The 69755-nt window shown below is 32.4% G+C and overlaps 6 protein-coding genes across 13 annotated transcripts; 2 read left to right on the top strand and 4 right to left on the bottom strand.

Moving 5' to 3' along the window:
• The first annotated feature begins 8009 nt into the window (after positions 1-8009).
• Positions 8010-13334, top strand: LACS1 (AMP-dependent synthetase and ligase family protein). The gene is made up of 20 exons (XM_028078575.2): positions 8010-8145; positions 8752-8915; positions 9114-9177; positions 9260-9349; positions 9435-9491; positions 9598-9646; positions 9907-9983; positions 10107-10146; positions 10234-10328; positions 10616-10783; positions 10871-10981; positions 11102-11189; positions 11389-11455; positions 11517-11592; positions 11731-11848; positions 11971-12216; positions 12302-12441; positions 12538-12720; positions 12854-12973; positions 13048-13334. The coding sequence occupies exons 2-20, from the start codon at positions 8770-8772 to the stop codon at positions 13099-13101; spliced, it is 1989 nt and encodes a 662-aa protein (XP_027934376.2). The 5' UTR covers positions 8010-8145; positions 8752-8769; the 3' UTR covers positions 13102-13334.
• Positions 13335-20200: 6866 nt separating this feature from the next.
• On the top strand, positions 20201-23450 carry LOC146884790 (uncharacterized). Its single transcript, XM_085676033.1, has 4 exons — positions 20201-22112; positions 22185-22258; positions 22451-22919; positions 23089-23450. Exons 1-4 carry the CDS (start codon positions 20201-20203, stop codon positions 23448-23450), a joined length of 2817 nt encoding a protein of 938 aa, XP_085532159.1.
• A 2666-nt stretch (positions 23451-26116) lies between these two features.
• Positions 26117-28670, bottom strand: LOC146884789 (uncharacterized). Of its 2 annotated transcripts, none has more exons than XM_085675762.1 (3): positions 28230-28670; positions 27178-27911; positions 26117-27087 (listed from the first exon to the last, which is right to left on the bottom strand). In XM_085675762.1, the coding sequence occupies exons 2-3, from the start codon at positions 27902-27904 to the stop codon at positions 26231-26233; spliced, it is 1584 nt and encodes a 527-aa protein (XP_085531888.1). In that variant the 5' UTR covers positions 27905-27911; positions 28230-28670; the 3' UTR covers positions 26117-26230. The 2 variants fall into 2 exon arrangements, with proteins under 2 accessions (XP_085531888.1, XP_085531887.1); XM_085675761.1 differs by having other exon boundaries at positions 27178-28109; positions 28230-28669.
• A 953-nt stretch (positions 28671-29623) lies between these two features.
• Positions 29624-33480, bottom strand: LOC114190616 (putative pre-mRNA-splicing factor ATP-dependent RNA helicase DEAH2). Its single transcript, XM_028079574.2, has 7 exons — positions 33035-33480; positions 32562-32764; positions 31365-32449; positions 30823-30948; positions 30484-30722; positions 30238-30356; positions 29624-29961 (listed from the first exon to the last, which is right to left on the bottom strand). The coding sequence occupies exons 1-7, from the start codon at positions 33299-33301 to the stop codon at positions 29835-29837; spliced, it is 2166 nt and encodes a 721-aa protein (XP_027935375.2). The 5' UTR covers positions 33302-33480; the 3' UTR covers positions 29624-29834.
• Positions 33481-47904: 14424 nt separating this feature from the next.
• On the bottom strand, positions 47905-50241 carry LOC114190283 (putative glycerol-3-phosphate acyltransferase 3). The gene is made up of 2 exons (XM_028079109.2): positions 49448-50241; positions 47905-48900 (listed from the first exon to the last, which is right to left on the bottom strand). The coding sequence occupies exons 1-2, from the start codon at positions 50165-50167 to the stop codon at positions 48010-48012; spliced, it is 1611 nt and encodes a 536-aa protein (XP_027934910.2). The 5' UTR covers positions 50168-50241; the 3' UTR covers positions 47905-48009.
• A 13720-nt stretch (positions 50242-63961) lies between these two features.
• LOC114190275 (uncharacterized) lies at positions 63962-68113 on the bottom strand. Of its 7 annotated transcripts, none has more exons than XR_003605784.2 (5): positions 67927-68113; positions 67161-67722; positions 65543-65683; positions 65372-65460; positions 63962-64140 (listed from the first exon to the last, which is right to left on the bottom strand). XR_003605784.2 is itself a non-coding variant. In XM_028079090.2 (5 exons), exons 2-4 carry the CDS (start codon positions 67720-67722, stop codon positions 65406-65408), a joined length of 723 nt encoding a protein of 240 aa, XP_027934891.2. In that variant the 5' UTR covers positions 67927-68113; the 3' UTR covers positions 63962-64140; positions 65372-65405. The 7 variants fall into 7 exon arrangements, 6 of the variants coding, with proteins under 6 accessions (XP_027934891.2, XP_027934893.2, XP_027934895.2 ...); XM_028079090.2 differs by having other exon boundaries at positions 65372-65425; XM_028079092.2 differs by having other exon boundaries at positions 65372-65422.
• Positions 68114-69755: the final 1642 nt, after the last annotated feature.

The following is a 69755-nucleotide window of genomic DNA, read 5'->3' as shown; positions in this document are numbered from 1 at the left end:
TCCAATCTTTCCATCTGCTGCATTGATTTTTCCTCCTTGATTTCTTGGTTGTTTGTTTTGTCTTCCATGCTGCAAGATTAGTTCTTGCAAGGTGCAGATTGATAGGATGAAGAAACAGAGTGTGCAAACAGAAACAGAGCAGGCTATGAACCTGCTCTGATACCATATTGCAGCCCAAACCTAACCTCGAGGGTTTCTGACCCGCGACCCTCTGACCCAAAAGGCAGAACCATGGCGATAGCGTTCAGAGAGAAGGCATGGAGAAAAGGAAGGAGCGCTAGAAGAAGAGACGGAGAAGAAGAGAAAAACTCTAAGGTAAGTAAAACATAAACTCTATTGATCGATTGTTACTGTGTAAAAACGTGATCTTTACAAAATGAGGAGATCTATATTTATAGTCTCCGTGAAAACAGAAAAGGAGGCAAAACTGAACCCTAATAACAACTAACAGAAAACCTCTAACAACAAACTGAAAACCCTTGAATCAAGGGTTTCAATAAATTTAATATTTACTTCTTAAAATAATAATTAAGGGGAAATTATAAAGTTACATCTTGGTTAGTCATTCTCCATCTTACCTTCATGTAGAAAAGTGCTTTTCGATATACGAAATTCCAAGACCATATTTCTAGAACGATTATAAGTGTGATGAGGGAAAGAAAAAGTCAAAAACATCGTGATGGACAGTGGTCAAATAAAGTGATAAGAGAGGGATATATAGAGTTGATATATATTACTTTTCCCAACTATATAATATTTTGTAACGATATTTATGAAAAAAAATACCCATTACATAAAAAATTAACATTTTTTTCTATCAAAAATACAACATTAAAAGAAAAAAAAAACCACAAAACACCACCAGTGCGTACGCACGGGTATAGCACTAGTTTTGTTGAAAAGAAACTTTGATGATAAGAGAATGTGTCAAATATAGCTTTGGCATAATTTCGCGAAACATGTTGAATATGTCATAAAAAAAATAGTGTTGAATAAGAGATTGAAGAAAGTCGAAAGAGAGTCTAAAGAGAAATTTCTTTAAGTTTGGCTCCAATAATAATTAAGCATTTTTTTAATTAACTTTTAAAAACTTTTGACAAATCTCTCTCAGAAAATCTATTGATGGTATTAAAATTTAATTTGTCTTGATATTTCAGTTTGAACCGATATAAATGATCTATAAGTCCTACAATCATGTATAATTGATAAAAGATACTACAAGAAAAATCTTCAGATACTCATCATAAAAAGAAAAATATACCGATTTGGGAGAAATTCTGATTATAAAATATAAGTTAAGTTTGAGTTAAAAAATGGAAAATAATTTTTTAATTACTAAATTTTAATAACTTTCTCTTACAATTTTAAGTGGCATCTTTTAAATTGTTCACTAATTTTCTATTTTTTCATTCTCAAATATTTTAAAATTATTTAAAAGATGATATCTTATGTTATAAGAAAAAGTTATTAAAATTTAATAATTAAAATATTATTGTTCTTAAAAAAATGTTGAATGAACTACATTAACATATGAGTTCAATAATTAATGAAAAAGAATTTTATAAAATGTGTGTATAGAAAAGAGAGAAGAATTTCCTTAAAGTTGAACATCAAAACATGCTTAGGCACAGAAAAAAGTAGAAAATAGTTGTTGTGAGTTCAATATTGAATATATATTTTTATCTTTCACAAAAATCTACTCTGACTTGCATATTAATGGCTCGCACGGAAAATGACAGCAATAGCGTAAATAAATGATTTCTGATGAATTGGTGCAGCGGAAAGAGACGAAAACGGAACGGAAGGCAATTTAAAAAATGTTTATAAAAAAATGTATTATTCCTTTTCCGTTATTTACAAAGAAAAAAAAAGTAGTGGAGTAAAAATAGATATATTATTATAAATAATTATAATATTTTAAGTTAAATATATTTTGAATTTCTAAACTTTGAAATTGAAATAGATTTTATTTTAGATTTTTATATATTTTAGTTCTCCAATTTAAAAAAATAAATATATATTTTTTTAACTTAATCATGTCAATTATTTTTTTATATGGTAAACAGTTTTAGAATAATATTTAAATTGGAACGTGTCAATAACTCAAACATTAAACACTCTTTAATACGTCAAAAAAATTACATATGCAACTAAGTTAGAATAATTATATTTGTTCAATTTTTAAAATTTGAAGATCAAATTATATCAATATTTGAGACATGCGTTTTTCTTTTATAATTCTTAACTAAAATCATATTTAACTTCAATATTTTTAATATATTATCCATTTTGTTCACATTAGAATATATAATGAGATAATATACTAATATTCTTTCCTTAAGAAAATAATAAAATTAAGAAGATATTATAAAAAAACTATAAATATATGATTAGACTAAGTGGTGAAATAAAGAAAAATATTATCTTAATCCGATAGATAGAATAACAATGTAACATCTTTATAAATTGTTTAATGTCGATTTTCGATTATAAACTAATATATCATAAATTTTTTAAATTTTTTCCATTGTAGAAAGTTATATCTAACATATTATCTCAAACATGTAAAACATGATGATTTACACCAATGATCTAACGTGATAATTTTACTATTTATTCTTGAAATTTAAAAAACTTGTTAAAGAAAATTAATAATATAATAATAATAATATAATTTAATTATGAATTGTCATATAATAATGACTCTCAGTCGCTATTATTTTATTGTGTTAAATTTTATGTGTTCAAAATTAAATATTTTTAAACAATTTAAATCTCAAGGTAATTTTTGTATGTTATGATATTAATTCTTTAAAATTTTATTAAAATTGTAAAGTATTATTTTAATTTTTAAAGCATGTAATAAAAGTGCTAGTTTAACCATTAAAAGAATATAAAATTAATTTAATTCATTAATTGTATACAAATTATAACAGATACTTTTTTTATAAGTTTTTGTGGAACTATTAATGATGGAAGAGGGGTAGGAAAGGAATTGATGTAAGATTCAAAATATTTTAATAAATAAATTTTAAAGTAAATAGGAAATGAAGTCTATGAATAAGAATTAGACGCTCATTTATCAGTTTATTATAAAAAAAATTCTTTGCATTCTGACTTCAACAAAACACAATTTTGACTGTAGATTTCTTGTCAAACTAAGGTTTTTGGAGTTAAACTAATATAAAATGTTTTGAATTGATCAAAGTTTGGTATTGATATATATATAATCAATGTTATCTAAGTTTTTTTATACGGTTGTCATGGTGGATCCTAAATGTATCACTTTATATATATATATATATATATATATATATATATATATATATATATATATATATATATATATATATATATATATATATATATATATATAATGTTTGATCATGGATGAATGGTTGCATGACCTGAGTGATGTAAGGATATATAGGGTAGTATTAGGTCTTAGGTTGTTGTAATAAACATAAAAATCACGTTAATAGAGGTATTTTGATTTTGGATAATAATATTTTAATCTATTTTTCTTGATCTATTTTTATCTCATTATTTAAATTATCACATCAGATCACTAAATAAAATAAAATAGATAATTAAAGAGTAATTAAAATAATGAGTTAAAGTGAGTCAAAATATCATTATCCTTTGAATTGATTGTATTCTAGTCATATAAATAAGGTTTCAAGTAATGGAAAACTAATAGATTCTTACATTTGACTTTTGGTAGCATGTGTCAATAAATGCATTGTGTCACTCTGGCATTGAGAACATAGGCCAAATAAAGTTTGGTGGGTTCAGGGTATGTTAAGTGTTAGCCTATGGTCACAACTAAGAAAAAAAAGTTATCAATAAATTATTACTCAATAAAATTATCAACGGCTAAAAACTTACCAATAAAATGTACGACGATAAATTTTATCACTGAATAGAAAAAATTATTGGTAATTATCAGTGGAAAAAATTTGGAAGTAATTATTTGTAGTTAATTAATTATCCAAGATAAAAATTCACCAATAATTACTAACAAATTTTGTTCATCGATACATACAGGGACCTGCACTCGTCTGAACTGGAACCGATTTTACACTTGATGAGGCTCCTCCGTCGCGATAGTCGCCGGAAACCTCTCCTAATCGGTGTTCTACCGATTGAATCTCGCAGGAAGCGAGGAAAAACGCAGCGGAATGAACATTGGACTTGATTCGCTCTGGTTTCTCACTGGTTCGGGCAACCCAAGTCGGTAATGACCTATCCTAGGGTTTAGGGTGAGCTGACGAATGTGGGAGTGTTCTCTACCAAAGTATTTCATTCATCAAAGCTACTTTACAAAGAAATGGTCTGCCCTTTTATAGAATCAAAGGCAACCGGAAAGAAAGTAACAGAAGTCTAACGGCAAAGCTACCGTGAACATCATGAACAAGTGAACAAGGCAGCCAACATCACAATTTTAACCATCGGCTCTGATACCACTTGTCAGTCAGGTTTTACAGAGGGGGTTTCACTGGGGAGAACAACACCAATGAGATCACACTGACATCACTCTCAATCCAAAACCTTAAGACAATGGGTTTATGGGCCTTGATCCTTATATGGTGCTCTACTTTCTCAATTCTGGTCAATGTGGGACTTAGACTCACACTTGGATTCCTAACAATTTTACCAAAAAATTTCAAAAGAAGTTGAATTATCTACCGATTTACTAACAGATTTAGAAAAATATCACTATTGACAGATATAAAAAAAAATCTTTCATAAACGTATTTACTGATGATTTTTACCACGACATGATCAAATCCTAAAGTGGGGACTTTGGAATCCATTTTACCGACATCTACATATAAAAATATTCGTCAATAATAAACATTATATATTATCGGTGAATATTTTTATCGATAACAAAATTATAACTAAATGACAAATACTACCAATAAATTTTACCGATGAGTTTATTATCGATGAAAAATTGTCGATAAGTAAAATTTTAAAATGTATCGATATAATTTGTTAATAAATTTTATTTTTCAAATAAAACTTTTTGACATAAATTTAACATTTCCTTGTCGAACTGATTTATCATGATTATTAGAATCTTTTGAGTCTTTTGAATGTGAGAATGAAAAAAAAAAATATTATGTAGCGAAAAAATATACAATCAATATTATCTTGAGATGAAAAAAATCTGAGTATTTGAGTAAACCTTTGACAACTAAAATAATTAATAGGGAATGAAAGATTATAGAGTGAAAAAGAATTACTTAAATAAAATGAAATATAAAAAAGAAAAGAACCCAATGTAACAGTACATAAAAGTTTTTTTTTTATGATTCAGTAAATTAAAAGTGTTTTAATAATTCAAAACAAAAATAAATATATAAAAACTGAAGCAAAATAGGAAAATACATATATATTATCTTGTGTAATAAAAGAATAAAAAGAATCATATATTATTTATATCCATTGACATATTCAACGAGTATTACTCATTAAACTGAGGACAAATTTTGACATTTTGTATCCGAACTAATTTATTTGTTTCCCCTGTTATACAAGTTAAGGTTGATGAATTAGCTTCGAAAGTTTGTTTTTCCACAACACACTGTGACTTCGCCCATCCCTTTTTTCATTTGGCTCCATATTTTACCATCAAAATTAATTGCAACAAACTGCTTCACCAAAGAATTGTGAATTAGTTTATCTAACCCATCCACATATTTATGGACTTGCATATAAGCTAAAACATAAAAAAACATTTCAGAATATCACTGACAACTTTTCAGTTTCAAATCTCAGTCTCCAAGTAAAATAATGTGATCCATTAAAGACAATACTTGAAAATTATTATTTTTTATTTCCTACAAATAAACAGGAAAATATATTGTGAAAAAACAAGTAGTTAAAGTAAAATAGAAAATACAATCTTTATACTTTAATAAGTGGATAAGAAAAAAACAAATAAAAATAATTTATAACTGATAACATTGTAGAGTGATGAATGAGGTCAGTTATGAGCCTCTCTGTATTGTCAGCCTAACATATTTGATGAGTTGTTTATTGGTCTGTCTGCATTTTCATCCTAGTGATGGCTGATGAGCAGGTATGAGCTGAGGTCATACTTCAATACGATTTACATCGATGGATATTGTAGTAAATTTAGACTATTTTAAATAAAAAACATTAGTACTATTTGTGTGCAACCGAGATTTTTTTTTGAAGAAATTACAAACATAAACGGAATTGAAAAAATTATAAAATAAAAGTCTAAACCAAAATGTTATAAAAAACATCTTCCTTTATAGGAATGTCAAAAAAATCCGTAGACATATACAGATAAAAACCAAAACGGATAGGAAACGAATATTAAAAGTGGATACTCACTACCCACATGTACATGTATTTTTTATACTGCATGTTAACGGGCGCGGGTACGAGAATCATAGTATCCGTACTGTTAAAATATATATATATATATATATATATATATATATATATATATATATATATATATAAGTAAAAATCATTTTGACCTAATTATTTCTAAGTTGCACATCTTGTCTCCTGTCTTCATTCTTCTAACTTTAAGTATTGGTATGTTGTCTTCTTCCAGGTACACCCATTGACATTCTTCTCTTTCCTTTCTTTGAAATTGGACATATACATCAAACCCTATATAGACAATGACGTTTATGGTATGGTTGTTATCAAAAGATGAAATCAAAATAAGAATACATAGCATATGACAATTGAGGTTTATTATTTGTTTATTTTGTTTATTTTTCAGGAATCAAATCAATCGGAGGAAGTGAGTTTGTTAATCAAAGCACTAATTAAAGAATTTCTATTGTATTGAACGTCATTTTATATTTACTTTTATAATTATTTGGACTTGTATGAACTTGAGTTTATTTGAACTTTATTTAAAATTTAAGACAGTGATGTATTTTATTTTATTTTATTTGAATTTATCCAGCGAATAGAGTACTTAGGAGCTACTATTCGTACCATACCAGTCCTGTTCATCCCTAATCCTTTTTGGTTGATTGTGTTTGCTTTCTTTTTGGGTGATTGTGTTTTTCCATTTAAGTGATCCCATAATTTTCTCATTTTACATATATTGAAATTTTTAGTCAAAATAATTATTATCATGAAAGCGAACACAAAAATTATCTTTTTAAAGTAGTCATGGTAACCATAAAAAATACGAACAATAACGTTATTGGAGCATAAAACAAAAAGTCTGAAACTACGACAAAAACTGCGAACAAAACATTAACAAAGAATCGCAACCAACAAAGAGCAAGAACCACCAATTAGGACAACGAAACGGGATCTATGTCATAAAAAATAATATAAATTTAGGAAGTACAAATCAATTTTTATTCTTAAAAAATTACATCAAAATTAATTCATAATTACAAAATATCCTCTAAAATTAGAAGAGAAAATCAATGTATTGATTGCTCTCAGAAAAACATATCGAAATATTGTTGGAGAAAAATTAATTGTTGATTGACAAAATTAATGTTGGAATAGCGGAATCAGAACGGAATTGTTTCTGGAAAATCAGAATCTACCGTTCAGTTATTAGTAAAGGAACCGAACAGAAGTTGGTGACCAAAAAAGTTGGTGACCACTATTTTTTCTTTCTACCTGTTTGGGATCAAAGAAAGGTGATAAAATGTGTTTTTCTAAGATAAAATATTAAATTGTATTTACTTTTACATTTTTCTAGTTATCTTTTCACAGTAATATAAATTTTCTTATTTTGAATCTTTTTGTTTACTTTACTATTTTTTTAACCCTTTTTCTTTATTTTCTCTCATAAATCATAGGTGAGAAAATTACTGCAACAACGAAAACATGGAAAAGGAGGGCATGATCACATGGAACAATTGAAGTTACTGTACGATATGGCTGCTGTTCAGTCTTCATTATTATTCGTTTCCAACCTTCAACTACCTCATTTACACTTGCAACTTGCACCTGCAACTCCTTTCTTGGCTATAAAATTCTCAACTTGGCTCGTCGCTAATATGTCTGCTCTCAACTTTGTTTCAACACAAGTTGCAGAGAAGCAGCGAGGTACACCCTATATAATCGGAAACTAGTCTCAGTTCCTACAACTTAGTACGCACACTCATCCACGCAAACGTCCGTACCTATCTCTAACCATCTTATCTTTCTTATGCCCTTACGTCGTTCACGTTTTGACTTTCCTGTAGCACACCCTTTTCAATTTTCTTCTCTCTGCCATTTTCTTCTGATGTTATAATAATTTATAAACTATGACAATCGTGTTTGCAAAGACCCCTCTCACCTTCTCCTTCGTTCCCGGTGTCTTGGAGTCTTGTTTCTGGTGCTTGTTTTTCTGTATGTTTGACATGAAAAAACTGTTATGTTGTCTTGTTCTGCGATCCGGGACCACCTCTGCTAAAGTTCAACGAATAGTTAAGTTTCTTTTTGGTTGATGTGAAGTGCTTGATAAAACTTAGTCATAAACCATACTTAAATATTAGTTGGGGGATTGTGGATAAGTGAGAGTTGCTTCCGAACCATGCAATGTGTCTGGTTACTATTATTTTAATAATAAAAATGATGAAACCAAAGGAAAAACCTTCGTAGTACTTTTACGATTGACTTTTTCGGTGCCTGTCATTGACCGGATACTTGGATGACTTTAATGTGCTAATACACACAAGCGAATCAAGTTGAGGGAAACTGATGGTGGTTGATACACTTGTGTTGTGCCTTGTTCAGGTTTGATACCAAAGGAGAATGAAGGCCTTTTCGGTTAAGGTTGAGGAAGGAAGAGAAGGGAAAAATGGTGACCTCTCTGTTGGTCCAGTGTACCGCAATTTCCTCTCCCAAAAAGAATTTCCTCCATTGGATCCTGATTTCTCTACGACTTGGGATATTTTCTGGTAATGGTTTTGGTACCTACAATTATTCAGCAGTTGCTATTAGATTATAATGATACTATATATGTTCTGTACTGAGCTTTTACCCATACAGTAATAATGTGGGGTCTATCAAATAACGACGTGATAAAATTTGAGATTTTGGTGGTTGATCAATGAATGATATTTTGATCATGGAAAACCTTTCTTTCATGGCTGCAGCGAGTCTGTCAAAAACTATCCCAACAACCCGATGCTGGGACGACGTAACATTGTTGATGGAAAGGTATCTTATGGAGATTTATTTTGTTATATAACTTTTTATGTGTCAAGAAAATAAGGTAATTGTTTTTGGATCATGTTAATAGTTTGGACCATATGTGTGGAGCACGTACAAGGAAGTTTATGATGAAGTTCTGCACATAAGTTCTGCTTTACGAGCATCTGGAGCCGAAGTTGTAAGTGCTTGTGAAAGGGTTTCCCTCATAATTTGTAAGCACAGTAGATCAGCAGTTTTCAAAGGGAATCTTTTTCATGTAACAGGGTCGTCGAATCGGAATTTATGGATCTAACTGCCCGGAATGGATTGTGGCAATGGAGGTTTGACATTTCTATAACCCTTGTCTTCTCAAAGTTTTATGTCTTTGTTCTTTCTATGACACTGTATATCATACCATGATTCATAATTATGTCTTAATTGGTGTAGGCTTGTTCTGCTCAAAGCTTAATTTGTGTGCCTCTCTACGACACCCTTGGTGAGTTTTCTCAAATAAAGTTGTATCCCCCACTTCCCCTCTCTCTCTCTCTCCTTTGTTGTATAGTAATTAAGAACCATGACAAAAATATGATCCTAATCAAATTTTAAGACTCTTTATTCATTTTACATATTTTAGTAAACAGTTTGATACTCAGTTTCTTTACTAGTGCAACTCTATTTTCTGGTTTAAATGAAAAAAAAGAAGCAACATTCAAACCTTAAGTCCTTTTTTTTTTTATATATATATTTTTAATGCAGGACCTGGTGCTGTAAACTATATCATAGATCATGCAGAAATAGATGTTGTGTTCGTCCAGGATAAGAAGGTTAAAGAGGTAAGCAATAACGATAGTTAACAAAAAAATTAATGTTCCACTTCAGAATTTTTTATATATCAGGGATTCAGATCTAGCTGCAGTTTATAGGTTCTTACTTCTGAGTAAATATACCATTTGCAGGTTTTAAATTCCGAATGTAAATCCTCAAAGCGACTTAAAGGTAGACTTCCGTTTTACATTTCAGTAGTTCTTTGGTAGAATTACCAGAATGATTAAATGAATTAAACTAAATTTGATTATGGTACAGCCATTGTGTGCTTCACTACATTAACACAGGAAGAGAAAGATAAGGCTTCTGCTATTGGAATTAAGCCATATTCCTGGGATGAGTTCTCAAACTTGGTTAGTTTGCAGAGAACTAGTTCTTACTTTTTTCTACTTTTGAGATGCAATCATGGAATTTATTTTGCTTTAAAGCTTAGATACCACACTTTATAAAAGTTATTCACACAGGAAAAATGGGTTATCTTTTCCTTTTATAAAGGTGGTGTGTTACAATAACTTTGGTCTTCAATGAAAATAAAAATGCAATACCAAGATTGCAGAAACTTTAATATAAAGTGTTTGTGTGCTATTCCTGTGATTCTTGGTACTGCAGTGGCTAACAAGATGAAGTTATCATCTTTCAGGGAAAAGAAAACCCGAAAAGTACTTTTCCTCCTCAGGCTCATGACATCTGCACAATAATGTACACCAGTGGGACAAGTGGAGACCCTAAAGGAGTTGTTTTAACATACGAAAACGCAATGGCTTTAGTAAGAGGAATGGATATTTTCATGGAACAATTTGAAGATAAGGTAAATCAGATACTTTTATCCATTACCAAATGGATATGGTACCATTTTTTCTTTTAGAAAAAGTGACACGAATTTTAATTTGAACAGATGACTGTGAATGATGTGTACTTGTCATTCCTACCTTTGGCTCATATCCTTGATCGAACAATTGAGGAGTACTTTTTCCGTAAGGGTGCATCTGTGGGTTACTATCATGGGGTAATTTTGTTCAACAATATATTCATAATTTGGATTTGGTTGGTGACATGACATTGACAATATTAATGATTTTTCTATGTTTCATACCATGTTTTTAAATTTGATGAATTTTTTTTTAAGGATCTGAATGCGTTGAGGGATGATTTAATGGAGTTAAAGCCAACACTGTTTGCTGGTGTCCCACGGGTTTTTGAGAAGGTCTATGAAGGCAAGGCCACACTTCCCAAAATTAAATACATAATGAAACTTAGAGATTATAATATTTTATATACATCAGATATTATTAATAGACTCTTATCTATTTATATTACTGAAAATGTTATTAAGTAATCCAAAACTCTTATCTATTTATAGTCTCACTAACTTTAAAATTTTCATGATAATTTATCCAAGAATATCTGTTTCAGGTATCAAGAAAGCAGTGGAAGAACTTAATCCAATTAGAAGAACAGTTTTCGGCATGCTCTACAACTAGTAAGTTAGAATCTTGTACCCTATCTTTATCCATTTAATTCACATTTATCTTCAAATGCAGCAAACTTGGTTGGATGAAAAAGGGATATAAGCAAAGAGAAGCATCACGTTTGGCAGATCTATTAGCCTTCAGAAAGGTTGTATGAGATAATCTCTTACTTAACTAAAAACCTGTATTTATTTTCATAAAAGGACAATAGATGTAACCTTTCATAGTATTTTTTACTTGAAATTTGAGTTCTCTTACGTATGGGTAAAAAATTTCTCCATTTTAGGTCAAAGCCAGGCTTGGTGGTCGTGTTCGACTAATAATCTCTGGTGGAGCAGCACTGAGCCCTGAGGTGGAAGAGTTCTTGCGTGTCACTACTTGTGCCTTTGTATGCCAAGGCTATGGTAATTAAAAATCTAATTCAACTGTTAAAAGAATGTCACTGATTGAAAAATGATTTATATAGTTTTGATGAAAAAATGTTTATGTTAAGACAAGACAGCATGTGACAGAATGGTTAATCCAGGTTTGACAGAAACATGTGGACCAACAACTCTTGGTTTTCCTGATGAAATGTGTATGGTTGGTACTGTTGGAGCTGTATCAATATACAATGAAATAAGGCTGGTGGAGGTTCCAGAGATGGGATACAACCCTCTTGAAACTCCTCCATGTGGTGAAATATGTGTAAGAGGGAAAACTGTGTTCAGTGGTTACTACAAAAATCCAGAGTTAACAAGGGAAGCTATTATAGATGGATGGTTTCACACAGGTAATTAATTCAGTTCTCATTTTCTGCATAAGAAGTGAGTTTGTGGGAATCTGTTATAGAGTCTGAGATTTTCCTGTATCCTCAGGGGACATAGGAGAAATGCTTCCCAATGGAGTAATAAAGATTATTGACAGGAAGAAGAATCTTATCAAACTCACACAAGGAGAGTATATAGCACTAGAGCATCTAGAAAATGTTTATGGAATCACTCCTATAGTTGAAGATGTAAGTATTTTCATGAGTTGAGTGGTGTTAAAAGGAAAAGTTTTTAGTTTTGGTTACTTTGTGATGTGATTCAGTTTATGTATGTTTTACTTTTAGATTTGGGTTTATGGGAATAGCTTGAAGTCAATGCTAGTTGCAGTAATAGTTCCTAATGAAGAAGTTGTGAACAAGTGGGCATATACAAATGGTCACATATCTTCTTTCCCCAAACTCTGTTCTCTGGACCAACTCAACAAATATGTGCTATCTGAGCTCAAATTGACAGCTGAGAGAAACAAGGTAACACTTTATTGCATTTGGAATGAAAAAACAACCTTTATGTTCTACTTTATTTTTTGGACACTACATAAAATGCAAACTATGATTCTCTAATTGTGTTGTTTCCTCTTAAATTTGATTTTTTTCAAACTAGCTGAGGGGCTTTGAACATATAAAGGGGGTGATATTAGAGCCGCAGCCATTTGACATGGAAAGAGAATTGGTGACTGCAACACTGAAGAAGAAAAGAAACAAGTTGCTCAAGTATTATCAGGTAATCACATTTCTTCATTCATATTTCGGAATTGTAGTTCAGAAATACTCACTAAATTATTGATATTGTCACAGGTGGAAATAGATGAGCTATACCAAAATTTGACGAAAGAGAAGCAAAAAAATTAAGGTTTTTGGCACGAATACGCTATTTAGTGGTTCCCTGAAGTAGTTGTTCCCCTTCTCAAACTCATCTATATAATCCTAAAAGCTTAGTGCTAATTTGTATTATTTAGCACTAGAGAGTGCTGCGCGTAGAGCAACTGGTGTGAATTTTTCTAATTTATTCAATTTTAGGGTGGGCACTTAGACTCTTTAATTTTTCAAATTCACGATTAAATATCTTATTTTTTTTATTTTTATTTTTACCTCTTAGACATATATATATATATATATATATATATATATATATATATATATATATATATTGATCCCACTATTAAATTCGGACTTATATATTAATATAAAAATATAGAGAACTATTTATTATACAGCAATAACAGATATTATTTATTATTTTTTAAAAATTGTCGGGATTTTGAGTCTGGCACAGATCAGGCTAATGCGGTAAATTGATGGATGAAGCAACTTACTCCAATAGATACTATTTAAATTAGAATATTTAACTTCTTTCTTCTCGCGATTTTTTCTATTTTATCATTTTCTTTCTTTGATAGTGGTGGGTGTTTGTGAAAGTTTTAAATGCCACTTTTTTTTTTTATCTAAACCGATGATTATAGTGTTGTGTGGTGGTGAACACTTTTATTTAATTACATTAGGATTTTTATGAATCAAAATGCATTATTGAAGTAAGTATTCTATATATTCATTGTGTTATTAAAATTGAAACTATAATTGATTGTGGAGAACTTAATCACAATAATGTATAAATGTTTTCATCGATGTTATATTTTTAATCTGTAGTTTTGTTTTGTTTTATTTTCCTATAATTTACCATTTTGTTTTCCATATTCACTTTGTTGAATTGATAAAAAGGGTATTTAAACAGTGGAAACGTATCATTCATGTTGTTGATGTGTCGCAGTTGACATTTAAATGAGACAACATGATTGAGTGGAAGTTGTCATCTTCATTTTAAATGTGATAGAGTTGAAAGTGTGCTTTGATAATGTAATTTTTTTTTTCTGAAAATAAAAGAAGAGCGATGTGAATAGTGATGATAGAGCATGTGGTTCATTCAGTGTAAAAAAAAAATTGCTCCTGATTAATATTGGTTCTAAAATTGAAATAAGTGAAGTTCAAGTTGATTCTAAAGATTTAAGGGGAATTATTCAGGTTGATCACTTTTTTTGTGTGTAATGTTTTGGAAGAAAGAATTTGTGGGGAGTGGATTTTAGAGAAAGAATTTGAGGGAGAAGAAATCGAAGAAAAGGTGTTTTGTGTTGTATGGTATTCTTAGTGATAATATTGGTTGCAAAGGTTAGGTTGTGTTGGATGAATTTAAGTGGGTTTAGAGGTAAAGTTTGTATTGTTTCTTTCAATGATTTGGAAGTGAAAGTGAGTGGATGTATGGATAATTTTGTGAGTGATTTGATTGACATGATAAATAAATAAAAAAGTTTAATATATATTAAAATATAAGATTATTATATTGCCCTTAAGATAAAAATTAATATATTATTACAATTATAATAATAATAATAATAATTATTATATATATATATATATATAACATTATTATAATTAGGTATAATTACTGATTTAGTTTTCTAATCTTTTGGTTTGATTCATTTTTGTCTCTTTATTATTTTTTTATTCAAATTTAGTCTTCCAATTATTTAAAAGGGTTCAATTTTTGGTCTTTTCTGTTAAGTTGAGGTTAACATGCCACGTGTCAAGTTGAGGTTAGTCCTCTATTCAAATTTTTTATTCAATTTAGTCCCATATTTTTTAAAATGATCCAAATTTGTCCTTTCTAATTTGATAACAAACTAGTAAATAAACTTAAATACACCTAAATCAATACATCAAATCAATACACCTAAATATTCAAATTATTTTATTTTTTACAAATATAAAAAATTACAAGTATGAAAATTACAAGAATATATATACATATATATATATATATATATATATATATATATATATATATATATATATATATATATATACACACACACACACACACACATAACACCACCCACCATGCAAATACAAACTCACACACTCATGGGTAAGGGTATAAAAGTGGATCTGGGCCAGCTTACCAGCCCGACTCGAAAATGGCAGGATGGGTTAAAGGATATAAGCTGCGAACCCGCTGCAACCTGGCCCGCTAGAGCTAGCATCCCAACGGGTTCAAAGAGCTAGTTAGGGTAGGCCAACTCGCAACCCGTTGAACATAAGTGAAATGCCTCAAGCACTTGGTTGGCCAGTCAGAGTTGGTGTTCGTGTTTCTTATTTCTCACTCAACCACACTAGAGAGTTATTCCTCTTCTCTTTGCGAGCTTAATCCAAATCGGATACTCATCTCTTTCTTTCTTCTCAACTCTCATCTTATACACTCATTAGTTCTCGTCCATCTCACATTCACTAACACTTAAGCATGACGAACCACTTAGTCCACGTTGTTGACGTTCCACGACCAAGATTTAGACATGTCGTGAGCCACAACGACGATCTAGATGCCACGCACGCCACCACCATCGTCCATTGTAGATGCAAGCCATCACCACCGTTGGTCGCAGACGTGAGCCACCACCACTGTGAGTCACACGAGGGAGAGGATGGTGAACAAATCCGTTTAATTTTTTCCTACATCGCATTTGTGACCGAATCACATTTTCCCCCTTTGCGATTTTTTCCTAATTGTATACACATTGTTCCCTGATTGTGTTGAGAATGTTGATTTAGACCTGATTTTGCCTTTATTTGTGCCTTGATTGTTGGATGCTATGTAGATTTAGGAAATTTCTTCTTGTTAATTTTGGTCCTCAGAATGGTTCATCAATATGCAAATTAGAAAAAAAAAATTAAAAATTGGCGGGCAGGCCCACCTGCCAGCCTACCTTTTTGTGGGTCGGGTTCTAAATTGTAACATGTTTTCAATTAGCGGACTAGTCCAGTCAGACTCATTTTTAGCATGTCAATATCGGGTCGGGCTCAAACGGATCAGGTTGACTTGTTTTGCCACCCTTACTCATGAGCCTCATTCACACATAACACAAGCAAAGAACAGAATGAGTCTCGATACATGAAAAACAGGTTACACCAAAGAGATATAATGGTAAATCAGTGGTTGATTCCAACAAATCTCCTATGAAGTGAAGAGATAGAATAAAAGACATATCCCATATCCCATATTATCATCTTTGTTTCTCTCTCAAATTCACACAAAAGAAGATGTAAAATCCTCCAAATTATTTTCTTTTAATAATTTCAGACAGAAAATCAATAAAACCAAACATCGTAAATGTCACAAAATCAATAAAAACGAACACCGTCTTAATGTCACATTCAACTAAGTTAACATTAACACGTCAACCGTAACAATGACACATTCGCGTTATTTAAAGTTTGTTTCTAGATCAATTTAACGAAAATAAAAACACTGTCATGCTTTTGAAAAAAGTATGGCCTAAGTTGGATTCTTTTTAAGTAATTTTGAGGCAGCATTGAAAAAATAAATTATTAAATTTTGAAACCAAATAAAAAATTAAATATATTGAAAAAATAAATAAATGAATTGTGAATCAAATAAATAATTAAATTTATTGAAAATAAATAAATAAATTATGAAGCCAAATAAATAATTAAATCTAATAAATTGAGAACCAATAAGCAACTAAACTTAAATAATCGAGAAACTACTAACAAATGTGAAAGTCAAAACAGTAAAGGAATCAATTTAGTTTAAGACCCAGTATAACATATACAAGTTAAGGGCACACAAAAGTAATTTTGGACACATGTCAGAATTAAAAAATCTAAAAGAAAAAAAAAAGAAAGAAGAATGTTTTCATAGCAGACTTTGATTCTCACCTTTTTTTCAGGATTACTTTTTGACTTTCACCATTCCAGAAACCTCTCTTCTCCCTTCTTCCACATAATGCCCTTTTTTTGCACTTGAAGATTTTTTTGTTCAATAAACGTTTTCATTACAGACTTTGACCGAAGCAATGTCTGAATCTTATCACATGCATCTTGTACGAAGGGTAAAATATACTACTTAGACCTATTGCAGATCAATACTGTATTTTGTTTTTAGGATTTTCTCACACGGTACTCTTTATCTTTCTTGGGAAAACATTCAAATTTTTTCATTTGAAAATAAGTCAGGTGCTTAATCAGTTTGACATATACACCGATTGGGAAGTAATTATAAACATCCTTTTAGGGTTAAATAGTTACTGTTTCATCGTTTACTATTTTTTAATGTCTTACTTTTACTTCTTCTTCTTTTCAAGTTTTGTAACCTAACCTTTGATCTAGTTTGAAAATAGGATTGCAGTTTTAAATTTGTATTTGAAATCGCAAATGGTAATTTGTGGACTCTTATGCTCTATGCTACATTACATGTGTGTTTTGAGTTTTGAAAATTTTCATACTGTCAAATTTGACATTACATCATGTCAAATTTGTATAAATCAGTTCAGTCCATAGACAAAATCACCCTAAAGAGAGAAAACTAGAACGTAATAGCAAAGATTATCATGTTATGGTTCGTTAGAGACTTTACTACACAAAAAACTCAATTTTCAATGCAGTTGGTCCTGTAAGACAAGTAGGTAATGTTGTCCACCACATTGTATCATCATCAATATAAATCTATCTGTCATAACTTACAAGTATTGAAATTCCAAATCTAAATGCAAGGTGTTCCAAATGGAATGCACTTTATTTGGTAACTATGTTGATAAACTAAATGCAATCTTTGCAACAGGAGAAAATCAACATGTGCTTATGAATATACAGGTTTGCAAAGTAAAAGTCTTTTAAAGTATGTTATTCTCGGGTAAGTGTCTAGTTTACTTAAAATTAGATAGCATTTAGACACTTATATTGTTCAATTTTGATATAAATCCTAGCAAAACAATCATTTTTAGCTTAAAACATAAAATGAGGAGTAGAGAAGTTATAAAATGTGGAAATTGATATATTTATGTTATTTTTGCAAGCAAAATAAAAAAAATTGAGAAGTTAGTGTTGAGTCACAAAGTTGATGTTGAGTCCCATTAGACAGTTTGTGAAGATTCAAATACAAGTTTTGTAGCTAAGCAGCAAAATTGGTGGTGAATCACACATACAGAAACCTTCACTGCAAGGAAACTTCAAGCTCTAGATTGGCCGCGGGGCCTCCAAAAAAACTTACCTGGGAAGAAAAGTTCCATTGTTGTGACACCAAGCTAAAAGTCCAAGCATGGAGGAAACCCACCTAGGGAGGAAACCTCATGGCAGACCAACATTATGGAAGTTCAAACAACACTTGATTTTTCTATAAAAACAGAGCATGCATTTGTCTTGACATGTTGATTATGTATGTTATTTATAGAGAGACTTAGTTATTAAGTCCTAAAGTTCTTAAGCATATATTATAATATCTTTAGAAAGAACTATAGGAGGTGGAAAACTACTCCATGTACTTGCATTAGAGATTAGTATGAGCAACTAAATTCTTCCTAATTGGAATTAGACGTAACTTCTCTAAACTCATTGTACTGCACTTGATTCAATATATATATTATATTTCTGCTCTATGTGTTGCCTATTTGATTTGTTCTCATTGTTTTGATGACTTGATCAATCATAATACTTCATCAGCCTAAATGTAGTGGGAACTAGTTTAAAACTTAGATCCAATCAAATTAAATACCAAAACACATTTACTATTGAAAAAAAAATTAATTGTTAACTTAAATGAATTATGACCTCAATTAATAACTAATGCAGTTTTATTTTATTTAGAGAACAAAAATGTTCGTAAATATTATACAATTCTAATTGTACTTTATTTAATATGCACACACAAAAAAAGTTAAAAATTAATTAAATAATAAAATAGTTTTAACTTGTTATATAATTTCTCTTTCTTTTTAGTCGTATAGTCCAGATGTTAAAAATTAAACATGAAAAAAATTAAATTAACATAAAAACTAACAAACGAAAATAAAAAAAAGTAAGCAACTCAATATATGAATTTGAAACTTTTTTAAATTATAAAAACATAACAAAATTTAGTTAAAATAACTATTTTTAAATATATTTTTAAGATAGAGATTAAATTAATCTAAAATTTAAAAAAAAATTAATTTTAATTTTAATTAAAAATTAAAAGATAAAAAATATATTTAACCATGAAATATACGTTAAATGACAAGTTCGACATTCCTTTTATAACTTATAACTTCTATGTCATTGTATACAACCCAAAAATTATTATCACTACTGCCGTTGATATTATATTAATGACAAAATCTTACATCTTTGTGATTAACAAGAAAAATAAATGACTAAGTTTTAAGTCAAAAATGTAAAATTTTAAATACTCAATTAATAGAAACTCAATTGAAAAAATACATTTAAAAACCTTAATTTATGACTTTTTCATTTTAATTATAATCTACTTGCCACTTTATGAAATGATGTACTTTTGTTTTTAATTATCACCTAATTGCCACCTCATGAGTTGGATAGAGACAGTACAAAAGAAATATTATCAGAAAAAGTACATAGGTTCAACAGTACATAGGCAGAACATACTGTTTCTGTCAAAATCTCTAGGAAACTCCACTAATATTAAAGTTATCTATTTCATATAATAGTTCAAAGCTAATTGTACTCTCTTGGATTTCAGCTCGCCGACCTTGGAAGTATTGAACACCTCGGATAGCTCGTCGAGCTCGGAAATCCTTGTAATCAAAGAATATCGCTCATCATGATTTTTTGTAATTGACGAATAGATATTTTCTCTTTCTAGGAATATCATCACGCGAAGTTATCGGAAGAAGTTACAGAAATATATAGTGGAGGAAGTGGTTAGCAAAAAGCCAGGAAACAAGGTAACTGAAGGAAGAAGGGACCTAATAAATCGGGGGCGAGAAACAACAGAAGCACAGTGTGAAAAGGAAAAAGAGAGAGAGAGGAAAAAGAAAGAAAAAAACGCTCTGGTCCTATCGGCAAAATCCCGGACCGGAACATTGACGCCCACCGTGGGGCACGGTAAAACTTGAAACCGGCACCACTTATAGAGAAAAGACATCTAATAATGGCTATCACGACATCAGAAAGTAACAACAACAATCAAGCTACTCTGGAGCAAATCATGCAGCACATTGAAACTCTGAGACAGGAAAACGAAATTATCAGGAAGCAAGCAGACGGTGAGCGAACTCAATGGTTAGCAGAAAGTGAGAGACGACGAGTGGAGGTGGAGGCCGAACACAAAAGATTAAGGAAAGAGACGGCAGAAGCGAGGCAACGTTTAGACGAATCAATGCGTCAACAGGAACAATTGCAGAAAAGTAATGAAGAACTACGGGCTTGGATGCGGGAGCGCAACAATCTTAGGGACTCAAATATCATTCGAAGAGGGGCGGAGCAGGATGAAAGTCATCCATTGACTAGGGCGATCATGGAAGAGGTAATCCCACCTCATTTCCTTATCCCTAAGGTGTCTCCTTTCACCGGTGAGGGCGATTTGGAAGCGCATCTCAAAGCTTTTCGAGCACAAATGTTAATATCGGGAGGAAGTGATGTAGTGCGTTGCAAAATGTTTGTGGGAACACTCTCGAGTTTAGCACTTAAGTGGTTCGGCAAGCTACCCAATGTCGCCATCCCTTCCTTCACTGTCTTTTCCCGCCTTTTCCTAGAAAGATTTGTGGTCAACCGTCCCAAGCAGTTACAAATTGCAGATATGTTCGATATGAAGCAACGACAGGAGGAGTCATTGAAACAGTTCCTTAATAGGTTCTGTGATGTTAGCATGGGACTCACAAATCCGAGCGAAGAGATGTTGGTGGGAGCATTTGTGAAAGGATTGCGAGCAAATCCTTTTAGCGAATCCTTAATCCGAGCCCCAGCCACTACTTTGGCAGAGGTAAGGAACCGAGCGACTATATACATAGAAACCGAGGAGGCAATGCAGAGGAAGAGACTGAAAGAAAGGCGACCTCCCTCTCAGGAATATAAAGGAAAGGATGTTCGTCGACAAGTATTGGAAACGTCATCCCCTCACAAAAGAGCCAGTCGCAAGTTCACACCGTACAATCCACCCCGTCCATCCGATAAAAAAATAACTAAGTCCATGTATCCCCAACTGTCGGAGTCCAAGATTCGAATCTTGAAGGACCATGAACTGATCAAGCATTTGCGTTTTCCCTTGGAGACTGGTCGGCTTCTCGGAAGAGAGATATCATCTTGGTGTGAGTTCCACAAAACCCATGGGCACGATACTGAAGATTGTTATTCTCTGACAGGTCAGTTAATTAGTCTAGCTCACCGAGGGCTTATGAATAAATATATCAAAGATGACCAACCCAAGACAGAACTCGTAAAATCATGTTCATCACCTAAGCCGACGCGAGGGCCTCACGAGATTCCTATTTTGGGAGACTTCAACACAATAACAGGAGGATTCGCAGGCGACAGATTGACAAGGTCGGCTAGAAAGCGATATGCCCGAAGTGTAATGATGACCACGACATCGGGACCGCTTTTACCGATCCCAAATATGATTTTTACGAAAAAAGATCTAGAGGATGTGGTTCCTCATGAAGATGACCCTGTAGTGTTGTCTGTAATCTTGATGGGGAGGAACGTACATCGAGTATTGATTGATCAAGGAAGTTTCGCCGATGTCATGTTCTGGGAAGCGTTCGTCGGTTTGCAGATCCCTAGAGATCAGCTTCTGCCTTTTGATGGAGTTTTAGTGGGATTTTCAGGAGAACAAGTAGAAGTCCGTGGTTATGTAAACTTGAGAACAACCTTCTCCGACGAGCACGCCACGAAAACGATAATAATAAAATACATTGTCGTCAATGCTCCATCATCTTACAACATGTTGCTTGGAAGACCCTCCCTCAATATGCTCGGAGCCGTAGTCTCCACCACTCACTTAAAAATGAAATTTCCGGCGGAAGGAAGAGTAGTGACAATGAGAGTAGATCAAGAAGTTGCTCGTAAATGTTATGAAAGAAGTCTGCGTTCACGATGAGATACTTACAGTGTCTCTCAATTCCCTGCCTGTACAGATCCTCCCGAAACGGAACTCGATCCGAGACCAATTACAGACCAAGGACCGCGACCTATAGGTGAACTGAAAGAGGTTGGGATTCTCCCATGAAGAAGGATGAAGATCGGCGCAGATCTTGATCCAATCACTGAGACAGCCTTGTGTCGTGTCCTGCGCACGAACATGACGTCATTTGCATGGTCGGCCCGAGATATGCCTGGGATCAACCTGGATATACTTTGTCACCGGTTGAACATAAATCCCCAAATAAAGCCATGAATTCAGAAACGACGCAGGCTTAATGAGGAAAAAGCTAGGGCCGCATCCGAAGAGATAAGGAAGCTAATGGAGGTTGAACACATCCGAGAAATACAATACCCGGATTGGCTCGCCAATGTTGTGATGGTGAAAAAGGCCAATGGGAAGTGGAGGATGGCGGCATTATCTAGATTCCTCGCAAGAAGTAGAGATAAAGGACGTCCCTATTTCCAATGTTTAAAGAAGAACGAGAAGTTCCAATGGACCTCGGAGTGTGAGGAGTCTTTTCTTCAACTAAAGAAATACTTAAGTCAACCTCCGGTGCTCTATAAGCCAGAAAAGGGACACCCTCTACAATTATACATCACCGTAACCGAGTATGCCATTAGCTCGGTTCTAGTCCAGGAGAAGGAGGGAAAGCAGCGTCCAATATACTTTGTCAGCAGATTGTTACATGGCGCAGAAAGAAGATACCCAATCCTTGAGAACCGCTTTAGTAGTTGTCACCTCGACCAGAAAACTCAGACCCTATTTTCAAAGCTTTAGCATTCAAGTAAGAACTGATTTGCCAGTAAAGCAAATACTCAAGCGACCAGACATGACGGGGCGACTCGTCAAGTGGGCGATAGAGTTGGCGGAATATGATATAACTTACGAATCCTAAGGTCCTATCCAAGCACAAGCTTTATCAGACTTCGTTGCTGAGCTCACCTTGCCCGCTCCTAATGGGTCAAACTTCACTGATCAGAATAACGAATCATCTGAATGGATACTATCGGTAGATGGCGCGTCTAATCAAAGAGGCACCGGAGCAGGCGTGGTATTAGAGGGTCCTGGTGGGATCCTTATAGAACAATCGTTAAAATTTTCCTTCAAAGCTAGCAACAATCAAGCTGAATATGAGGCTCTGATCGCTAGTATGTTATTAGCTAAGGAAATAGGAGCGACTCAACTGTGTGCTCGGAGCGACTCCTTGTTGGTTACAGGCCAAGTCAATGGAGAATTCACCGCCAAAGACCTTAGCTAGCTAAATATTTAGATTATGTGAAAATATTGGCTGCAGCTTTCCATACTTTTCGATTGTCCCATGTTCCACATCAAGAAAATAGTCGGACCGACCTTCTGTCCAAACTCGCCAGTTGTACCAAACCCGATCAACAGAGGTCAGTAATAAAAGAAACCCTAACAACTCCTAGGGTTAGCTCATCTAACGATTTCAGGATAATGACGCTGAACGGAACACCCACTCCAGAATCATGGATGACCTCCATCAAAGCCTTTTTAGCTGACGGAGTTTTACCAATAGATGTCGTTGAGGCACAACGTATCAAGAAAAGCTCATCACATTACACCTTAATAGATGGACATCTTTTTCGTTTTGGGTTCTCGAGGCCTTTATTGACATGTATTGAAAAAGAAGAGTCTAATAGAATCATGTCAGAATTACACAAAGGGATCAGTGGCAGCCATGTTGGAGGTCGGACCTTGCTATTGAGGGTCTTAAGGGCAGGGTATTTCTAGCCTACAATGAAAAGAGACTGCATGGAACATGCCAAACGATGCGATCAGTGTCAAAGGCATGGAGATTTCTATCGATCTCCTCCTGAAGGTCTACACTCTATACATTCTCCTTGGCCCTTTCATACCTGGGGGATAGATATTTTGGGTCCTTTCCCAACATCTATTCGGCAATTGAAATACCTCATAGTGGCAGTAGAGTATCTAACGAAATGGATAGAAGCAGAGCCAGTCGCTTCAATTACTGCGTCTAAAGTAGAAAAATTCTTATGGAAGAACATAGTCTATCGGTTTGGTGTTCCTTGCAGACTCATATCCGACAATGGCACTCAATTCACCAGTGCGTAGGTTCGACACACATGTAAGCAATTAGGAATCACTCAATGTTTCTCTTCGGTTGAACATCCACAGACAAATGGTCAAGCAGAAGCGGCGAATAAGGTAATTTTGAAAGCACTTAAGCGCCGAGTACTAGCTTTCAAGACTTCCTAGTCAGATGAAATTCCCAGAATCTTGTGGGCATACCACACCACGCCTCAATCAACCACTCATGAAACTCCTTTCAGTCTGGTTTATGGAACGAACACCTTATTACCAGTTGAGATCGGGAATTTTTCGGATAGCAGAACTAAAATCACCATGGAGCAGAACAATGAAGGAATCCGAGCTAACCTGGATGTCCTAGACAAAATATGAGAATTAGCACGAATTACTGGAGAGGCCACAAAACGAAGGGTTGAACGAAGGTACAAAACCAAAGTTGTCCCCCGTGACTTTAAAGTCGATGACTTAGTGCTGAGAAGAGCACGCGTGACTGAGGTGGAGGATAAACTATCACCCAAATGGGTCGGTCCTTTTCGGATTAGGGAGGTATTACCCGGAGGTGCATACAGAATGGAAACCTTGGACGGGACCACTATACCTAGGACATGGAATGCTGCCAATCTACGCTTTTATTTTAGTTAGCACTCTATTTCCTTCCTTCTCCATTTTTTATAATTTGTAATAAACTGTTGACACATTTGTTTTTCCCTTTGAAATAATAAAACCGCACACTCTTTTTCCCTGCCACACGGGAGGGTTTTTTAACGAGGTGGGAGTTATTCATATGATGTGTTTTAAAATTTCCTCGTTGAGTTTATATAATAAAATCTCAGTACGCTGAGGGTTAAGTCGGTCCGACTCCTCGAGGAAAAGAATATAAAACCTCAATACGCTGAGGGCTCGACCGGTCCGACTTCATCGTTTAAACCTCAGTACGATGAGGGCTAGGTCGGTCCGACTCCTCGAGGAAAAGAAAATAAAACCTCAGTACGCTGAGGGCTCGACCAGTCCGACTTCATCGTTTAAGCCTCAGCACGCTGAGGGGTTAGTCGGTCCGACTCCTTAAGGAAAAGAAAATAAAACCTCAGTACGCTAAGGGCTCGACCGGTCCGACTTCATCGTTTAAACCTCAGTACGCTGAGGGCTAAGTCGGTCCGACTCCTCGAGGAAAAGAAAATAAAACCTCAGTACGTTGAGGGCTCGACCGGTCCGACTTCATCATTTAACCCTCAGCACGCTGAGGACTCGACCGATCCGACTTCATCGTTTAAACCTCAGTACGCTGAGGGCTAAGTCAGTCTGACTCCTCGAGAATAAAACCTCAGTACGTTGAGGGCTCGACCGGTCTGACTTCATCGTTTAAGCCTCAGTACGCTGAGGGCTTAATCGGTCCGACTCCTCGAGGAAAAGAAAATTAAACCTCAGTACACTGAGGGCTAAGTCGATCCGATCTCGCCACACAGAACGCTGAGGATTTCTTCGACCCAACTCAAGATATGTGATCATATGTCCCAGCTCAGCCGTGTCAACCCGGACTGAATCATGCGGTTGAATGCCGAGCACCTCATATATCTCAACCCGAAATGGTGATCCGCTCAAATATTCAAGGTACTCTTCCCAGTGTGTTGATTATAATAATAAGCGTAATAATGCTAAAGCATGCTTTCCATTTCCTTCTTATTTATTATCTAAGGAATATCTCATACTACAATAATTATTTCTTCTATCTTTTTTGTTTACACATTACGAGACTGACGCGGTCCGATTTTACATATCACTCGCCTCGATCTGGTAGATCACCCCTACCTATAGGAATTCCTAAGTTAAAATGCTTTAAATCAAAACATTGCATAGTCAAATCTCAAACTTAATATAAAGCAGAAATTACTTAGTGTTTACAAAATCCGGAGTCCTTGCAAAATAAAAGGAAATATTATTGAAATCTAAACTATTACAAAGTTGCTATTAGTCATCGGTTATCTCTACGAGCTGGCCATCCACCACTTCCTTAGTAATATCAGCACCTGAGATATTCGCGTCAGGGCAGAGCACTTTGATTTGGTTCAAGGCTAGTTGAAATCCTTGGTTCAAAGTGGTGCATAGTTGGTCGGCCATCTCTTCCTTCTCATTTTCCAATTTCTTACAATTCTTTGCCAATTCCCGAACTTGAGTCTCAAAAGTTTCCATCTTCGGAGTCAACTCGTCGACTTTAGCTTTTAAAGTCGTCAACTCAGTTTGTTTGTCGCCCAGTTCGATTTCTTTGTCCTTTAAAATTTGACGAGCTTTAACGAGCTCGGCAACATCAGATCGGAGTTGCGTCATCTCCTTTTTGGAAGCCTCCACCTCACGCACCAAGCTAGATTCTCTTAATTCTAATGCCTCTAAGTGATTGACCAAGAACAGGGAAGACGCCTCGGCCTGATGCAAATAGCGAAGCAGTCCTTCTCGGGTCGAGCTGGAAACCTGTTTTGAAAGAATAACATCATCCGTGGCTGAGAAGTTATGAGCTCGTCCATGAGCTATGTGTTCAAAATCTTCATCCCAAAAACTCTTCCTCGAACTCGTTGTCGTCGCTTTTCTAATTTCCGTGATATCGGGCAAGGAGTCAATAGAATCCGAAGTTTCCGAAATGGGAGGTTGATTCCCTCCGCTTGCTACCTTCCTTTTCTTAAATGTTGGCTCCCTTATTGTAATTCCAGGTCCGCTCTCTAGTTCCCTATGCGAAGACGAGCCTTGGACCGGGGAGCTTACCCCAATTTTGATGTTCCCTTTCTGTTTGATACGCCGCAGAAGGTCTTTTTGAGAGAGGGCCATTTGTTTTTCTGCAAATCTTTAAAAGGTCAGTATTCAAGAACTACGAGCACAAAGAATTACAAAAATGAGCATAAAGCTTTGTTAAGTCAGATGAATACCAATGAAAACTCTTAAATCTACTTCCCGGTACTCAAGCTCTAAGATCTTTCGAATGTCGAAAATGACTTCTAGACCCATCAACTCCTCACAGCCTTTCCGATCAACAGGGTTTAAGTCTTCAAGTTGACGTGTATCCTTTGGGGAGGGGTTTTTTGTCCAGTACAAGGGGAATCCTTCTAGCAAGGTCGGATTGTGGGAAGGTGCCAAGATTTTTACAAAAGCCCCTTTAAAACCTTTATAGGATGATTGATATAACGCAAAAAGAGCTCGCCCACTTACTCCATTCAGAGAAGTCCATAGTAGTTTTGAACTATTTTTTAACTCAAAGAAATATAGAAACATGTTTGGCGTAGGTCGGATCCCAAGACCACTACACAAGATGTGAAAAGCTCGGACGAAGGCCCAACTATTAGGATGTAGTTGAGCGGGTGCCACATTCAATGCGGTTAATAACCCTTTTTCAAAATCGTTGAAGGGGAGTCTGAAACTAAGTCTTTCAAATAAGGTAACATAAATAAAGTTGAAAGTCTGCAAAGGCGGGAGAGTGCCATCCCTACACACGGGTTCGTCTAACTCGCACAATCCCACAACCACGTCGTTTTCGTCATCCTTACATAAAGCTTGTTTTTCCCTAAGGGTTTGAATTCGTCTCTCGGTGCAGAAACCAGTACACTCTCTTTTTAGATTTAACGGAGCCCAAAGGTATTGTGAATCGTAGGAAGTCATCCTGGATCTACTAAGGTCAAACAAAATGAATTTGAGCATAAACCCTAAAATCTTTTAAAAACAAGCAAGAAATAGAAAAATACGATACCCCAGATACACCTATTTGTTTAAATCTGAAAATTCTCACAAAGAGGTTTGAAAGAAAAACGAGGTAGTCTATAACTTGAGTATCAATCGAAACTAAGCGTAGTTAGGGTTTACCAGTCTGAAAAGATTAAGAAACAGAAAGAATTGTGCATACGAGAGTGTCATCATCAATAATGATTCCAGGAACGAGAGTATCATCATCAACAATAATTCCAAGAAAGGTAAATGAAATGCATACCTTGGTTGAAGTCACAGACAGAGAAAACAGAAACACAATGATGAACGCCGCGAAGGGTGCGCCGGACAAGGGTTCACTGAGAAATTGTTGAAAATAAACAAGAAAGAAGGTGAGAGATGTTTTAGAAAACGAAACGGTTATTTTAATTCGAATTATAATCGTTAGATTCAAAACCATTGTCGGTTCGATGAGTTGACACGTGTAAGGTTAGGTGAGCGTAATAAATGAAGATAGAAACGTCATGTCATGGATTGAATTTGGAGATACGACAGCTTTTCACAGTGAAACACAATGAAAAGCTGGAGGGCTGTGTACTATCCTGGATTTCAGCTCACCAAGCTCAGAAGCATTGAACACCTCAGACAGCTCGCCGAGCTCGGAAACCCTTGTAATCAAAGAATATCGCTCATCATGATTTTTTGTAACTGACAATAGATATTCCCTCTTTCTAGGAATATCATCACACGAAATTGTCGGGAGAAGTTATATAAAGATATAGTGGAGGAAGTGGTTAACAAAAAACCAGAAAACAAGGTAACTGAAGGAAGAAAGGACCTGATAAATCAAGGACGAGAAACAACAAAAGCACATCTCTAGTCTTATCGGCAAAATCCCGGACCGGGGAACACTAATGTATAAAGTAAAAAAAAAAAAGTATCATCCAATATTTAATATAATTCCAGTACTTTTCTCTCAATTATTTAGAGTCCATTTCTAATATTCCGATTGAATGGGGGAACTGATTCTTTAAATTTCGAAAAAATTGAAAATATGATTAAAAAACATCCTTATTTCGACCAAATATGTCAAACACAACTACCTCGACCTTTCTTTTACTGTCTTTCTACTCAGCAAAGGCATAGAAAGGGATTTTATATTTATTTTATCATCCATCCGAACAATTTTTTTATATTCCACTTTTCTTTTGACACTTCAAATTTATTTACACGCTTTTCAAACCTAAAATATTTTTCCACCCAATTCACACCTACAATTTTTACACCCCTTTTTCACACCTCAAATTTATTTACACCCTTTTCAAATCTAAAATATTTTTCCACCCAATTCACACCTACAATTTTTACACCCCCTTTTCACACCTCATATTTTTTTACACCCTTTTCACACCTCAAATTTGCTTGCTTCTTATTCAATCCGTTTCATTTCATTCCTGTTTATTTCTTTTTCTATTATAATACAAACAAAGCATTAACAACCGACGCACAAGTTCTATTTAAGAAAAATGAACACCACTTTATTTCGAAGCATTTGATACCAACATTTATCTTTTTCAGAAAAATGAAAATATAACTGAAGGGGATAGTGCAATGATGCGGCGTCTAAACCAAAAGAATGAAAGAAGGCATGGAATAGTCAAAAGTAACAACAGAAGGTCGACGAATATAAAACATTACTAATACACTGCTGCTAAATAGTACAAGAAATAGCCTATTTGTTCCTCGCTTAAATTAACAATGAATGTCTTTCAGAGGTGGTAATAAATAAAAAGGTAAACATTCCTCTGACGAAATTTTGATGTCAAATTGCAGGAGACTAAAGGTCCAATTCCAATCCAAAGGGAAAAAAGGCGTGGATGGTAGGACTTCACTTACGACTTCTGGCTTCGTCTTTTTCCTTCTCTCGCTTCTTGTAAAGCTTTTCAAGAACACCCTTCGCTTCACATGGTGGAAAATTCGACAGATCATAGTAATGTGGGGCTATATCCACCAACCTGTTCAACATCAATTTTTCAGAAAGCTAAGTATATATCTAATTAACATCATGTCAGTTTGTCTTGCAACTTGGCACAAGAATAAACTTTACAATATAAAACAACCATATAATTAATACATTACTTTAACCGTTCTTTTCCTCAAGCAGGTTCCCTTTAAATATCAAAGTACTACCATATAGATGAAATGCGTTTATGTTTAAGCATTTCAACATTGTTAAACTCAATCTTGGCTACAAAAGCAATCCAGATACTAAAATCAAACAAAATCCTTACCATTCTCCACGTATATCTGTGACAGTTCGAATAAAATTCCGACTAGTAAGAACATATTCATTATAAATTACCCACTCCGGTTTGTGGTCCAGGCAATTTGATGGATGCAAGTGCACCACCTACTCAGAAAAGAAACATAAATCATTAATATAAATATAACCTTCCGGCATACACGATAGTTCTTTTAGTAGTGAAAACAAAATGAGAAGGGAAAACATAAAATACAAATAGCAGCCCTTAACAGACCTGGTTGTCTTTCACCGTCAGGTAATGTCCTGTCCGTTCCAGATGAGCCACCTGCATGAAATATCCAGCTAGCATTGCCTTTCTTATGTTGACATAGTACTCACGGCTATTAAAATCAGTGCTGCATAACTTCAGGTTAAACCGAGCCATGATTCGCACTAGTTGTTGTCTAACATTATCTGCTGCTTTCAACGCCCTGTGATTAACGAAGTTATCGTAGCACCAAGAAGGGTCCTCATCTGTAAAAGCCATTCACATACAATTAATAAATGCGAAAATATAACAAATTAATAGCAAGAATGTGATGGTTTAAAAAAAAGGTAGCATAATAGTGCTTACTATTTTGCTTGTACGCATGGTATACATTCAAGAGCGTGAGGTGATCTCCATCAATGTGTCCAAACCTAGCTTTTGCTTCATCCGCAGCTTTCTGTGCCTCCCTAGGCCGGACAAAGCAATTGGGTACTAAAGAAAGAAATGATTATCACAGAGGAGGCCCACGGAAGGTCAGCAGATGCATAGAGGCGAGACCACACCATTTTCTTCATGAGATTGAGAGAATACTGAGAAACTGCAACTATCTGCATCAGCATTTACTTAGAATCCTATGGTGCATGCCAACCGGGGGCATGGAACCCAGAGAAGACAGTTGCTGATGACTACCTAACAGGACATGTTCCACTAACCGCATCCATGTGCAACTAAACACACGGGTAAGCAGTCAAACATCCCCATCATATGCACAATATTGCCTTTGTGCATGTGTTACATGTGCAATTGCGGGGCATCCCTTCAAAGTGGAGCCCGGCAAACCTACAACCCCTTACTATTATGGTTGGACTCTAGACAGACACAAAAACAACTAAATAAAGGAAAAATACCTGATAGCATGGCAGAAACAGAAAGAATCTCATTTGAACAGTTGAATTCAGGACTAACAACGAGCATCTTCGACATCTGAGGGTCCAGTGGAAATTCACTCATAATCTCACCCAGCTTAGTTAAGTTTCCATCATCATCCAGAGCACCCAAGTAATTCAACACTTCCAGTGCTCGCATCAAGGTCTCTGGGGCAGGAGGGTCCATGAAATCAAAATGCACTAAATCGTCTATACCAAGTTTCTTTAAGGTAAGAACAGTGTTGGCTAGATTAGATCTCAAGATTTCAGGGTAGGTCTGTGGCTGAAGATCATTATTGAAACTTCTTTCAGTATAAAGTCGAAAACATTTCCCTGGCTGAGTTCTTCCAGCACGCCCAGATCTCTGATGAGCACTAGCCTTTGATATTGGAGACACCAACAAAGACTCGACACGGACCCGAGGGTTGTAAACCTTCTGCTTAGCAAATCCAGGGTCAATAACATAGACTATACCATCAATTGTCAACGAAGTTTCTGCTATATTTGTTGATATCACAATCTTCCTTCCAGGTGGCCCTCCCTCCTTTAGTGGAGGTGGAGCTGGCTCAAAAATCTTCTGTTGCATAGCAGGAGGAAGGGTAGAATACAAGGGAACTGCTTTCACAGGACCCACCTGGTCTCCCAAATTTGATATTTCTTTTGATATTTTGCGGCACGCATCCTCAATCTCTTCCTCTCCTGTGAGAAAAACAAGTATATCTCCCGGAGGTTCACACATGTGTATCTGCACCACAGTCCTAATAGCAGCCTCCAAGTAATCCCGCTCTGGCTCCTGAGTATAGAAGATTTCCACCGGATGTAGTCTTCCAGGAACCTTCATAAGTGGGGCCCCATTAAAGTAGCCCTGGAACTTTTCAGCTTCAAGAGTTGCACTCATAACAACCAACTTCAGGTCAGGTCTATTTCTAAGCACTTCCTTAAGAAGACCAAACAGCACATCGGTAGCCAAAGTCCTCTCATGTGCCTCATCAAGAATAATTACTTTGTATCGTTCCAAAAGTGGATCCGTCATCGCTTCTCTCAAAAGCATACCATCTGTGAGATACCTATTAGCGGCATAGAAAAACATAACATTCCATTAGCAATAAAAGAACACAATAAAAAAAAAACTAAAGTCGCAAAGCAAGCTCTGAATCAATTTTGTAAAATATAACATACTTCAAAACTGTTCTGGCGCTACTGCAATCCTCAAATCTGATGCTGTAACCAACCTCTTCTCCAATATTCACGTCCATCTCCTCAGCCACACGCCTGGAAACAGACATCGCAGCCACTCTACGAGGCTGAGTACACGCAATCATCATCTTTCTACGTTTATCAGGGCTTTCTATATCCACAGCTTCCAAAACAAACTGAGGAATCTGTTCCACAGGAACATAAAACAAAAGACAATAAGAAACGTGCCACATTAAAATACAGAACAGAACCAACACAAATATAAACTCAAAGACAAGATAACCAATAATATCTGACAATGAATCTAACATCCACACCTAGTCCGCTACGTACAAGTTGTTACCTACACTTAGTGTTTTAAACAGAACGCTCCCTAATGTCTTGAAGTTACTCCTAGTACTCTATAAACATTGCAGAAGGTAAAGCAAAAGCAATAGAAAGAATTAGAAACTGACCTGAGTGGTTTTTCCACTACCAGTTTCACCAACGAGAATGAGAGTCTGGTTATCCTTCAAAACCTGCAAGAACTCCTCCTTCTGGTGCCAAACGGGGAGGGTCTTCCTCTTCTCCAAAATATCGTGATACCTCTGCGAATAAGGCTTCCCGTTCCATCGGTTGATGAGGTTGTTAGCGACGATTCCGCCGTTTGATTTGGCCATCTTAGCGACAGTGTCGTCCACCACGTCGAACAAGCTTACCTTCCTCTTCCTCTCCGTACCCATCAAAACCCTAATCCTAATCCCCCAACCACCCGGCACAATCCTTTCGCAAATTCCGTAATAATAAATTAGCAGCTCTCAGTGGAAGCTCCTAGAAACTAGAAGCAGGTTGAGGCCAAGCCAGGCCAGGCCAGGGCTACACTATGTTACGGTGCAATTCTCTATTATATATAAAGTCCAAAAAAAATGAAAGAGGAATGTACCATGTGCTCTGAGATTACCAACTATAACAGACCTAGTTAGCCGACAACGTTCTAAGAGGGGTACGTTTTTTATTTGGGCCTGCTCTTCCACCAAAATTGCGCTTAATCTTTGGTGCCTTGGATCTTACGCCGTACTATAATGGGCTTATGCCCTTAGCAGCTCCACCCTCAAAATGGGCCTGGGCTTATGTCTCCAATTGGAGTATTTCTTCCTGCACCTCAAAAATAAAAAGTCAAATTTGCTCTCATTTTCTCTCCTCCTCCTCCACCTTACCTTCATCCCATCTTCTTCCTCCACTCCACCTCCACCTTCACTTCCTCTTCTTCTTCTTACTGCAGCCCCTTCATTTAACCAACAACATAGAACATGAGCGTCACTCTCCTGAGATAAATTTCATTTTACCTTCAAAAGATACATTTTGAATTATATAATTTAAAATTCATTTTTATTTTACATTCTAAATCGTATAATTTATAATACATTTTTTAATTTATATTTTGAATTATACAGTTTAATTTTTATTTTTTATTTGATAGCACAAATTTTGTATTTTAAATTATACAGTCTAAAATATAAAATAAAAATACGTTTTAAATTGTACAGTGCAAAATGAAAAATACAAATTTGGATTGTGTAATTTATGTAATTCAGAATTAAAATGAAAAAAAAGAAGTGAAATTACAATTTTAAAATATATGGAGTGTGTAAGAAAGTATGGAGGTGCAGAAAGAATTTTTCCTCCAATTGGACCAATTCATATTTTTTTTCCGACATCTCTACAACGTTTGTTTAGAAGAAGCACGAATTGGCCCAATGCTAGCGAAGAAATAAAAATTGTGATTTGGTTTCTACTCATATGTAGAGGAATTTTTTTTCATTTGATGATATTTGTTTTCATATAGAATTTGTTTACTATTGCCAGTTTTTTTATTTGGTTTCTCTGTATGGCACTCATAATTATAACAAAAAATAATAATAATGGTTGATTTGCGTTGACGAGGATAATGTTATGTGTGTGAAAGTATTGAGAAGGGAAAATGTTGGATGTAGGAAGAAATAGTGGAGTGACGTGGATGGGTGAGAAGTATGAAAATTGTATAAGCAACACAACACAATCATTTGACGTGGATGGCTCTCTTGTACGGTCATAGGTTGAAAGTAGAAACTAAACATACAAAATCTATGGCTACGCCTCTTACAAGAAACTAGTTTGAAAATGAAAGGATTATGAAACGCCACCAACCATTTCTTTGTACTTTTTTGGGAACCATAGCCACATAGTTAATACACATTCATCAAATTACTGTTTCCTAACCATTCAAATATCAAATATCAATTTCAAATTTGATTTATTCAAATATATGTAGATAACAATAGTCTAAATTGGTACAACGGTCTTTATTGTTAACCGTGTGAATATATTTTCTTGCATTGAAAATTCTAACGCGTAAGAAGCAGCCCAATAACATTTCTAAACATTAATTGGACCTGTTGTAATCTAACTTAAATACCTCTAAAACATTTTCTACTGGACAAATCAAATTTTTTTATTGGACCATTTTTAATATATAAGTTATACACCGAATAAACATAAGAAATGGTTTCTATAAAACTCTCTCATTAAGATATCTTCATATGATATAAAAAAAAGATTTTGAATCTTAAGAATAAAAAGTTATTTTTATTTTAACAATTAAATAAAATGTTAACAAGCATGTGAATCTTATAAACTTTTTATATTAAAATAAAATTTTCAAAAACGTTTTAAAAAAAATGTGACATAATAAAACTCAAAAAAGTAATTAAAACATGATAAAATGAATCTTATATTTAAAACAAATCGTAAAAGTTGTTTTAGTGAAGTGTTCAAGTCATACTTTGTTTTTAGGTGGGAATATGGATATTTTGAAAGATTTGTCAAACATTTTACTTTCATTAAATTTCTTTAAGAAGTTTTCAAAATGCACTGATCAAAAAAAGAAAGGTAATTGAAAGTTCAGATTCATTGTATGTTTGTCTTGGACATTATGTACATAATTAAGTGATACCATTTCGTCAATAAATCATTTTCCATCATTAGTTGAACAAATTATAATTGGTTGATGATTCTTTTAACAGAAATGTACACAACATGAGTATCTTTCTCGCTTTAGACTTTCTAATGTGTATTCATAAGGTATCTTTAAACATTTAAAAGTCAACACAGTATAACAACAATATGTGTGTTTGGATAGAGTATTTTAATGAAGCAATTTATTTTTTTGAAGAATTTAGATTTCTTTGTAATGAAATGTTTTGTTTGGATAGAGAAATTAAAAAGCATTTCAAATGCAAGCATTTTTTTGAAGGATTTCAATTAGTTAAAATAGTAAAAATTCAAATACCCTCAAAATAGGTGGAATTTGAAATTCTTCTCACTCAACTTCACATTCTAGATGATCCGAACGGGCACGACGACCCGAACGCGCCCGACGACCCGAACGTGCCCGACAACCCGAACGTGCCAGACAACCCGGACGGGCCCGACGAACCGGACAGGCTCGATGAATCGGATGGGCCCGACGACCTAAACGGGCCCAATGACCCAGACAAGTTTGACAATCCAAACGGGCCCGACGATCCAGAAAGGCCCGATGACCCGGACAGGCCCGACGATCCCAACGAGCCCGATGACCCGGACGAGCCCTTCCAAATCATTGGGCCCAATGACTCGGACGTGCCCGACGACCCGGAAGTGCGGGATGATGCAGACAGGCCCGACAACCCAGACGAACCCGACGACCCGGACGAGCTCGACGACCCAGACGGGCCAGACGACCTGGACGGGTTAGACAATCCAAACGAGCCCGACAACTTGGACGGGCCCGACGACCCCAACGAGCCCGACGACCTGGACGAGCCCTTCCAAATCATTGGGCCCGACGACTCGGACGTGCCCGACGACCCGAAAGTGCGGGATGATGCGGACAAGCCCGACAACCCAGACAAGCCTGAGGACCCGGACGAGCCCAACGACTCGGACGAGCGCCACGACCCAAAGGGGCCCGACGACCCAGACGGGTTCGATGACACGGACGATCCCGACGATCCAGACAGGCCTGACAACTCGTACGAGCCAGACTATCTGGATGGGCCCGACAGTTTGAACAGGCTCGGACGAGTTGTCGGGTCCGTTCGAGTCTCGGGCCCTTCTAGGTCGTCGGGCTTGTCCAGGTCGTCGGATGTGTCCAAGTCGTCGTGCCCATCTGAGTCGTCGGGCCTGTCTAGGTCCTCGGGCCCATCCTAGTCGTTGGACCCGTCCGGGTCTTCGAGCTGGTCTGGGTGTACGGGCCTGTCCGGGTCGTTGAACTCGTCCGGGTATTCAGAATCGTCCAGGTATTCGGCCCCGTCCGGATTGTTGGGCTCATCCAGCTCGTTGGGCCCGTCCAGGTCGTCAGGCCCGTTCAGGTCGTCGAACCCATCTGGAGCATTAGGCCAATGACCTAGACAGGCTGAATCGGGCCATGTTGATGAACTTGACGACACAATCGTGCAGTATGGGCCGTTAAGCCTCTAGATCATTGGGCCACCCAGCCTGTCTGCTCTTCCTAGTCAGTCCAGTTTGGGTGGGTCATCGGGTCTAACCAATCCGGTTGCGTAGTTGGGTCTGCCCGACCCATCTGGGTTGTCGAGCATATTTCTAAATTTATCATGAACTCAAAACATAATTAAGCGTAAAATAAATATTGTTAAAATTAAATTTTATCTTACAATAAATTCAATTTTTTTTCCAAACAAGAAATTGAAATGTAAGGTATTTTAATTTCCTTATCCAAACAAGTTATTTAAAAAATGAATGGAATTTAATTACAAGCAATTCAAATACAAAGTATTTCAATTTCTAAGTATTGTTGAAATGCTCCATCCAAACACAAGATCAAGGTTTTCTACTATTTCAAGATTAGATGAAGAAATGAAAGCAAAGAATTCGAAAAGGCTAATGCGCTAGTAAAGTTAAATTCCTCCATAGTACACATTTTAGAGGAATAGGAAGTACGTGTTGTAATACTTAATGCGTCTATATTCTATATTCGTTTTCCTTAAGAATTTATCTGTTTCGTTATGCAAGTCTCCAGAATACAATAAGAATTGTTGGAATATTTTTTAGGATCTAAAAAAACAATTATCTCTTAATAGAGTAAATTTATCCAGCATATTATAAAAGAGATATAAGATAGAGAAGAGAATGAGAGAAAGAGATGAAATGAGAGTGTATAGTGTATTTTTGGAAGTGAGCATAAGCCTCTATTTATAGAGGTCGAAGATGGATCAAAACTCATGTCAACACCCAATTCTATCCGGTGAATAAATTTATTTTTGAAAGAAATAAAAAGATATAAAAATATTAAAAAAAGTATTTTTTTAGTTAATGATTGTAACGTCCCATTTAATTATTAAACGAAATTAAAAGAAACGTCACGCGATAAAGTATAGCAGCGTAGTCTTGGGGTCCTTAACGCAACCCCTACAACCTGGCACACCACGATGCCGACATAAATCAGATACCATTCTAACAAAGAGTGTAGAGTAAGAAATCATAAGATGATACAGGGGCCATAGCCCTAAAGAAATCATGAATAAAATGACTCCAGCCCAGATGGCTAAGCTGCTGAATCGCCATTCCCTTGCTGACCACAAGAATCTCGCCCATCTGCTCCCATCAACCAAGTCGATGATCATCGCAAGAAAGAAGAACCACATACAAGACAACCATACAACAAACAGGGTAAGCTAGAGCCAACAACTTATGCATCATACAGTCCAATATATATGTTCATCATCTCGCATCCATGTAACAACCAAACATGTTATGACTCTTCACTCAATACACTACGACTCGACTCGACTCATCCGGATACGTATAACTTAGTCGGATTCAGCGGATGCTTGCACTTGTGGTGGATACCTCTGCTCGACCCTGAGCTGCTCACCCCCGAGCTATGTGTTACAAGTGTTACGATGAATCAAATCTCCCTCACCACAAGGTTAGTCCTTAATGAATTTCAGGCCTCCTGCTACTCTCACCACAGGAGTCAGTCCGCTCTAAGTGAGGCTAACTGGCCCCTTAGAGTGTCAGGATGCAGTCCTTACCTTGAATCCTTACCTAGTTATACAGATTGGGCACCACCATGGACACCCACTAACAGGGGCCATGAAATTACGTCCCGACCACTGAAGCGCAGCCCTGGGAATCTCACCTAGAGATCCTCAAGGACTTACGCACTGACACAAACCCAACAAGCATAAAACCACAATAGGAGAATATTAATCATACCCACATTCCCACGTCTATCTCAACACAATGACACCTCATTCGTATCGCATGTTTAATTCTTACCATTGATCACCACCCCTTCATGAGTATAGGGCCTCACCTCATAACGATAACATGTCCCATAAGTTCCAACTCATTCATAAGTCTCACATGTCGAACTTCCACAATGCCCATCATTCCATTCAAGAATCATGTCACACACACATGGCGATCCATCATATATATATATATATATATATATATATATATATATATATATATATATATATATATATATATATATATATATATATATACAAAGGTCACAAAGCATACCCAAGCAAGTACCACTCATCCAAAGGTCACAAAGCAACTAAACCACACGCTGTCTCGCCCAGCACCTTGCTCAGGCTGAGGGGTCTCGCTCAGGCGAGATGGTCTCGCCCAGACGAGCTACCCCTTCGCCTAGGCGAGGGCTCGAGAAGGGAGCAGAAGCACTCGCGGGATCTCGCTTAGGCGAGACCCCTCTCGCCTGGGCGAGATGCTCGCTCGCTCAAACAAACACCGTGGGTCGCCTGGGCGACCCTCCGCGAGGAAAACACTCAGGCGAGCCCCTGTAACTCTCGCCTGGGCGAGACAGGTTCGCCTGGGCGAGTCTATCAGACTCCGCCACTGTTCCTCTCTGCCGTCAGCACAGTTCCATACCGAGACAACAAATCAATTCCCACCATACATTCACAGTCACATATAAATACGAAAAACCACGAAATAACATCCAAGCAACAATTTTTATACCGAACAATAGGGTTCTAGCTTCCCTTACCTGGGAATAAGCTAGCAAAAAGGCCCGACACAAGTTTGACCCTAAACAGCGGAACATAGTCCTTAAGAGGCGACTCCCAGAGCTGGAAACCATGACCAACAACGGAACATTAGTTACTTAAGGTAACAGTGGGGGAAAACAGACAATAATGGAAGGAGTACTTACGTAAGAATGGAAACGGGTTCGAACTGGCGTGCTCACGATGGTCCCCAAACCCTAGCAAAGGTAGAAGACGACTGCGGCTCTAATGCAAGGATGACAATTTTTCTGAAATGTGAAGAAGTGAAATGTTTAGGACAGACCTAATGACTTTACCTGTTGGGCCGGCCTTAGGCCCACTTACAAGGGCAGCCCACTAACTTTTAAGGCAGAAAAAATAAAAAGGGGGCCTTACAATGATAAATAAAAAAAAGTGAAATAATTTTAATTTTAGCAAAAAAAAAGAAAGAGATGAAAAAAAAGGGAAAAATAAAAGAAAGAAAAACCTAATTTGTTTTTAATTATCACACTCTTTCTCATTAGTCCAACAACCCAACATATTTTAGTCATCACTCTTTGTTTTTCAACCTTTTGTTTTTATAGAGAAAATAATGATATGATTAATATATGGATATAAATACATAGTCTATTATATGAAAAGGGGTTGAAAAAAAAAATATTTTCTACACTTATCTCTTTCTTTCTCATTATCACTCGGACAGACACAAATTATTTTATTTTTACCTCTTTTGGAAAAAAAATAAAAATCTTATGGAAGGAAGCATAATTAGAAAAAAAAAGTACTTAAAGAGAAGAGTGAGATTAATGGAAAAGAAAATAATTGAAAAGGTTACTCGAGTTTGTAAATTGACTTAATTTTTAAATTGGTTTCTAATTATAATTTTTTATTTATAATAGTGACTATTTAGTAACCAATAATTTTTAATTTTTAAAATTAGTATCTAAATATTATTATAATGACTAACTATTTTTGTCACTAAAATTGGTTTCTATTGAGTTAACACAAGATAAAAGGTTCAAATTGAAAAAAAAGCAGGAAAACTTTTTTCATACTTTATCTATTGTAATCTAAAATTGCAAGATGAACACCAATAATTTGGGAGACCTAAATTAAACTTAAGAATGAATTTTTTTTATTTAAAAATTATTTTTTGAGTTTTTCTTATGAAAAAATATCTTAATTACTTTTATATAATTTTTACACTATTCTCCAATTTTAACTTATAATTATCGCTTATTTCATTAGAGATTTCATCTCCATTATCACCAAAAGCAAAACCCTAATATATTTAATAGTTCTACAATTCAACCCAAACAAAAATTTCAATTCCTCCTCAAAATATATGCAGAAAAACTCCTGAAACCCACAAATCAAAAAGTACCAAAAAACAAAACTCGACAAAAGAAACGTATTTCTAGTCCTAATACAAATCCACCAAATAGAATAAAAATAATAGCAACACAAATATAAAAAGAAACATACTAACTATAAATGAGGATAAAAAGATTGGTACACACAAACAACATGAGATTCAAGAAATGAATTTATCAAAACTCTCAAAAGAATAACTCTATCATAGAAGAAAACAGTGAATAAGGAGTGAAATCAGTAAATAGGAGATACAGAAACATAAGAGAAGAAAATAAAAATAAAAATGAATTATAAAAGAATATTAATATTAAAAATAATTGAGGTCATTTTTATTAAATCTAAAATGAGTGTTTTATTTGTTTTATTTTGAGCCGAACCTAAATGTATATGTTTATGGATGTCTAATATTTTCTTATGAACACAAAATTCAAATTTCCAAACCATGAGAAACATTATATTTAAATGTGGAGCAAATTTATGGAACCAAAATTGATTAAGCTTTATTTGTCTGATCTACAAAAATGGAAAGAAAACAAAGTAGGTTTATTTTCCCACTATTATACAAAGGAAGTGGTGGAATACAGGAATCATTGGATTTTTGGACTCAAAAACATTCTCTACAGGCTCATTTATCATGGAATATTTATTTTTCATTTACAAGTCCATTTTTGACGATGTTTTTTTTTTTAATCATTTACCAAAAAATGCTAAAGTAGATTATACCAAAAGGAAAAAAAAATTATCTGACGCCATTAAATCGTAAAAGGAATATTATCAAAAACAGAAAATCCTCTTTAAATAACGTGTTAATCACTCAGACATGTGTAACTAATCTTGTTTTGTTCGATTGCTATATTAATATTGATTGTATCTGATTGAACCTTAGACAATGTACAATTAACTTCCCATCAACTTAATATTTATCTGCGATATCCCATTAATCTAACATAAAGAAATAGCCCAATACAATTTAAGCAACTATATAACCAATTATTTTAAATAAAAAACATCATTCAAAAAAACTCAAATTGCTAACAATAATATATTATTTCCAAATAAAAAATGATTAAATATATATGTCAGAACTTATATTAGTTGATTTAATTGATTAGATGTGTCTTAATGATTACAAGTCCACGATAAACAAACTAATTGGTTATCGAACAACTTAATAAATTAATATGACTTTCATTAGTTTAACATGAATACAACAAACACATTATTGAAGATTATTAACGTGAATATTTATTTAATTATTGAATTAAAATCTCAGTGCCTTGTATCAACCAACACTCAAGAAAAACAAAATCATAAATGACAAATATAACAAATTTTAACAAATGAAAAATCTGTTGCTTTTTTTATCGAATAATTTTAAGACACAAATACGACTTAGAAAAATGTAAGAAAGTGGAAGAGACCAGTTTTCCGACTTGAAGAACTAAAATTTCAATGAAACCCTACCTACGGACCCCAACATGTCTCTACCATCAATAGTCATCTATTACGTTTTCTTTTTATATCCCCCAATCACAATTATAAGGATTGTTAACATTATGGAAGTAGGTTGGAAGCATATTTTAATAATTAACTATATTTGCGATTTAAGCTTAAAAAAAGCTAGGATTAAGAAGCTAGGGAGTAGATTGAAATTTGATTTCCAGTTCAGATTAGTTGGACTCAATGGCGGCAGGATGTACATACTTGACTTGATTAGTCAAATATGATTACATTTAATACCACAAACTCCTTTAACATTTATAAACTTTACTCTTAAAAATTATTATGTTATCTATAACAATTTTTATACATTGCGGCTATATAGTAGGTAAAATATATGAATTGAAGTGTAAATTAAAATTGAACTAAATTTTAAAAGCAATTTAATTGAATTGATCTAAATTAATTGAACTGAATTATAATTTTAGTGAATTAAAATATTTTAAATTGTTGCTATATAAATTGTTAGAATTATTATTTATGAACACCTTTTACTTTGAAATATATTTTTTAATTTTATAAAATTTAAACCTAGAAATGATTTTATTTTCAAAGAGTAAATTACCATGACAATTTGGTGTAGTACTTTTTAGGGTTAAATATGTTTTTGGTCCCTTAAGTTTCAGTGAATTTTGGAATTAGTCTCTCTTTGAAGTTTTATACAAATTTAGTCCTTCATCTTTAGAAATGCATGAATTCATTCTTACTAAATTTTGTTAAGTTTATTTGACATTTTAAACACATTTTATGATAATATTTGAGTTAACATTGAAACTAAAATGTGTCAAACGGTGAAAACAATTCAAAAACTATCATCAAATGGGCTTGAAATGTCAGATAAACTTAACAAAATTTGGTTAAAAAGACTAAATTTACGTATTTTTAAAGATGAAGAACTAAATTGGTCAAGAGTTTTGAAGATGGACTAATTTCAAATTTCACTAAAACTTGAGAAACCAAAAACATATTTAATCCTATATTTTAAAATAACTTATTTTTTTATATGATTCAATTCAGTTTAATACTAATTTGATCCTATTCAAATATTTTTAAAGAAGAATAATTATAATAATATAGTAATACGTTCTTTAATAAACTTAATTATTTTTTGTAATTTTCTTAATTAGCAGATTTGACTGAGAATTACAATAAAATCATGACATATCATCAAGTTAATTTTCATTATAAATTATTTAAAATAATCTTTTACTATAATTTATTAACATGTTTTAACAATAAACAGAAATAAATATAGGTTACCGAGTACATATCTAGTGGCGCAGTGCAGGACAATTACTTGCGAAAAGTTTGCGGGTTTTATGCAAGTGGAAAGTTTCGTATCAACTAAGTACTTAATAATGGTCCACGATTTTTGACTTATCGTATTTATTAAGCGGAAGTTAAGTAGCATCTACGCTTAGATATATAAGTCGTACCCTTTTGACTAATTGTGTACCTTGTTGGCTACAATATAGGAATTAAAGGTACTTATGATTTGATTTACCTGATTTTTTTCATCAAAAATATTTCAATTAAACATAGAAATTTAAATACAACATGGTTTAAGTTTACTTTAATATAAAATTTAAATCAAGCAACACTATTATTATTTTACATTTTTATACAGTTCTTTTTGTTCTACAAAAGTGTGGTTAAATATTTTTTAAAATTAATAAACATTTTATACCAAGCTTGTTTAACTAAGATATATATGTTATGACTTTTTCCAAATAATTTCCTGTTATATATCATTATCAACTTTGACATTTAAGTCTAACACTCAATGGTTTATAATCATTTGTTATCTTATAAAAATTATTAAAAATAAAAAATACAAAATATGACAAATTACATTAAACTCATGATAAAGTTTACATTTTACGAAACATATGTAATATAAAAAAAAACCTGAAAGTAAAACATTAAATTATTTATATTATGTTAAAAAAAATTAAGTTAGTTAACTTATCATCATTCTTATAAAAAATGTGTTTGAATTACGTATGCTTACAATATAAACACCGACACCATCTCTTTTTAATATAATTTTAATTTTATGTTACTCATTAAAATTTCATTGAAAACTATATACAATTTCTTTATCCAGTTTAATACATACAAACATGTAACTATAATACAATTAAACTATAGCAAAATCTTTAATATACACTCATCGATTATATTTAATATATTTCATATATAATTTAACATCAATTACATAAATAATCATAATCAATATAATACATATGTGTGTGCTTTTAACACTGAATATAATATAATCCATGTAATATATGTTGGGTTATATATATTTTATGTCATATATGGGTTATAGTCATGGTCATTGAAAGATTGTGGTCGACATATATATAATTATATGACATTAGTCTTACACATATAAGGTTTTTGACACCATTTTAACCCCCAAAACCTTAAAGCAATGTTGTTATGGGTCTTTATTCTTATATAGTGTTTAACTTTGTCTATTTTATCCAATGTGAGACTTTTGACTCACACTTGAACTATTTATATTATATATATATATATATATATATATATATATATATATATATATATATATATTATATTGTATATAAGTTCATAAATAATGTTAAATAATGTGAAGTTTTTGTTTTGTTTTGCATTGATTGAAATAAAATTGCTATCAAAATTGATATTCATGTGAAAGTGTAAGTCCGCGTATAAGATATAGATGAAGTGCATTTACATTGTGGATTTTTGTTCAAGATTAAATCACGTGTTGAGTAGGTGGAAGAAGCCTTATGAATTTTTACAAAGCTTATAAGTGCATGCATTCACATTCAAAACCGTTGGCCAGGGTTATTATTTTATACTGGCACAGACTCTGTTACTGCCATGGATGCAGAAGTTTCGCTACAACTTTCTTCTGTGGCAACTATTTCCGCATCAAAGTTCTTGCACAGTTAGTTGCAACACAAACAACATGTGCATTTGCGCATACATAGAAACTCGAATACAAGAGATAATATAAACAACTGAATTACGATAATCTATATATGTTAAAGAAACACTGACATCCTTAACTTCTTTCAACATTTTCTTTTACAAAAGTAAGAGGACTACCCATAGTTAATATTTTATCTTTTACTTAAATATTATATGAAAATATCTCTGACTAATTGAAGCGTTTATGCTCCAATAGTGTTTATTATTGCTTGCCATCGCTCTATCTTATACTATTTTTTTTGTGTTCGGTTGAGCATTTTAAGAGAGCAGCATTCATTATTTAGAAAGAAATAAAGATATTTTTCTGTGACATCATATAGAGTTCGTGGAGGAGAAACGCATATCACAGATATTTCAAACTACTCACAGTTAAATGGGTTGAAGTGGTTTGTTTCAATTATAAATTTTCAATATATATAATAAGACTTTAATGTGTATAAATTTATAAAAAAATTACCCTATCAGTGTAAACAACTCTTAAGATTGTTATAACAAAACTAGATGTGTCAAAATGGGTTGGACCCCAGACCCAACCCAGCCCATCACGGGTTCCAACCGAATTGGGTTAAAAATTTCTTACAAATTTTAATATGGGTTGATTTTTGACTTGAACCACTTAGACCCGACTCTTCTGGGTTGTATCCATGTGGTGAGCCGCGTTCACTCACCAACAGACAAATAAAGGGTCACATAAGTATTTGTTGTTAAGTTAGACTTTACATTTGGATCATGTTAGGTTTTTTTTTTTAGCGAACACATAGATAATTTGTGTTTTTGTGATTTTGGTTTGTATTTGAATTGTATTAAGTTTATTTAAATTTTAATTAAAATTATAATTTAGTTTTGATTGAAAAAATAAAAAAATAATTTTTTTTAATTAAATGAGTTTGTGAGCCAACACGTTTAACTCACCAACCCGCAGTGGGCCATACTGGATTTAAATTTTGTTGACCCGCTAATAAGTGAGTCGGGTTGAATTGACTCACTAACTAATCAACCCGTGGTGTGGTGTGGTGGATCGAGTTGGACCAGGCCGACTTACCCATTTTCACAGCTTTAAACAAAACTTATACCATTCTTTTAAAATACGGTTCATATAAAATATGAGTAAAATTTTACATATGATTACTTCTTCTTTTTTTCAAAAATACGGTGATATTTTTAGTCAATTTTTTTTGTCCACGTTTGTTTTTTCATTTTTAAAATATAAATTTCAAACTTTAGTCAAATATATATTACTGATATGACTCGTGTTGTATATGATCTACTAAAATGATTCAATATTAATTATTAAATTATATATATATATATATATATATATATATATATATATATATATATATTGTATTACAATTAAAAACTAATCAATATTTTAAAATAGCAAATACGTTAAAATTAATAATAATGAAAACGATGAATTACAACAAAATAGGGATTTCGTTATAAACAATTAAAGACGTGAGAACTAGATAGGGTTGTCTCTTTACAGAAAATGACTTAATAGTACATGTGGTGAAAAATATTAAAATATAAAATATATGTGGTTATTTTGAAGTCTTATCCTCTTATTTGTTTTTTCACCCAGATATTTCTTCCTTCACATCTATCATTCCGTATTAATCATCTAATCACAATTCATGTATCAACTAACTAATTATTTATGGTAAGGCTTATCACATAATGCGAAGTGTCCTTCCTTGAATACCTTATCCTATGATTGAAAGCAAATCTTATATGTCAAAAAAATTCAAATATCAAATAAGTTTATTTAATCTGTTAATAATAGGTTTGTTAAGTATGAGAAGCTGCGGAGAATTCTGGAAAATAAATTAATAAATAGAAAGGAAACAGACACATGATAATTAGAAAATGACAGGTTCACTCATTGGATTAATTTTTTAGCAGCAGTATTGATGATGGGACCAGATTCAGGTGTTGAATAAATGATGGACAATTAAGGTGAGTTAAATGCATTGCAAGAGGAGTATTTCAAAATATTTCCAATTACCTCCAGAACTTCTCAAGGTTTATAAATTAGGGAGGGTATAGATAAAAAGTTTCACCTGCAAGCATTTTAAATTTGTACAAAAGATAGGTAGAACCACCGTTTCAAAGCAAATATGTCCCCTGATTTTGACTTTATAATATAGCTATCGATACGTGATAGGAAAAGGTCGTGTGTAGAGAAAGTGAGAATACAAAAACACATTAAATGAATGGGATCTGGATCTGTTAAGACCTGTAAAATGCACCCTCTAACCCACATAACACAACACAAGCGTTTAGGGGTAGCTCGATCCATTAATTTCATGATGATAATGCAGCAAGAAGGAGTATGTGTGTATAAATATAAAAGAATGAATAAATATTGATTCTGTACTACACAAGGAATTATTATAGAGAGTGAAAAATAAGAGTGGCAACAAATATCAATAGAAAGGAATAGGTGGAATTTAAGTTTTCTTTTTTATACATATTTGTCATTTTCATGACAGCTGAAGGTTGTTGGCGATTTTACAAAGAAGAATCCGTTACTAGGAGTTATTGTTGGCGGCACTCCCAGGGTTGGAAACAGTGCCTTCATTACCGGCCAACATCAAGTACTTGTCCTTGCGGGTGAGTCTGGTGCAGTGAAATCCCAACGCGGTTCCAATTTGCGATTGAACCTGATTAGCCACTTGAAATTTGGAACCGTCTCGGTCAACGTGGGTGGTGGTGGGGAAAACATGTTGCAGGAGTTGAACAGTGTAGAGAGGAGAGGGATTCATGAGAAAGAAGAATGGGTCGAAGCATTTGAATCCTCCAGCAGTGGTTCCGTGAAACATAGTAACGTGGGTATCAACTGCGACGGGGACAATCTCGTCGCACATTTCGGAGAACAGAGGGCTGAACCTCAATAAATAGGGTTCTCTACAGGTGGTCCCCTCCGGACACACCACTAGGTCACCTTGACCCAGCAAATGTTTCATCATTGTAGCATCCTCGTTGCGGTTTCTCGTTAACCGCACCGTTTTGATTGGAGACAGCACCTCAGACATCCTGCTTAGACTGTATGTCACTGCACTCAAGTTCTTTTGCAGGGAGAAAGAGATGTAGAGAGGGTCTAGCAAGGTTCGGTGGTTACACACATAGAGATTATTATTCTTGTTATTACTATTATTATGGTGGGTACTTGATGTTGTGAGACGTAGGCCAGTGGCGACCAACAGGGGTGTTGAGATGTTAAATGGGAGTGAGAGGGATAAGAAAATGCGAATTACAGAGAGGATAATCCCGTAGGGGAGCCACATCAGGATTGCTATGGACTCCATTGGAGTGGGTCTCAGTGCTAATCTTCCATCATGAAAAATAAGGGGTCTTGGGTATCTCTCCCTTCCAAGCTTTTGCCAGCTTCTTTTGTCTGCTTCTGACACCACCACCATTTCCTATTTATTGTTCACAAGGACAAAATAACATGTCAGTTTGAAATTTTTATACCTCTCACCCAAAATACATAACCACCACTGCATGGAATAATACATGCATATTTTTTCATTCAAAAACTTACCCACGCTCCAGGAGTTTCAGTAACAAACACAAACAGCGCATGAGAAACCTAAACAGTTATCAAGACTGCATACAAAAGTATATATGCTCTCAAAGTCTACTAAAGAACGTGTTATTAACCTCCCGTTGAGTGAATAGATCATGAAGTTTAATTCTTCTGCACTTTTTTATCAAATTAGTTATAAATAAGTTTATACTTTTAATGCAATATTTCTTTGTTAAGAATGTACATGATTCCTTAAGGTGAAGGAATTCAAAACTTGTATGTACACCTGAAAAAAGTTGTTATTTTATTTTAAATTTATTATAAGAAACCGTTGTTATGGTTATTAAAAAAATGTGATTGTCAAACAGATAATTTTTTTTTTTTTTTTTGCAAAAAAGAAACAACATACGTAACTTAAAAGGTAGGGAAAAGGGAGAAACCTTGCAGTGAGAGAAAAATTGATGGTCCCGAGGATTGTTGAGACTTGTAATTCCGATCATATCAGAACATCCTTTTCCTTCTTTAAGTAGGTCTAAGACATGCGCAGTTTTGTCGACGTTGTCCATGAAACCCAGGTAGTATCCACAGAACATTTTGAGCTCTCTTCCTACGACGAAATCGATCTCCAGATATTCTCTCAAGAAGCTTTCCACCATGACTCGAGGGAGTTTGGTCACACCCACTTGCTTCCCTCCTTTTTTGAGTGTCTCAAACATTTCAGCACCAACGTCTTCCAAGAAGAATTTTGGTAGCACGGAGCGTCCCACTCTGAAGCTTGATGCTTTCATCCCGAAGAAGCATGTCATCACCATTATCTTCAACCCCATCTCGCTCCCTACTACGCAAACAAAAGGGTATAAAAGAACCAACACTATGGCCCTCAGGAGCCCTCCCGCTTCAAAGGCCACTAGCATGAAATATGGAAACAGAGAAGAGGATTTCAACAGAGCATTTTCCACATCAAACACCAACGTCTGATCGTTGAGGTCTGATCTGTGAAGGAGAGAGGAAAATCTGGGATATTTGAACTGTGTTGCACCCGAAAAAGAATTGCTAATTGTTCTGTAGAACCGAATCAGGTTCTTGAATTGTCTAAAGAGAAAACGGTACCAGAAAAAGAAAAAAGACTTGAAGAAAAACGCTCTCAACAATTTAGCCATGGAAACTAAACTATCGATATGGGACTTAACTCAACTCAACTCAACACGTTTCTAGCTGCTATATGCTGCCATTCTCAGTAGGGAAGCCTTGGTATTTATAGAACTATACGGATACCTTGACCATACCTTAACACCCATGTTTTTGTGCTGTTATTACGATATTGACATCCTATTTTGTTCTGCTAGAAGTGGTCTCACATGGTTTGCCAACTACGCTTTTTCTATTACTTTTTGTGTTGACCAATTCCCCAAGTCCATTATAGTGTTTGCCAACTTTTTTCGGCGTCTTCACTCGTTTAGTAAATATTACAAAAAAGTTTAACTCTCGTTGACTTGAATCACCACCTTCAGAGTTTATAAGAAAAAAATGAAACTCGTATAGTACTATATGCTTGTGTGCTGTAACAATAAATTCCTTTGTCGGCACCACGCTTTCAAGTGGCATTATGTGGTAAATGGTTTCACCAATTATTGTATGGTAAAGGTTTTCACAAATGATTCATTTCCAACAGCAATTAATTGAAGATGGCGAATATAGATGAATTTAGAAGAAACTTGGACAAGCCGTAGCTGTCAAAAATTGGGTAAAATATCTAAAAACAAATGATGGAAGTCTTCAATGTGGAAACTTTATTCCTGTTGCTCTCAGTAGACAGCAACTTTGAATACACGATATGTTAATAGTCACATTAGATGAATTTTGTGTAAGTTTAATTTCATTAAAAATATGTGGATAAACTTTTTAGTATGATACAAATAGAAATCAGCCGAAATATATGTGTATGAAAGAGTAAACTAAAAGAAACATTGACAAGTTTTTTTCATTTTTTACATTATCTCTTACTCGTAGTACAGGAATGACAAAGCGGATTCAGTTTAATAGATTGACCCATATTAATAATCCATTACAATTTGGCAGCACGATCTGTTATTTATACTTGTTAACCTGATTTAATTTATCTACCAATTTTAAAATTAAAATTTAAACTAAAAAATAATGTCAAAATTTGTTTTTTTTTTATTATATTATTTGAAAGATGTAAATCTAGTTACCTTTTTGTTATTATAATTTGTGTTTTTTATTTTGTTTTAAATTCTTATGAAATTGATATTAAAAAATAATTCTAAACTGACTATCATTGACATAATTAATCTATGCTTAGGAATAATATTTTAAAAAATCACAAGAATTTATTTAATACAAAAAATAAAATAAAATTGTCTTTAAGGTTAATTACTTGCATTCTTTAAATTTTATCATTTTCATTCAAAAAGTTGATTTCAATCATTTAAAAATAACAACTTCTTCCATTATATAATTAATTTTTGTTGATAATAAAGAAAATAATATTTACATGATCTATGATGTAAAACGATTTTGTCACGCAAAGGGCATGTTCTCCCCACACCCATGAAGCACTTTTTCAAAATTCCTTGTGGTTTAAGTTTTTTAATGCCCAACTCATTGAAGATCTAAAACCCTTGTGGCTAAGGTTTTTAATGCACACCTCAATGAAGATATCGTAAAAGACTTATATCATATAGTTATAAAAATTTATATAAAGTGGGGTGAAAATTTAATTTGAACAAAATTTTATTTGGTTGTCAATTAAATTATATACATCTTTGTCGAGGTCTTTTTTTTTTTATGATTACTTGAAGAGTTTATAAAAAAAACAAGTTGGTTCATTACAATAGATATAACAAATATTAGCATATTTTAGTTTTAGTACGTAGTTTTGTTTTTCTTCGTATGTTCCTTAATTTCTTTCTATTCACGAAATGTAACTGAATACATGATATGAAATCTGTTTGCATACATGAAGAAGTATCTTTTTTTTTTTTAATGATAATAACAAGGTAGCTACATACTGTGCTAATGGATTATAGTACTCCATATAAATATATGTACTCCATATAAAATATCATTTTTGTTTACTAAAAGAAAAATTAATGTAAATATGTAATTATTCCTTACAAAATTTAAAGTTGTAAAAGTAAAACGCAAAAATAAAAGACTCTCTTCTTCGAGATTATGGTCAAATGTTCAGGGGTGTGTTTAGATTGCAGTTAGAAAAATTAAATTTGGTTGAATGAAACTGAAAATTTAATTTACCGAAAAGTTTTTATGGTTTTGTTTTGAAATCAATCCACGTTTAGAGCTCAATAAAACACAATAAAAGTTTGTCAAACATTATTATAATTTTCAATATAAAATAAATTTGGGTTTGACCTCTCAAATTGAAAACTAAACACACTACATCAAACTTGATTCTAGCATGGTCAAATGGCATGGTGGAAGGAACAATAGATATTATGATCTTCAAAGGAAGTAAAATAGAAAGTGCCCACCAAGAAAGAAAGAATAACTAATAGGCAAAGTTCAGAGGTAATAACAAAATTCTGTGAGTAAAAGAAAATTTTCAATGAAAAAGCAAACATTACGTATCATCGGTAATTATTTGTTAATAACTTTCTTGACAGATAAGATTAAACTTTTGACCATTATCGACGATAATAATTTTGTCAAAAATTTTCGACGAACGTATATTTATTGATAATTTTATATCTGTTGACAATTATAAAAAAAAAATATTGATGGAAAATTATGGAAGGACATACATATCTATAAAATTACTATTTTCTTATATATATTGTCTCTCCAGTTTTCTAGCGGAAGTGGAGTTGAATAAGAAAAAGAATAAGTGAAGATAGTATTAGCTGAACATTAATGATATCACTTCGCGGGTCATCTATTCACACATGTGAAATCGAATACAAACTTACGAAACAATCTTTATCTATGAAAATGTTTTGCATCCACCTGTCCGCGGTAGTAGTAATCCATGCGCGTATACAGAAACTTAGAACAACTTTCAATTATCATATTATTCATTAACATTATATATTATTTCGTATCTCTTCCTCTCCATCTTATTACATTATTCACCAATTCACCTTCATTCTTAATTTATCGTATCTTAAATCCACTATAATGTCAATCCCAAAAACTTAGTAAACTTGCTTTATTTAAACTCAATGGCTAATGGAAATACAACTTATTAGAAAAAAAGTTTTCAAAATTTAATTCTCTCCCTTCTTATCAATACTTAAAATATTGATGAATATGGATTAAACAATTATAATGCATGAGATACCTTTTATCATCCAACCATGCCTTAGATTTTGATTTGTTTTCCTTTCTCCTACGTTGTTTATTATTTCCTTATATTTTGTAACTTCTATCTCAGTTTATTTTTTATTATAATCTCGTAGTTCGATTCAGTCATTTCTTAAAAACATCTTGCCTAAGATATATATCTATGTCAAATTTACTAAAAGAAATATTGACCAATATTGATAGTTATTAATTATCTTTGTCCTTATCAACTCTTCTTTCTTTGATAATATCCGGAAAGTCACATGTTTTGTTACATCAATAATATATGACGATATTTAAAAATAATTACCAACGTAGTTGATGGATTGAAAGTAATAAAAAAATTACTACAAGACTGAAAATGAATTTAATAAGATGTTACCAACCAAACTTTTAGTGGAAAATTAAAGTTAGATTTTTAGAAAAGAAGAGACACACCATAATTTACTCAAATTATACTTAAATATCATGTCATACGTTTATGACATGATTTTTTTCCAATACTTAAAAACAGAAGTAGAATTTGAAAGATTAGAAAGCAAAGACCTATTAAATCTTACAAATATATATATTTATATTGCTTTTTATGTTTTATTTTTTAATTCATTGCCGACCTTATGAAATGAATGTAGCTCAAAAAGGCGTGTTTTTCTTGAAGTGAACGAAAGCCTCAAGACCATAATTCCAGAAACACTTCAATCCCTACAAAATACATCTAATGGCATCATGTATCCGTGAATGTTTATCGAGTAACATTAAATTTCATTGTTTTCCAAGTTTTTACTTTTAATTAATCTACTAATTTAAGATTATAAATTTGATATAACTCTCTTCTAAACCACTTGTAAAATTAGTCAGTAATAAAATTTAAAATATCAAAAATCTGTTAATCAATTAATTACAAATTATATGCTTTCTGAAGATATTATTTAGAGTTATCACTTAGTTTTCAAACCTGTCCAAAACAAGTATGTAAAAAGTTTGAATGGGAAACTTTATGGTTGTTATACAGAATATGATTAAAGAAGTCAATTTCACTATTATACTTTGTTGAACTATTGTAGTTAGTTATTTGATGCTTACCATTTGGGATAGGGATCTTGTCTTCTAATTAATAAAGTAGAGTATTAAGAAAGAGCATTAGGATCTACAAATAGTACAAAAGTTTTTTGAGTTTTGTTTTCTTTACTGATATTTTTGTGAGTTAGAATTTATTTTAAGAAAATTTAATAGAAATATCTAATCTCATATATATATATATATATATATATATATATATATATATATATATATATATATATATATATATATATATATTATTCTATAGCATATATTCTTTGACTGGATATATTGATAATTCTATTATTCCGCATTATTATCTTACAACTATCTTTATTATTAAAAACCATAATTAAAAGAAATTAGTTATCAACACCATTTTAAGAGGTTGAACTCTAGTAAATGAAAAATAATTTATAAACACCTTGATTTTGTTCCATTTATTACATTTTTTTTCTTATCATACGATATAACTTATAAATATATTATTTTTATAGTTTTTATATGTAGGATGCAAATACGCACCTTTAATGTTAATGTTGCTCTAGTTTAATCACTTCTACCGGTCTAATACGCTGGATTGTATGATTGAAGTTGATTTGACTGCCTGAAATGCGATTAAAAAATCTTATAAAATAGTAAACCAATAATAAATGATAACGAAATTGGATTTTTGTCTCTGTTATTTCTTTAATTAAACTGTCTTCAAAATAGTTGAATGATCACTAATTTTAAAATAAATTAAAATTTAAGGAAAGGAAAAATGAAGGAAAAGAAAAAAGTGTAAGTGTGTCTCCTATCTGATAACAGGAATGGAAGCAGAGCGTGTGGATGGAGGAAGAAACGGGTGTTTGAGCCGACCACGGTTTGAAATGAGCGTGAAAGAATGCGTATTGGGTTGGATTTGGTGATACAATGGTAGTGATGAAGGCGATGAGGATGGGGACATAACCCAAAACCAGACAACTCTTGCGTCCCAAATTCTTACATCACATCAGAAGTTGTTGTTTGAGGAACAGTGCGCGACGTCGTTCGTTGAATCTGTCAAAGGATCCATTGTGCCGGCGCCAGCTTTTATTGTGGCGATGTGGCCATGCTCTATGGACCATTCACCATACGTCAAACATTCAAAACCCAAGGATTATGCATGGCGTCTTCCTCAATCCTACAAACGGACATCATGTACCATAATGTTTTCTCATTTTTCTACCACTTTCCACACCGTTGGTGCAGAACCTGTGAATCCTCCATTGTCGGCCAACTCCCGATATGCTCAAACTTTGACAGCATTATCCAGATAGGCAAGAGTGGCCCTCAAAACAATGTTTCAGATACACACTTATTAAGGAAATTTAATTCATGCAATCATGAATAATACAAAACTACCTCTCATTTCACGCTCACACAGGCACTTTAACATTTTATGTATTATTTTTTTTAACACTGTAAATTGTAAGAAATAATAATTTATCGTAATAAATGAAAAATAGTTTACATATTAAAATAGATTAATATGGTATGAATTTTGTTCTAATAAATTTGATATTATTTTAAAATATTTATTATAAATTTTGACTGCATAAAAATACTTACTATTGTGACGTGGATAATAAAATATTAACTACTACTTAACTTTGGTTAATCATAAAACAATTTCTTTAATTTAGAATTTTAACGTACTACATATTCTTTAATTTCCCCTCTCTTTCTTTTTTGGTTCTAACTGACGCAGAATAAACTAAATCATGGGCATTTCCAAATTTTTTAAGCCGACCGTAAAGACTTTAACTCAATCCTCGGATAAGTTAGGAAAAAGCTAGCTGTATTACGTCTTGGTGTTCTTGTTTATTAATTTTTTTATTTGATTTAGTAATTATGTAGCCGTAATAATATATATTTCGCTTTTATATATTTCAAACTTAATTCAAAAACTCGTACAGTGTAAACAGCTTTTTAGCATTTTATTTTGACGTTCTTAAATAAACGATAGCATAGCAGAAACAGATAAATGTTTTGTTCAAATGATATATGTTTAGTTTGTTTTGAAAGATGTTCACCTAAAAAATATTAAGAAAATTGTTTGACGATATTATAAAATGTTTCCAGCTCAAAAGGGTTTGCCTCTATGACTGTAATCTAGAACAAAAAATAACAAAATTTAGGGTTTGAGAAAAATGGATTTACTTGTTTTCGTGGGCCAAGGTATCGTGGTTTATACGATTTTAGGTTATTACTTCCTGCACCTATATGATTACTAATTGCATCCCACAATACTAAAAAAAAAGACTCAAACGTCTTTTACCATTGCACCATACGACATCACTTCCGCCACTGCTGTTGTCGCATCACTGTTGGAGAAGGAGAAAAGAGGGAGAACGTTACAGAGAATAAGAGGAGATAAAATTCAGAAAAAAAAAGAACTTGTTTCGAAATATATTTCATATGTTTCAGAAAACTTTATTTAAAACATATTTTGTGGACAGGGTGAACCTTAGTTGGTTCTTAAGGGGCTATGGCCCCCTCCCAATTTTTGTTTTTTAAACATTTCTCATTAAAATTTATAATAAATGTATGATTTTAAAAAAATATTTAATTATAAATAAAATTTAATTAATTATTGAATTTTAAAAAAAATATATATTCATTAATAATCAATTTTAGTGATAAAGAGTTATTAATTATTATAGTGATCAATTTAGATACCAACTTATAAAATAAAAAATTATTGATTATTAAAATAATCATTATTATTAATAAAAAATTATAATTGATCTCTAAATTAGTTTTTAAAATCTGAAAAGGTTTTAGTTACGAAAGAAAATTGATCACTAAACATTATTTAACAAAGTTTTTTTCTATCAAATAAATTGGTTTCTAAATTAGTCTCTAATTAACTAGTGATCAATTATAATTTTTTATTCATAATAATGACTATTTTAATAACCAATAACTTTTTAATTTTTAAATCAGTATCTAAATTGGTCAATTTTTTGTCACTGAAATTAATTATTAACTAAACATTTCCTTGTAATGTTTTTACTTACTCACTTACTATTAATTAATAATTTTATAACTAAATTGTTAATATCAATTTAATAAAAAAATAATTTAAATTTAAAAAATCATATTAATTATATTCAATAGAAAATTAATATATTTAAATTTTAAATATATTCTTTTAGCTCCCAAATTTAATGGTTAAGATACACCGTTATCATCGGATATTTTGAAAAATTCGTTCAAGAAGACATTTTATCAGTTTTGGAAAGCTTTTTCTTTTTTCCAAAATTAATATTTTTTAAAATTTATTCTAGAACACATTTCGTACATTTTTGGAAATTTTATTTTGGAAATATGTTCTGGGAATTTTATTCCAGAAATTCTATTTTAAACATTTTGTTTCGAAAACTGTTGTTTCAAAAATTTCTGAAAAATTGTTCCGGAAACTTTCGAAATACATAATCTGGAAGTAGGGATGGCAACGGGGCGGGGCGGGGACGGGTTTCGCTATCCCATACCCATCCCCGCATAAAAAACTCATCCCCGTCCCCATACCCAAATCTAACGGGTATCAAACTTTTTTCCCATCCCCATCCCCACCGGGTAACGGGTATAATCTCGTACCCATACCCATACCCGCGTTCTAACTACTTCAATATTAATTTTTATAAAAGAAAAAAAATTACGGTAAAGAAAACATAATATTATGAAATATTCAATATTAGGAGGATTTTCTTCGATGTCAAATACCTTAAAATAAATTATAATTGTTTACATTTTATATTAGAATACCAAATAAAATTTCATGTGAACCAAAACATTTATTAAATTTGCAAACTACAACATTGATGGACTTAGTTGATAAAATTAAAAAATATTTCAAAAAAATATAAACGGAAAACAAATATTCAAATTAAAATATATTTTAAATGTTTGTTTACTTCAATTTTTTAAATTCTAATGAATCTCTTTTTTATACGCTAATAAAAGTTATAATATATCACTTGATCAAAATGACACAAAAAACAAATAATAAACATAATAATAAAAGGAAAACAAATATTCAAATTAAAATATATTTTAAATGTTTGTTTACTTCAATTTTTTAAATTATAATGAATCTCTTTTTTATACACTAATAAAAGTTATAATACATCACTTGATCAAAATGACACAAAGAACAAATAATAAACATAATAATAAAATTTTGACATAGATTTTGTATCTTTTGAACTTCATTATATGTTGGATAGTGACAGAAAATTCATAGAAATTACATTAAATTTTTATATTGTAGTAAATAAAAGTTATTTATACAATTAAAGTGAAAAAAAATTACAGTATGATTAATAGTGAGTTATAAAATAACAAATAATTAGATAGAATATATCGAAATATTATTCTACATGATGAAAATAAACAATAAATAAAATATTAAAAAACTAACAAATGTGTGTTTTAGAAATAATTTGAGAGACTATCGAAAGAAATCGCACAAGAGAAATCAAATGTATAATTAAGGTATGATAAAATGAAAAATACATTAGAGAACTAATTATTAAATTATGTTTGAAGTGGTTAAAATTAAATAGAAATATCATTAGTGACCAAAAAATTTGTCATTAAATTACAAATAAATTAGTAATTAAATTGGTCACTAAATCAAGTACCGATTCGATCATTGAATCGGTCACTAATTTAGTCATTGATTCAGATAATAAATCAACTACTACCACCAACGATGAAAAATAGTGACTGATATGGGTTACTGACTAAATCAGTCACCATTTCATGTTTTTCTTGTAGTGAATTATCATATATTATTCCTAAATATCATTATATATATATATATATATATATATATATATATATAATTTTAACCACTTCAAATAGAATTTAAAGTGAAAAAATTACATTATGATTAATAATGAGTTATAAAATAAAAAATAATTAGATAGAATATAACGAAATATTATTCTACATGATGAAAATAAAAACAATAAATAAAAATATTAAAAAACTAACAAATGTGTGTTTTAGAAATAATTTGAGAGACTATCGAAAAAAATCACACAAAGGAAATCAAATGTATAGCTAAGGTATGATAAGACGAAAAATATCTTACAGAACTAAGAAAACTTTTCAAATATCAACATATATACTTAATGGTTGAAAAATAACGATAATTATTTTAATGAAACAAAAGAGTTCTTCAAATTAAACAAAAATTAATAATAATAATAATAAGTAAAGAATTTTTTTTATATTACCTTAAATTGAGAGTATAAACATTCTCATGTGAAAGGAAAATTTATAATAAATATAAATATTAAAAGTAATATAAATATTCAAATGTGAGGCATAAGTTTTTTTTTATTAACATACATCATTTTAACATAATTACATAAAGGTTATGATAAGATAAAAAATATATTGGAGATGAGAATGAGGTTCATGACAAATGAAATAATTAAAAGAAATAAAAAATAGAATATATATATATATATATATATATATATATATATATATATATATATATATATATATATATATATATATATATATATATATATATATATATATATATATAGGGGTGACTTGATTAATTGTGAATATTTTAATAATTTAAACAAGAATAGAGATATGGCGGGGACGGGTATTATGGCGGGTATATGTACATCCCCATACCCATCCCCATACCCAATTGAAAATGTCGGGGATTCCCCATACACATACCCATACCCAGTCAATGCGGGGATTCCCCGTCAAAACGGGGACGGGTTCGGGCAATACCCACGGGGACGGGTTTATTTGCCATCTCTATCTGGAAGTCACCTTGTTGAGCGTAAAATGGCTATTTAGAAAGTTCGAGGAGTGCACGAAACAATTGTGAGAGTACAAGAAGTAAAAGCTATTCCCCGCATTGAGGCAATGGTTCACTTTGAAGAAGTTACTATTTACACTGCCCTTACTACTAGTCTTATTAAGTTATTACTAGTACACTCCTATTTCATCTTCCTGAAATGCCCTCAAAATTAACGAAGAATAGAGTCATGCATGCAAACGTCAATTTGACCATGAATATGATTACAATCCACAGCTATTATATACTGTTCGTGTGACTTAGAAAAATTGGGGAGATTTTCGCTACTGCAATATTTTAGTATTTTTTTTCTATATGTATTTCTAGGAATAAATACATATTTTTTTTCAAAACTAAAATGAATTTATATACAAGTTTATTAGTACGAGAGAACTTCAGCAAACTAATTCAAGTATAAATATTTTTTAACTTGACAAAATTATTTTGTTTTTACTTTCTTTTTAAAGTTGTTTACAAAAACGTTTATTCAATCGTAGAAACATGTTTGCTTCACAAAGTTTTTAGATCATGCTTTCAAAGAATAGACCTCAATCTGAGGATCGAAAAGTATAAACTAGCAAACAAGTATTTACTTTGTTACAAACTCATGTATACTACATTGCTTCTCGTAAGCTAAAGCCAGACACTATTAAGTAGGAAAACGGGAAGTAATAATTGATGAAGGAAAGGAAAAGAGTTAAAGTTATTAGATAATAAATCTCATTTTATATGAATTTTTTAGTTTTGATTATATTGTAATTATATTATTCGTTGTACCTACATTTATTATTTATTTTTTTCTATTTCTTTAAATAGATGTACATATGAAAGTTTAGCTATCAATTACCATATGATTACCATATGAGTTAAATATGTTTTTTATTCTATTTTAAGTAAAAAATTAGTTTCTTTTCAAAATTTTGGTCCCATTTAGTTTCTCAACTTTTAAAAATGCATGAAATTAGTCATTTTAACAAAAAATTGTTAAGTTTATTTGACGTTTTAAATGTGTTTCTTTGGAAATGTTTCAAATAATATAAACAACTCAAATGCTATCATGAAATACATTTGAAATGTCAAATAAACTTAATAAAATTTGGTTAAAAGAACTAAATTCACGCATTTCTAAATTTGGGAGACTAAATTGAGTCAACGTTTCAACGAATGACTAATTCCAATTTTCACTAAAAATTAAGGGACTAAAAATAATACACAATTTTGTATTCCTCTTTCTATTTTCTTTCCTATACAAGATGAGGTTTATAAAACTAATATGGTATAAGAGCTTTTAGAAGCCATGCCAAATATTTGTGTACGAATGAGAATCCTACCAATGAGATGGTGTTGATGCAAAATGTGGTTGCCTAACAAAATTTCAATGGAAGACAAAGTAAAGGAAGGTGTTGTGGCTTCACTAGGTGAACTGGAAAGGAAAATAATTCACATTTTTGTAAGTATTATGGTAGAAACAACTATATCGTTGAGACATGTTATCAAAAACTTGGTTTTCTATCGAGATATAAATTCAAACAAGGAGGCCAACTCTATACGTTAATGCTAAAGAAGATGTTGCTCTTTCCGAGGCTAGTCCATCCAATTCTAATATTTAGATTTCTCTAGAAAAGTACAACAATTTAGTGGTTTTGAATCAATAATCAACTTCTCAAATCCCAAATTCAAATCACATTAGTACTTCTCAAATTAATTCAACCAAATCAAGTAAGATTTATAGTCATTGGGTATTAGACACAAGGGTTACCAATCATATATCCTACAATAATACCTTTTTTTTTCTCTCTTCATTCATAGTATTTTGTCGATATTGATCTCTTTACCTGATAGAAATCAATTTAGTGTTAATCAATTTGGTATTGTCCAAATCTCTCCTTTACTCACTTTGACTAATATGTTGTATGCACCTGCATTTTAAGTCAATTTGATTTTTGTTTCAAAATTTACCACAAATGATAGTTGCTTCATTGTTCAGATGCAACCAAGGAGACTAATTGGTACAGTTGAGAGATTACACAACCTTTATTAGATGAGGATTTCAGGTATCCATAAGGTGTGACAAATCAACAATAGGATGAGGAGAATTGATATTGGTTGTGATACTGATGGTGCTAAGCTTTGTCTCGTGATAGGTTGAAATTTTGTCTTCATATTACTTAGATATTTCAATAGGTTTTGTTGATCCTTGTCATATATGTCATTTTACTAAACACAAAAGATTACCTTTTCCCTTTAGCTTTAATATATGAACACAATTTTTGACTTACCGCATGTTGATATATCAGGTTTCTTTAAGTCATGTTTTTTGTTGAAGGATATAAATATTTTTTTTTAATTCTTGTAGATGTTTTTGCTTTGTCTACGTGGATTTATCAAATGAAAATGAAAACTAACGTACACATTTATAAAATTTCGTTACTATGATTGAAAATTAGTTCAATACTCATTTAAAAGTATTAAGAAGTGACAACAATCTTGTGTTCCTTATGACTAATTTCTTTAATGGAAAATGTGTTGTTCATAAAACTAGTTATGTAGAAACATCAAAACAAAATAGTATTGTTGAATGCAAACATCATCGTATATTGAGTATTTATTGTGCACTGATTTTTTTCAACCTTAATTGACTATTTGTTTTTTGTCATATGTTGTCAAACACTTTATTCATTTAATCAATAGAACCCTAACTCCTCTTTTACATAATAAATCACCATACAAAATGATTTATAATATCATACTAGATGGCAACAGTGATAGATATAAGGCTTGTTTGGTTGCTAAGGGATATACTTAAACTGAAGGTATTGAGTTTTTTCATACTTTTTTCTCTAATAGTTAAAATCACTCCTATTCAGATTATTTTTTCTTTAACAAGTGCTAAGGGTTGGAATCTTCATCAATTAAAAGTGAATAATACCCTTTCTCATCCAATGCAAGTTTGTAAATTTAGAAAAAATTTATATGGACTAAAGTAGGCCAGTAGAAAATGGAACTCAAAATTGACTCCAATTGTAATTAAACTTGGTTATGTTCAAAGTACAACTCCGATCATTCTTTATTTGTTCACACATAGTCATTCTTTCACAGTTTTGTTAATATATGTTGATGACATTATGTTGGGCGGCAATAATCTTCAGGAAATTCAATGTGCTAAAACTCATCTTCATGACTCATTTAGTATCAAAGATCTTGGTATTCTTTGATATTTTCAGGTTTTTGAAATAAGTCGATCATCTCCTAGTATTGTTCTCAATCAATAGAAATATTGTTTTGATCTCATTTCTGATAGTGGTTTATTAGCTTACAAACCTACCACTTCTCCCATTGAACCATCATGTTTCCTTTCAGACAATGAAGGTTCGTTGTTTTTGGATCCTAGTGAATATTGAACATTGATTGGACGTTTGTATTCAAGTCGAACATGAAAGATATACATATGCTTGAGCTTGTGGGGTGCTATTAGATAATAAGTCATATCTTATATGATTTTTATTTTTTTTAGTTTTGATTATACCGTAATTGCACTATCAATTGTAACTACATTTATTATTTGTGTTTTCTATTTTTCTTTAAATAGATGTACATCTGAAAGTGTAGCTATCAATTTATCATATTAATAACATACGACTCTTTTTTCATCTATTTATTTTCTCTATTTTCTTTTCTATATAAAATGAGGTTTATAAAACTGATAAAAGTCTTCATAAAATATAAAAGCATGGATAAGAAAAGATGCATTTGTTGTAACTTGGACAGTTATTTCTTTATCAACAACTATTAATAATTCATTCTATTCCTTCGTCAAGGTAATCTCTCACTTTAGGGAGGTAGAAATCTAATGGGTGAGGGCGACCATTTAAGAATAATCTATGTTCTCACCTGCACATTGAAAAATCATAGCAATTTTAAAAAATTTACTAAGAAAAAAAAAACCTGTATATCGTGGCATTCAACTTTCTCTAAAATATTGTGGATGAAGTACAAGAAAAATGACATTTTACCTAAAATCTAAACATGAAATATGAGGTGTTATCACTAAGGATACAAATTGATGAATAAATTCGTTTAACTATACTCATTAATTTCTTGATATTGTAATTATTTGAACTAAGTCGAGGATAGTAAACTCAAACAAGAATAAAGATAATAGGGACCCTTCGATGAGATTATAAAGAAATTGAAGAATGAGTTATTGTTTGAAATAATTGAAAAAAAAAAAAGTGTCATTAAGATTGAGACACAAGTTCGAAAGAATTGAAAGTTACGAGAAAAATCACTTCATTTGAAGATTTTTTCGCAAAAGGACATGCATCATAGTGAAAAACAAAGAAACAATGAAATCTAATTTACAAATTGAATGCAATACTTTAGAGGGTGGAAAATTAGACAAAGCTCAAATTTTTGCAACGCAAAAATGGAAAAGACAGATAAGATAACAGTGTTCATGTCTTAGTTCACCGTTCTTTTGCACTATTCAAGTTCCTTATATGTTCTTGATAACTATTTACAATTTACATTTATTTATCTATTCTTATTCTTATCTTCAGAATTTTTTTTTCTTGTTCATTACAAAACTTTTCTTTCAATTTCAAAATTCTTTCACTTATAGCATCTATATTTACTCTTTTGAAATGAACTCTTATTGAAAACAAGTATCCTATATCATTTCCTTGCATTTTTCTTTCTTATGCTTACATTCTTTACTTTAAGTTACTTGAAATTTTATGATATGATTGTACTCAATTTCTTTTTTGGTTAACATGTTAAGATATTTCATTTTCAACCAGTTAAAGTATTTTCAATTTTAAAACTTGTTTGAAAATAACTTTGCAGAAGTAGTTCATGCACTCTATTGGTATTTGTTATGATAAAATAAATTTAAAATATTTTTTCTCGCAAAATACTAGGATAAATCAGCAGTGTCAACGGTACCAAGGTGAACCAAAAAAATAAACTAGACGCACAACACAATCCATAAGCAGGACTCTCTCTTTTATTAACATTACCAATCAAGTCACTATAAAGCAAACTTGACCAATGGCTAAGATTCCTAATGGCTGTACAAGAACACATACATAATCCAAACTAGTAAAGAATAGACTAAACTCACATTGAAAGGGAAAGGAACCTTCAAAATTTGCATATCATCTTTCTTGCAGAACTGCTGCAATATAAGACAGTAGGAGAACTATCAAATTGCTGCAATGTTGATGCAAAGTCATTACCTTAGTGAGCATAAAAGTTTACTTCAATTACACTGTTGTGGGAAAAATATACATACATGAATGAAAGGCAGGTACGTTTACTTCATTCGAATTGAAGCTCGTGGGAAAGCGAACAGAAATCAAGCTTTCATCTGCCGCAAATTTAGCCTCAGGGGAATCCATTACCCCAACAGTAGCACTACTCACAGATCTGATTCCTGCATGCAATGTCTAATCAATATGAGTATTCCCTAAATACCAGGCTTCCAAATGAGATCATCCAAAATACTAGTCTAAAGTTTGGTATGTAAGAAACCAGATGGCCTAGAGTTTGAAGATAAACTGTAACTTTTTGTTAAAGGCAGGGTGAAGCCAAGAAAGCAAGATAGATTTTATAAGATACACCATGTAATGAATGCCAACTTTAGATATAGTTGCATGTTAATAAATATGAAAAGGTTCTGCTTAGTATTATTTAATATTAGGCAAAAAAGTTTGGCCCTTACTAGGCAACGAAGACAAGAACGACATCACACAAGCTAATAAAAGGAATGAGACATTTTCAAAACATTTTGAAAAACTATAAAAAATACAATAACTCAAAAAGTTAGTTTACAATGTCTCAAGATTATCAATCCATACTCAAGACGGCAGATCATAGTTCAATCTAACTCCCTCCCTATCATAATTACTTAAAGTTTTTGGTGGATTCAGTGTTCATATAATTTTGCATATCCAGTAGCACAAATTCATTATGTAAAATATGAAATGGTAATTCAGTATCAGGATACATCCTCACAGTTATGTATATATATAGTATCATTGGAAAAACCTGAAAAAGAATAAGACCATTAAATGCATATATTGAGTCAGAGATGAGACTGGTGTGGATACATGCATGCATTACGCAAAATACCACTCATATATTTTGTCAGTTCAGAATAAGTATTTGATTTGAAAGTAGAGCCTGTCGTTTCTTCTATGATGAATGATAGGTAAAAGGAAAAAAAAAAATACAGGGAAGCAACAAAAAGTAAATCAGACCCCAATAATATGCCTATATCTTGGTGATAATAAAACTACATTGGAAACTTCTCATTTAAGACAAATCTTGGCCGTAAGAGTCAGAAAAAATAGCCATTTATTTTTTCAAAAGCGGTAGATGTAAATCAACTAATTACCGAAATAAAATGTTTGGAAACATTGTAAGACATCGTGAGAGGTAATATAAGAAAAGAGTAAGAGAAAAATAAGGGTGTAAAGTGTATGGTAAACTAAGTTACAAGTTTGGGCCATCAACATAAACGTTACAGGAACAACAGTTGCAACGTAAATGAACTCAAGCCAATGAACAATGAGGGCAACTGTGCTACAATTTGTGTACAGAACAAATGCTTCTCTCTGTTATTGTTTTTAAATCAAAAATGTACTATCAGCGGGGATAGAATATTAAGTTATTCTGTTCAAGTTTGTAAGTGGCTGCAAATATGACAAGACAGTAATTTGAGATTTTGGGGGGTGATGTGCCAGTAAATATTAAGTGTGTGTTTGAAGAATCATATTTACATTCAGAATAGCATATATACCAAATCATGAGATATCCTTAAAACAACTTCCTAGAAAGAAATCAAAATCAAAACGTGCATTAACCACAGCACTTGGAAGACAAAACCAATAGAAGAAATGATTATTTACCATGGAGTATTATGACAAGGAAGAAGAAAACAGTGATGACCATGGCAGAAAGATTGGTATAAGTTGATGATGATGATGACTTGTTTGCTTTCATCTTTCTCACTGCTTTCATTTTCTTAACCCTTGCGCGCTTTCTCAAGGCAAGCTCAGCAAGTTCCTTGACAAACTTCTGATCACCAGCATCTAGTGAAGGACCTGTGGGAGGAAGGGGTGGCTTTGGAGGCTTTTTGGGGTGAAAGGGCTTAATCTTTTGTTTGTGATGGTTACCATGTACATTAGACCATTGCTGTTGAACAAAAGCCCTATCCATAAACACTTCTAAACTATTTTCATCTATAATCATAACATCTCCAGATTTTGCAGAATTTCTAAATGACTCAATCTCAGTTTTACCCTTATCTGTTCCATCAATATTCGGAATCCCATTCCCCGCCCAAATCAAAGCACCCTTTGATTCTTTATCACTAACATAACGATCCTTTCCTACATCCTCTTCGCTAGTGTTCCCACCACTTTCAAGGTCAAATTCAACGTCTTTCTCTCTCGGAACAGTATGGTCCATCTGCGGTGAATCAGTTTCATTAACAAGGAGTTTCAATTTGAAAAACCCAGCTCAGAATCACACCAATTATGAAAATTTCAATCGTTAAAAGTACGAACATTATTATGGCCAAAACAATGATTCAAAATTAAGATGAAAAAGGAAAACAACAGACGGTAAATCGAAAATGAATAGAAGATAAAGAAAAAATTAAGTGAGATGTACCTTGTGTCAAAGGGTAGAACCCTAGAAACATTCCAAACTAGGAATCAAATGCCCCCGCAGGCGCACTCATACACAAACATGACATTTCTTAAACAAATAAAAAAAAATCAACAATTTAAAGTTTTTCTTTCTCTTTTAATAATGGCAAATTATTTCTGTATCTTTCTTTTACTTATTTTTCAAATAAAAAATTTATTTTCATGTTTTTAATGAAACCCAACGTCACAAGACATGCTCTGTGCTCCCAAATCACACCTCCGCAAGAAGACAAAAGGACGATTTCCAAGTTAGATCAATTATTATCCACTCTGCGTATTTTTTTTTTAAAGAAAGGTTAGCGTAGTAAGTCATGTCTATTATATTCTTATTCTATATAAATAAATAGTAAATAACTTATGAATTATTTACGTATATTCATTTTATTAATTTTTTTCAAAAATAATATTTTGTTCTTAAATTGTAATTCCTTAAAAATAAATATTACCAATGAAAAAGATAACTGAAAATACAATTTTGAAGACTAGTTTGGATATAATATAGCATTTAAATTCACTTTTAGTTTCGAGAATGTATTATTTTGACTTACATAAAAAAAAATTATATATTTAAACAATTTTATTTCACTTTCATATATCATTTAATTATTAATTGTAAATATTAACGTTAATGTCTGAGGGTAACAAGAGTTAAAGTTACTTAATAAACTTTATTATTGATATATTAGGTAAATACGACATTGTTTATTATTTCATCCTTAGATGTAAGATTCTTTGTTAGTCATTCAATCACATTAAGTAATACAAAATGCTTAATTTTAAAGAATAAATAAACGAATTCATCCTTAAAATTTTATAAGAATCATATTTATACATTCCCAAATAATGAGACAGATCGACGTATTATTTTTTTTATTTTAAAATTTAAAATAAAATATAGTATAAAATATTATTATTTATTATCTTATTAAAAAAAATATAAATATATAAAAATGTTGTGATTTAAATCATTGATAGTTATAAATTAAATTATAATTATTAGTTATAATAAAGATAGATGAGAATTATTTTAATTTATTTGATTAGAAATACTAATTAAAAATTTTAAAATTTATTTGTAGAATTTAATTTTTTAGATATTTATATAATATAAAAAATTTTAAAAAAAGAACAAAAATGAAATAAAGTTAATAAATTAAGATTTTGAACTTCTTTTTTATTACGACATGACATTTTGCCGACCTCATTTTTAATGGAGTTATAAAATTAATTTTGTTAAAAAATGGAAGGAAGTAGAGATTATAAATTTAACTTTCTTGAAAAAGAGTTATAAGATTCACTTAAAAATAAAAATGAATTGACTGAGGTTGTGCGTTCAACTAAATGTAAGTTATAAATTAATTTTTGTTTACCTTTCTCCTGAAAGAAAAATAGAAGAAAATCACATAAATCTCTCAGTCTACTGTGTGTGTTTTGGGGTCATACCCTTTTAAGTTCATACCTTTGAAAATTAAGGAGAGTAACAAAATTAAAGTAGAAATTGACATCCTATTAACAATAAATGAATATTATACATAGTTGCAAGAGTTTAGATTTATATTTATAATTAATTCAATTAATATAATAAAAGTTAATGGGATCAACTAAAGATTTAATATAATATGCATTTTTATTTGAAAAATGTAATCTTTGGCTAACCATTATTTATCTTTTAATGTCACATTTTCGTACGAGCCTAAAACCTTAAATCAGTGAAGAGAAAAACAATAATAAAAATATAAAATTAAATTATTTAGATATTAACGAGACTTTAAATGACATATTAAACGTGAA

Source organism: Vigna unguiculata, chromosome 7 (assembly GCF_037176805.1).
Source record: "Vigna unguiculata cultivar grain cowpea cultivar isolate G323 ecotype 2 chromosome 7, ASM3717680v1, whole genome shotgun sequence".
NCBI lineage: Eukaryota > Viridiplantae > Streptophyta > Magnoliopsida > Fabales > Fabaceae > Vigna > Vigna unguiculata.
The sequence above is the reverse complement of the archived record's forward strand: the minus strand, read 5'-3'. Positions and strand labels throughout refer to the sequence as shown.

Excerpts from the sequence above, each read along its gene's own strand:
- LOC114190283 (XM_028079109.2), bottom strand. The coding sequence starts at position 50,167 with ATGGCTAAATTGTTGAGAGCGTTTTTCTTCAAGTCTTTTTTCTTTTTC. Across the intron at positions 48,901-49,447 it reads AATTTTTCTCTCACTGCAAG|GAAATGGTGGTGGTGTCAGA; the intron begins GTTTCTCCCTTT and ends AACAATAAATAG.
- LOC114190616 (XM_028079574.2), bottom strand. The coding sequence starts at position 33,301 with ATGGGTACGGAGAGGAAGAGGAAGGTAAGCTTGTTCGACGTGGTGGAC. Across the intron at positions 32,765-33,034 it reads GTAGTGGAAAAACCACTCAG|ATTCCTCAGTTTGTTTTGGA; the intron begins GTCAGTTTCTAA and ends CCTGTGGAACAG. Across the intron at positions 30,357-30,483 it reads TGACGGTGAAAGACAACCAG|GTGGTGCACTTGCATCCATC; the intron begins GTCTGTTAAGGG and ends TTTTCTGAGTAG.
- LOC114190275 (XM_085675639.1), bottom strand. The coding sequence starts at position 67,722 with ATGGACCATACTGTTCCGAGAGAGAAAGACGTTGAATTTGACCTTGAA. Across the intron at positions 65,684-67,160 it reads CCTTGTCATAATACTCCATG|GAATCAGATCTGTGAGTAGT; the intron begins GTAAATAATCAT and ends CATTGCATGCAG.
- LOC146884790 (XM_085676033.1), top strand. The coding sequence starts at position 20,201 with ATGGCTATCACGACATCAGAAAGTAACAACAACAATCAAGCTACTCTG. Across the intron at positions 22,113-22,184 it reads AGTAGATCAAGAAGTTGCTC|ATCCTCCCGAAACGGAACTC; the intron begins GTAAATGTTATG and ends CTGCCTGTACAG. Across the intron at positions 22,259-22,450 it reads CTATAGGTGAACTGAAAGAG|AAACGACGCAGGCTTAATGA; the intron begins GTTGGGATTCTC and ends CCATGAATTCAG.
- LACS1 (XM_028078575.2), top strand. The coding sequence starts at position 8,770 with ATGAAGGCCTTTTCGGTTAAGGTTGAGGAAGGAAGAGAAGGGAAAAAT. Across the intron at positions 10,784-10,870 it reads TGGAACAATTTGAAGATAAG|ATGACTGTGAATGATGTGTA; the intron begins GTAAATCAGATA and ends TAATTTGAACAG. Across the intron at positions 12,217-12,301 it reads AGATGGATGGTTTCACACAG|GGGACATAGGAGAAATGCTT; the intron begins GTAATTAATTCA and ends CTGTATCCTCAG.
- LOC146884789 (XM_085675761.1), bottom strand. The coding sequence starts at position 27,943 with ATGCTCAAATTCATTTTGTTTGACCTTAGTAGATCCAGGATGACTTCC. Across the intron at positions 27,088-27,177 it reads AGATTTAAGAGTTTTCATTG|AAAAACAAATGGCCCTCTCT; the intron begins GTATTCATCTGA and ends AAAGATTTGCAG.